Here is a 72,089-nt window from a genome sequence, read left to right on the forward strand (position 1 = left end):
ACGACAAATGGATGCTACGGAACTTATTACCACTACCAGGCGAAAGAGGATGTAAGGAAAAAGGATATATTAACGCCAGGGACACGACTGGATGAACTTACAGGATTCATATCAGCAACTTCAAACTGCTTCTACCGCCGTCGCCTCATCACGCCGACCCAGAACAGATAAGACTCAATACCATTCCTCTCTTCGAGAAACTAAGAATGTAAACAATTTAGTTTCTTTTTGCTTTGTAATGGACTATTTCGTAACGTTTATCTCCGTAAATAAAATTAGTGTATTGTAAAGACTGTTCACCTCCAGTGATCGTTGACTCCACCACTAACCGTAGTTACTGCCATCATTTACTTGTTTTTGCTTTTCATTGCCGGCCGAAGTGGCCGTGCGGTTAAAGGCGCTGCAGTCTGGAACCGCAAGGCCGCTACGGTCGCAGGTTCGAATCCTGCCTCGGGCATGGATGTTTGTGATGTCCTTAGGTTAGTTAGGTTTAACTAGTTCTAAGTTCTAGGGGACTAATGACCTCAGCAGTTGAGTCCCATAGTGCTCAGAGCCACTTGAACCATTTTGCCTTTCATTGTATTTGTACTAGACGTTGCATACGTTGTATGTCTTTTTGAAGGGTGTGCTTCGGCGTGTATATACAGTCGTTTAGGCAGGAGAATTTATGTGTTGTACTGTGAAATATGGCCAGACGTGTAAGTTGAGGCATCCGCCATTAAAGTTATTTACACCGACCAATTACAAAGAAGAAGCTTCCTAGCCATTGGTTCAAGTTAGCGTATTAGAGGAAACTTTGAATCTGACAACTGTCTAAGTACGTGATCTTTGTTTAGATGCCACTTAACGTCATATTTCCATTCATTCATGATTAGATGTAAATTTATCTGGGTTTAACTGTTACTGGTAAGCAGAAGTACAGTACACTGTGTCATTATTTATCAAATTAGCTTCGAAGTGTTTTTCTGTTTTCCAATATAAAAGGACTTTATTATCATAATTTTAATAGCATTGGGGAACTTCTCATATAGAGGTTTGCTTTTAAAGTTTCCGGAAGTAAAACGGGTTTCTGGTGCTCATACAATATTAATCTACTTCATGCAGGTTTTGTTTAAACATTTTCTGATTCCAAATTGACGGTCATAGTAAATCTCCAGGAACCATCTTCTTCACAAGTTGGATTTTACCATTCTTCCACTAATATAGTCTCATGAGTAACTTTCCTTAAAACGTATTCTTACTAAATCCATTTTCAAATAATGCTGCCTCCCTTACACGGCAGGTAATCTTTCATCCTTTTCAAATCAAGTACATTGCCAGACTGTCCAACACACACTCCACACTACAACTTTCTGCCTTACTCTAATGTTTTTTGCCTCAAAACATAGACTTACAAAGATTATGGTTATATCGATACTATAGAGGTCGAGTGCATCTATCAGATCACATCTTCGTTTGTTTTTTCATTGGACAAATAAAACAAATGAATTACGTACAGTGAAACATTGAAAAATGTATCTAATCGTTTGATAATGAACGAGAATGTTCGAAACTACTCACTAATAGAAATATTATATGCAACACTGGTAGAAACCTAAATTCATAAGTTACAAATAGAGGGTGGAGAAAAATCGTGTCACGAAATTTTACCCCTGGATAGCTGTGCAGTACGAAACAAAATTACTAATGTTGTGTAGGTCGACAACGCATTATTTGTAAACTTCGGAAATTTGGCGCACCGCACTCCGATTGGCCGCATGCTCTGGACAACGCATGATCGAGAATGCCTTGCCGGCCGGAGATCGCGATGTATCCAAGGCGGCGCACACGCTCTGTGGTGGCGCGCCAGCCTTCCACTCTGGGGGCCTGGGGGCGAATCCGGCGAGGTCCCGACACATCCATTGTAGTTTCATGATAAGACGTACCGGGAACAAAACTGTCAACAGCTGTTAGTTCGCGTACAGAAAGTCTTTTACAAATTGTGTCGGCCTGAAAAGGAACTTGTTTGTAGCTAGGACATTGTTTACTTAAAAAATGGTTCAAATGGCTCTGAGCACTATGCGACTTAACTTCTGAGGTCATCAGTCGCCTAGAACTTAGAACTAATTAAACCTAACTAACCTAAGGACATCACACACATCCATGCCCGAGGCAGGATTCGAACCTGCGACCGTAGCGGTCACGCGGTTCCAGACTGAAGCGCCTGTAACCGCACGGCCACACCGGCCGGCGTTTACTTAAAGCAGGTGCTCGAACTGGCGACCCTCTGACGCGACACAAGCTTGGTAACGTCGAACGGTGTTTTGACGAACTCTTTCAAAGATTCCTGGCATTGCCCTCATGTTATTGGCGGCGTCTTGAATGCGACCCATTAATTCCTCTTCGTTTCTAGGTGGTTCGTGTCCGCGTGGGTGAACTAGAACCTTGAACAATCCCCACAGCAAAAAGTCCTGTGGTGTGAGGTCTGGTGATGGCGGGGACCGTGTCCTAGTAGCACCTCTGCCAATTACCCGGCCGTCGAAGAGTTCATTTAAATATCCGCGCACAGCACGACTGTTACGTGCGGGCGCCCCATCATGCTGCAACCACGTGCGTAGCAGTGTGTCCAAGGGAATATCTTCCAGTAGGCCGGGTAGAGTTTCTTGCAAAAAGTGAAGGTAATTTGCCCCAGTAAATCGAGGAAGTAAACGGACCAGCCCAATCAGATGGTCATCTACAATGCCTGTCCAAATGTTGGGCGAAAATCGTTCCTGGTGTCCGTGGACGTACGTGACGTGAGGATTTCCCCTTGCCCAGTAATGAATGTTTCGTGTGTTGTAAAGGCTATCCCGATGGAAGGTGCACTCGTCGGTAAACAACACAATGGCTGGAAAGAAAATGGTTCAAATGGCTCTAAGCACTGTGGGACTTAACATCTGAGGTCATCAGTCCCCTAGACTTAGAACTACTTAAACCTAACTAACCTAAGGACATCACACACACCCATGCCCGAGGCAGGACTCGAACCTGCGACCGTAGCGGCCGCGAGGTTCCGGACTGAAGCGCCTAGAACCGCTCGAGCACAGCGGCCGGCGCACAATGGCGGGGAAGTCGGGATCCCGTGCAACAAGTCGCAGAAACCCCCGGCAATGCCCTAGCCTGTGTTCATGGTCCGCCACAGGATTTAGGTCTTGGACAAGGTGCAAAACTAAATGGATGCTGGCCGTCATCCCTCAAAACCTCACAGACTAACCGATGAGTGACCCCCATGTCGTGTCCAGCCGCTCGAGTGTTTGTAGTAGGTGCTTCCTCTAAGCGCTCGAGAACAGTCTCTTCAAATGCAGATTCCCGTCGTGTTCGAGATCTTCCAGCATCACCATGATATCCCGCTAACGAGTCTGTTTCGCCTAGTCGCGGGTGAACTGCTGTAAACGTTTGTGGGTGTGGGGGGCGTCTTTCTGGGTACTGTTCTTCATACAACCGTCGAGCCTCATGCGCATTACCGTCGGCTAGCCCATAAACAGAAACCATATCTCGTTGTTCTTCAAAAGAATGCTGCCATGCTTACTGTACGACTAAATCGCAGGTGACGCGTGTGTGCTCCAGAGCGAAGCTTACGTGTGAATGCCCCTGAGGTGAGGTGGAGACAAACAGCAAGACCTATTCGACACGTGTGCGTGTCACGTTGGGGCAGTGACGGGGCGAGGGACGTTTGTATGTGTGAACCGGCAGCCATAGCGCTGCCCGTCAATCGACGAACGGCAACAGGGCAATCCCACGGCCAATCGGAGAGCGTGGCGCCAAGTTCCCGTAGTTTAAAAATGGTGCGTTTTCGACCTACACAACATTAGTAATTTGGGTTCCTACTGGCACCAGCTATCCAGTGTTACAATTTCGTAACACCTGTATAATGAGTTGCTGATCCTTATACCAGCACAATGATGGAATTACGTAAATTGGTACGTAGTTCAGTCCCATAGCTTGTCAGTATGAGGAGGTAAGCAAAGTGACTTTCTGGAGTGTAACTTATTTGCAGTGACGGACGCCCCGAGCAATAGCTAAAGCTGGACAGAAGTCCAAGTTAAGTGAAACAGTGGTACTCACTGTGTATGTCCCAAACACAGAACCAATACGAGTCGAAAATTCCGAAATCAACCGTGATAAAATGCGTTGGCAGATAACGAAGTATCCCATAATTCGCTAATTCTTATTTCTCTTTCGTTTTCTTTCGTTGTCTTTATGATCTTTCCTTGAGTACATATACTCCATGCGAATATGTGATTCGCAAATGTCACCTGTTTTGATATGTCACTCTGCACTGCCTGGAACTCACTCTGGAAGTTCGACAAGTGTAATAATTTCCACACGTTTCGCTTTTCTGTTCATTAAAGACGATCGGTGACAGACGCTGATACATCTGAAGCTGACAAATGCGGCGCTTCACGCCTCCATCCCTATAGCTGTCTAATTAAAGTCTTCTGTATTGCGATTAGCTAGTAAGATATCACCAGCTTTCCCGAACCTCTGGTGGCGGTCTTCTTGGGACTCCCCTTTAGAAGAGAACCGAGCGTTTGACTGCCTCCAGACTGTATTAGTACCGCGCGTTTTGTCGCACACAGGTGCCACATCCAAGTGGTTTCAACAATGCAGTGCTACGCCAAACGGATCGTGCCGTTGCCTAGCATCAGTCCGAAGCAGAACATTCCGACGAGAGAGCGGCCGCACAAGCGTACTTCCGCCGAAGACAAATATGTACAGCCTACGGACAGTTGATAGCAGCCACAAGGTAGGTGGTCCAGCGATATTTGATAAGCTATTCAGTCTCAGCAACCAGATCAGGCTAACAGTGGCATTTGTCTAGTAAGGATAGTATTTAAAAACCTCATAGCTATCTCGCACGACACAAATCAGTGTTATCTTACCGTGTATTTATTTACAACAAGGGGGAAAAAATTATTTGACTTTCGCAACATTGAGCTAGAATTTCCATTTCTGCTCTACCTATTCTCAAAAGTTTGATAAATTTTACGCTTTTAGAAACCTTTGACTCTGATGCGTTTTCGTGCGAGAAGTGGCACTCAGTCACTGGCACATCGTGTCATTCGCACATCTTGATTCGTAAACCTCATAATTCGGGATGCAGAACGAATCAAGTCAATCGTTAACCATTGCAGGATACGTCTGTAAAGTATTCTGTCAACAAATTATAACTCGTGCTAATACACTGGCTTTGATAATTATGGAAATCGATAAGCATGCAACAAGATGCGCTACTTGTTCTTGTTGTTGCTGTTCTGGTCTTCGGCCCAGAAACTGATTTGATGCAGCTCTCCATACTACTCTATCCTGTGCAAGCTTATTCATCTCTGAGTAACTACTGCAACCTACATCCTTCTGAATCTGCTTAATATTCATCTCTTGGTCTCCCTCTACGATTTTTACCCTCCACGATACCCTCCAATACTAAATTGCTGATCTCTTGATGCCTCAGAACGTGTCGTACCACCTGGTCCCTTCTTTTAGTCAGGTTGTGCCACCGTTTCCTCTTTTCCCCAATTTTATTCAGTATCTCCTCGTTACTTACGTGATCTACCCATCTAATCGTCAGCATTTTCTGTAGCAACACATTTCGAAAGCTTCTATTCTCTTCTTGTCTAAACTATTTATCACCCATGTTCCACTTCCATACATGGCTACACTCCATACAAATACTTTCAGAAAAGACTTACCGACACTTAAATCTATACTCGGTAGCCGGCCGGTGTGGTCGTGTGGTTCTAGGTGCTTCAGTCTGGAACCGCGTCACCGCTACGGTCGCAGGTTCGAATCCGGCCTCGAGCATGGATGTGTGTGATGTCCTTAGGTTAGTTAGGTTAAGGTAGTTCTAAATTCTAGGGGACTGATGACGACAGATGTTAAGTCCCATAGTGCTCAGAGCCATTTGAACCATTTTTATACTCGGTATAACAAATTTCTCTTCTTCAGAAACGCTTTCCTTGCCATTGCCAGTCTACATTTTATATCCTCTCTACTTCGACCATCATCAGTTATATTGCTCCGCAAATAACAAAACTCATTTACTACTTTAAGTGTCTCATTTCCTAATCTAATTCCCTCAGCGTCTCCTGATTTAATTCGACTACATTCCATTATCCTCGTTTTGCTTTTGTTGATGTTCATCTTATATCCTCCTTTCAAGATACTCTCCACTCCGTTCAACTGCTCTTCCAAGTCCTTTGCTGTCTCTGACGGAATTACAATGTCATCGGCAAACCTCAAAGTTTTTATTTGATCTGTATGGATTTTAATTCCTACTCCAAATTTTTCTTTTGTGTCCTTTACTGCTTGCTCAATATACAGATTGAATAACATCGGCGATAGGCTACAACCCTGCCTCACCCTCTTCTGAACCATTGCTTCCCTTTCATGCCCCTCATCTCTTATAACTGCCATCTGGTTTCTGTATGAATTGTAAATAGCCTTTTGCCCCCTTTATTTTACCCGTGCCACCTTCAGAATTTGAAAGAGAGAATTCCAGTCGACATTGTCAAAAGCTTTCCCAAAGTCTACAAATGCTAGAAACGCAGGTGTGCTTTTTCTTAACCTAGCTTCTAAGTCGTAGGGTCAGTATTACCTCGCGAGTTGTTACATTTCCACGGAATCCAAAGCGATCTTCCCCGAGGTCGGCCTCTACGAGGTTTTCCATTCGTCTGTGAAGAATTCGTGTTAATACTTTGCAGCTATGACTTATTAAACTGATAGTTCGGTAATTTTCACACCTATCGACACCTGCTTTCTTTGGGATTAGAATTATTATATTCTTCGTGAAGTCTGAGGGTATTTCGCCTGTCGCATACATTTTGCATACCAGATGGTAGAGTTTTGTCATGGCTGGCTCTCCTAAGGCTATCAGTAGCTACAATGGAATGTCGATTCACTGGGACTTTTTTTTTTTTTTTTTTTTTTTTTTTTACTTATGTCTTTCAGCACTCTGCCAAATTCTTCACGCAGTAACGTATCTCCCATCTCATCTTCATCTACGTCCTCTTCCATTTCCATAATATTGCCTCAAGTACATCGTCCTTGTATAGACCCTCTATATACGCATTCCATCTTTCTGCTTTCCCGTCTTTCCTTAGGACTGGTTTTCCATCTGAGCGCTTGATATTCATACAAGTGGTTCTCTTTTCCGCAAAGGTCTCTATAATTTTCCTGTAGGCAGTATCTATCTTACCCCTAGTGATATGTGCGTCTACCTCCTTACATTTGTCCTCTAGCCATCCATGTTTTTAAGACATTTGTATTCCTTTTCGCTTGCTTCATCTACTGCATTTTTATATTTTCCCCTTTCATCTATTAAATTCAATATACCTTCTGTTACCCAGGGATTTCTACTAGCCCTCGTCTTTTTACCTATTGGATCCTCTGCGGCCTTCACTATTTCATCTCTCAAAGCTATCCATTCTTCTTCTACTGTACTTCTTTCCTCTACATTTGTCAATCGTTCCCTAATGCTCTCTCTGAAACTCGCTAAAACCTCTGGTTCTTTGAGTTTATCCAGGTCTCATCTCTTTAAATTCATACCCTTTTTGTAGTTTCTTTACTTTTAATCTACGATGCGGTATTATCCGCGCATAAAAACCGGGTTTTTCCGGGGGTTCATACCTCGGATTGTACTGATGTCAGAAAGGCAGGGTCAAGTATTTTGGATAGTTCATGGGATAGGGAGCATTTGTAAAACCAATAGAAGTATCGTCTCACTGAACTGTCTTACAGTACAGTGTCAAAGATTAAAAATTACGCACTTCCTGCAGCTTAGAGAAATGGAGCAAATCTACTGGTTTATTTAGCTTGTGTCGTTGTCTTCGGTGCGCCTTTAGGGGCTTACTTCACGGGCGGTTCCTCAAAAAACCCAAAAAAGCGTTTTACGCCATTTCTCGGTGGCAGCAGCGTATATCTAAATAAGTAGAACTGCTGACATTTTAACGGTACATGCTCTAGGAACTTTTCTAGCAGTGCCATTTTCACGTTTCCAAAAATCTTTATCTTTTAACAAGAAACATCCCTAAAACGTGTTTTTGGGTAAGACAACCGATCCGCGGTTTCCAAGATGGCTGCGCACAGAAAATAGCTGTAATTTTACGATGTATCACTACCATCCCGATCTCGAACAATTTTGAAAATGTTGTTGACATCTTTATCCGTTTCCAAGATACAAAGGTTCAATATTACCGTACTCATACACATAAGATACGCACGTAAAATCCGGTGTGAGGTGAAAACATCATTATTAAATGACGCAGCACGGAGAAATAAGGTGCAAAGTGTCTCCGTTATCATCATAAGGGTTCTAGGAATCCCATGGTGTGGTACTAGAGCACGTGGAAACTTTTTGTGCAAGTAAAATCCTTTCTGAGGTATAAAATTAGTTTTGAGTTATTTCAATTTCACTTCAGTAAACTATCAAAAGTTTAATAACCCATAAAGTTCTTTTGATATAAGTGACGTGCCCTGCCGCAGCAGGGAAAAGAAGGGAACCAGCGGAAAAATGCTCCTAACCGAGCACACAAAAGACGAATATGCTCCTGTTCAAAAGACTCTGATTGAAAAGTTGGGTACCAGCTGCATCACTCTACCTTCTTCAGCAAAAAGTTTGGCATGCTAATGTATTCGTTCTTTTTTATGCTGAGAGAGAAGGAGGTAGTTGCAGTGGGAAAGAGACTGAAAAGTAATAAATATTGGAAGACAGTGTTGTTATAGAAGCAGCGAAGGAGACGGTGGAAATGTGAAGGAAAGAGAGGGCCACACTGTCGGTGGAATGTAGTTGACAGAGACAAACGATGCTAGGATAGGAGTGAAGGAAACAGTGCCAGAGGGAGAGGAATAAAGAGAAGGAGAAAGTGAAAGTGGATGAGAGTCAGTGATAATGAGAGACAGAGACAACGTCAGTGACAACGGGGAAGAGAGAGATAGTGACAGTGAGATGAGGCAGTAGCAGAGTGAAGGAATGATTGATATAAGAGCAGTAGGAGAGAGAAAGAGGGAAACAGTGACAGTGAGAAGGGCAGAACGAAGAAGACTGTGGGTTTGAGACAGGAGACAGTGACAGAGAGACACAAAGAGACAATGACAATGAGTTGGGGTGAAAGAATGAGTGAGAATGAGCAAGTGGGTGTGGATAGGTATGAGCGACGTACAGCAATGGTCTAGTGGGTGTGAGCGAGACGCAGTCAGGGTAGGTTGCGGGAAATTGGGGTGAGCTGCAGATTTAAAAGAGCACCAATTTGTTTGCACGCTAAAATTTTTGGGAATACTTCTAGAAGGTACTGAGGGAGGTAGAATGAGGCGGCTGGTACCCCACTTTTGAGTCAGAATCTCTTAAGTAGGAGCATATTCGGTGACAGGAGATTTTTGCGCTGGTGACTTCTAGATCATTTTATATGTGTATTTGCAGACTTGTATGTTCAAAAAACAGTAACTCTGCGATCCCTTAGAGAAGACCACACGATGCCGACTGGCACAGTAACGTCCTGATCCGTAGGGTGTAGTCTGGCTGTGTTAGGTGTCTGCTCGGCGCTTTCCCGGCCGTTTACAGGTTACCAGATCTTGGAGCCGCTACGTCTTCACCAAGTAGCTGCTCAGGTAACCACACGACGATGAATGCATCCCGCTACAATTTTCCGCCACAGGAAAAATTCCTGGCAAACCGGGTAATGAACCTGGTTTCTCTTCATGGCAGTCATTCACGCTAACTGCGCAACTGCGGAGAATGAACGAACTTTGGTTCCCTAAACTAGTTTTCGAGTTTGTGATATGATAAGTTGTGTCCGAAAACCTTTTTGTTTACCAACTGCGACGTTATGGGTGGCATAGGTGTGAATATCCACCTGACAGCTTCCATTTTCGCCGCCTACCGAAAGAAAAATTAAGCACTATTCACACTACAAATACTGCGCGTCACCAGATATCAGGTAACAACCAGCATGTACTACACAAGTAATCTACAGGCTCCCGTTCTCTGTCCGTCCATTTCTCTCTCTCTCTCTCTCTTTCTCTCTCTCTTTCTCTCTATCTCTCCACCTCCTCCTGTCCCCATCTCTGTCCATGTCCTTTCCGCTGTCTGTGGACATTATACATGTTTATTACATATTATACATTGTACATGTGTATTACATAATATACACTAAAGCGCCAAAGAAACTGGTATAGGCATGCGTATTTAAATACACACATATGTAAACAGGCAGAATACGGCGCTGCGGTCGGCAACGCCTATATGAGACAACAACGAGTGTCTGGCGAAGTTCTTAGATCGGTTGCTGCTGCCCCAGCGGCAATTTATCAAGATCTGAGTTTGAACGTGATGTTATAGTCGGCGCACGACCGATGGAACACAGTATCTTCGAGGTAGCGATGAAGTGGAGATTTTCCCGTACGACCATTTCACGAGTATACCGTGAATATCAGGAATCTTGCAAAACATCAAATCTCCTAGATCGCTGCGGCCGGAGGAAGATCCTGCAAGAAGGGGACGAACGGCGACTGAAGAGAATCGTTCAACGTGACAGAAGTGCAACCCTTCCGCACATTGCTGCAGAATTCGATGCTTGGCCATTAACAAGTATCAGCGAGCGAACCAATCGAAAAAACATCATCGATATGGGCTTTCGGCGCCGAAGGCCTACTCGTATACCCTTGATGACTGCGCGACACAAAGCTTTACGTCTCGCCTGGGCCCGTCAACACCGACATTGGACTGTTGGTGACTGAAGACATGTTGCCTGGTCGGACGAGTCTCGTTTCAAATTGTATCTAGAGGATGGACGGGCACGGGTACGCAGACATACTCAATAATCCATGAACCCTGCATGTCAGCAGGGGACTGCTGAAGCTGGTGGAGGCTCTGTAATGGTGTGGGGCGTATTCAGTTGGAGTGGTATGGGAGCCCTGATGCGTAGAGATACGTACGTAAGCATTCTGTCTGATGACCAGCATCCATTCATGTCCATTGTGCATTCGGACGGACTTCGGCAGTTCCAGCAAGACGGTGTGACACCCCACACGTCCATGAACACTCTTCTGAGAGTAAACACTGTTGATGGCCACCAAACGCCCCAGACGTTAACATTATTGAGCATATCTGGGATGCCTATCAACGTGCTGTTCAAAAGAGATCGCCACCCCCTCGTACTCTTACGGATTTATGGATAGCCCTGCAGGATTAATGGTGTCATCTCCCTCCAACACTACTTCGGACATTAGTAGAATCCATGCCACGTCGTGTTGTGATACTTCTGCGTGCTCGCGGGGGCCCTACACGATATTAGATATGTATACCAATTTTTCTGGCTCTTCATTGTATATCCATCAGAGTATCGTATAAAAATTTGAAGTTAATGGCTCAATAACTTTTAGAGACCTTTGGTAATAACGTTTCCTCTTTATATATTACAGATTTATATGTAAAAAAATAGGTGTATCAAAACGTGCAGGGAATCGAATGCAACATTGTGTCAGAATTTCAAAACAATCGATGAAGAACTTTCAGAGATTTAAGATTTTGAACAATTTACAAAAATACTTATATGGATGTAAACGTTCGTTTGTTCAAAATCTTAAATCTCCGAAAGTTATTCATCGATTGCCTTAAAATTTCGACACAACGTTGCTTTCGAAAGTGCGCATGTTTTTATATACCCAAGGAGGAACCACATGATATACAAATAGATATAAATATACAAAGACTATATTTTTATTTATTATATGCAATATAAACGAATATTTAGATAATGTATGGCACCTCCATAGGTATAGAGAAAACGCGGGTATTCGAATGCAACGTTGTTGCAAAGATTCAAAGAAATCTGAGAATAACTTTCCGGGGTATACGATCTTGAAGAAACTAACAGTTTCATTTTTATTTATTTGAAATGATATCCAGTGACGCTGTTCAAGTATACCACAAATGGATAAGCTTAATCTGAACCGACTAATTTTTGCTGTACTTTCGTATGTTTACTATTTTCCAGCATCGAAGACAATTACTAGCTATGTCATTTAACAGAAAAACCATTAAGGCAAATACGTTTATAAATTAAAATGAATTACCTGTGTGCATAGCTGGACATGTTCACTAAATGTTCTGTTTCTTCTTCATTGTTTAGAAGTATGTAAAATCACAAACTGGATGCCAACCTCAGCAGAAACAGATTGTGTTAAACTAACATTTAAAATTGTCATTTTACATTCGTACATATGTGTTACATTTGTATCTGATTTGATTATAGTGTATTAAATCTCACGCGTAAATAGCTGCATCTTTCATTAAAGTGATATCGCGTGGTACGCTGGTGGACCGCTATATACAGGAAAGTGGTTGTCCGTGTTGGCTGAAGAATGCCCAGTTTTCCGATAGGCATGTACGCCATATTTTGTTGAGCAGAGAGTTTTCAGCGCAGCAGCACTACATTTCTTATGTCTGCTTCTTCGTCCGAATGACATCGGTATTTGAGTGAGTCGACAACTTCAGTGCCCAAACTGAGGGACATGATGACAGACACTCAACAAATGAATTTTGTAACGGAACCAGGTACCGGAAATGTATATTGAGTGAGAACAGAGTATCCAGGAGGTCACTGGGTGTGACTGAGAATATCTTTATTGTTCTGAGAAGCGTTACAATTAGAAGTAAAAATGAGTAGCATTAACAGTACAGAGCCGGCATCGACGTAGCAGGACATCCCGTGTTCAAGAATTCGCTCACCTAATTCCTGCTCTGAGCTTACAGTCCCACCGACTGCCGAAGGTGCGGGTTACTACAGAAAGTACGGGTTCTGCAGCGTGCGGCGGTACTCGATCGTGCTGGCACCGCACCATCCCTCTGATACGTAAAAAGGCTACCTCCTATAATGACGCCGGCAGGTGCTATTGCGAGAATAGTCTTGAGTCGAGGAGACAACATGAAGATCCTAGCAAGCAGACGCCCACGACACTGTCCGATACGTTTACTACAAGTTGTCTCTGATGGTCTCGCATAACTGTTGTTCGTTGGTTTTTCATCCGCCATTACATGCGAGTTATGACAATTGTACGCGATTTTCAGAGTAAATTGAGCCTTATCAGTGAACAGAACAACTTTAGGAAACTGCTGGTCTTCGTGGCGTGTTTCAGAAACCAGTGTACAGGGTGAAAAGTATTTAAACCGAAAAACTCTGGAATGTTGTAGGTGACATAAAAAAATATTTTTCCCTAATGTCATTTTTTCCTATGAGGATTATTTAAACCGGTGGAGGCCGTATTGCGCTCTTCAGTTGTTAGAGGCCGTATTACGACCTTCAGTTGTTAGAGGTCGTATTACGCTCTTCAGTTGCAGGCAGCTGCTGTCCACCGTGTTGTAATGCATTGTCTCTGTTTACTAATGGAGCGATACACCTGGAGTGAGTACACTGATATGGTTGGTGCGTACTACGTAGCGCACCACAACGGACTAGCTGCACAGCGGGTTTATCAACAACAAAATTCTAATCCCTGTATCCCGCATCATACGACCTTTGCAGCTGTGTACCAACCGGGTCATTTAGCAGATTACCTGGACAGGGACGCCGTCACACGGTAAGAACGCTGCAATTTGAGGAAGCTGTCTCGCAGCATGTGGAGCGGATCCTTCAATCAGTACTCGTGCAATTGCACGTAACATGGGGACGAATGTAAGAACAGTCCTTCGAGTGCATTGTTACGTCCATTTCACTTACAGCATGTCCACAACCTGGAACCAGTTGATTATCCACCCAGAGCACTGTTTTCACAGTGGTACCTGGAACAGTGTGAAATGCAGCCTACATTTCCGTCCTCTGTGTTGCTTACCGATGAAGCAAAGTTCGGGCGTGATGGAGTCTTCAACACGCACAATTCGCATGTTTGGAGTGAGGATAACCCACATGCCACAGTTACTAGCGCTCATCAAGTGCGATTCTTCGTTAATGTGTGGGTCGGTGTTGTTGGGGACTGTTTAATTGGGCCGTATCTGCTACCTAGGCCGTTAAATGGCAAGCACTATTACAATTTTCTTGCCAGAGCATTGCCAGAATTGCTGGAAGACGTCCCGCTCCCTACAAGACAACGCATGTGGTTCCAACATGACGGGGCGTCGACACATTTCAGTCGTCATGTGCGTCGATTTCTGGACCTACGGTTCCCAGAAATGTGGAATGGCAGAGTTGGTGCTGAACCATGGCCTGCTCGATCCCCAGATGTGTCCCCTCTGTACTATTTTGTGTGGGGAGAGATACGCAACCTTGTTTACGCAACTCCTGTTGCATCAGAAGAGGATCTGGTTGCCCGGATAGTAGCAGCAGCAGTAACAATTCAGGATACTCCTGGGGTTTTTGCCCGTGTCAGACAGAACATGATCCGACGGTGTAACCCTGGTTTACGTGTCAATGGAGGCATTTTTGAAAATCTCCTGTAATTGAAATTGGGTTGTGTTAATGTGTTGTCTCTTGGTCATAAACAATTGAACAGTGTTTGTTGGTTTAATTAATTTGCCGCCAGAGAAATCTTCCTCTACCAATTTAAATACTCTTCACAGGAAAAAATGACATTAGGGAAAAATATTTGTTTTGATGGCCCCTACAACCTCTCAGAGTTTGTCGGTTTAAATACTTTTCACCCTATATACACTGCAGCCTAGGTGAATAATCACCTGGTCTCAAGACCTGTCTCTGGTAGGACGGAAACGATGAAGCAGCTGTTAATGCAGCACATTCCTCAGTACACTACCGAACTAAGAGGCAAATGATCATCTGCTTGCCTCAGGCCCGTTAACAGTGCGTAATAGCATGTGTTCCTCAAAAGTCGAAGTACGCACCGCCCGCGGTCTGCCTCCATTGGGAATGTGTGCTCACCCACAGTGTGCCAGTATCGCCCTCCCGAACGTGCACTGTAGTAAGTGTGCGATAATGCGCACATCTTGCTGCAGGGTCACTTTAGCGATACATTCACTGACCTGTTTGACCGTTCCCCTCAGCTGCAGTCTGGTCCCTTTAATCCCACCAACCAACCAACCCTCACCTGCGCTGTAAACACGTCGCACCGTTCTCTCCACGTGTAGTGCTCCATGTAATGTAATCCGACCATCAGGCAGAGTTATACACGTCATTTTCTGGCTCAATGCGGACGTCAGAACGTTACAACACTAGCTCCTTCAAATCAACAATGGTATAACAATGTTTCAAGAAGATCCATTTACTTTATCTCATACACCACTAACGCACGCTTAGTGCTCATTCAACGTTTCAGACATCCTGTTGCTTAGCGCAATATATTTGTTGTTTCTTCTGACATATATCTCAGTTTGGGCGTTGCTTTATTGCACACCCTGCACCGTACTGGCATTCTACGGTAATTGAATGTCTTGAAGTGAGATTAGTTCGCACCTAGGTCGTTAATGACGGCGTAATGAATTAATGTCTCGCATTGTCATGCGGTCCACTGTATGGACCTCCGGTGTTTAACGTTTTATTTGACACAAGACTAGAACAACAACGTATCTGTGCAATACGGAAAGCAAGATCCAGAAATGAACTGAGTGTAACAGCTTCTTTCTACAACAGCTACACTTTGTAAGCAAGTTTATTATGTGTAGTGGAGCGTACATTCTACGTTGTATGTTGTATGTTGCATGTGAACTGGGGACCTAGAAACGACAGAGAGGCTCCGTCCCCGCAGCAGCCGCAGTGGTCCACAACCCCACGACTACCGCAGTCCACTTCACCCCTCCGCCGCCCCACACCAAATCCAGAGTTATTGTACAGTTCGGCCCCTGGTGGATCCCTCCAGCGAACGTCTCACACCAGACGAGTGTAATCCCTATGTTTGCGTGGTAGAGTAATGGTGGTGTACGCGTACGTGGAGAACTTGTTTGCGCAGCAATCACCGACATAGTGTAACTGAGGCGGAATAAGGGGAACCAGCCTGTATTCGCCGAGGCAGATGGAAAACTGGCTAAAACCATCCACAGACTGGCCGGCTCACCGGACCGCGACATAAGTCCGCCGGGCGGATTCGTGCCGGGGACCAGGCGCTCCCTCCCACTCCGGAAAGCCGTGCGTTCGACCGCTCAGCTAACCGCGCGGGCACATTCTACGTTACTTTCCCGCCTTTCGGTTTTAGTCGCGAACAATTAGGGCGAAGAGTGATTCTTGGTAACCCCCTCTGTCGACTCAGATCTATTTCATTTTACCTTCACGGTGTTTCCGCAAGATATATACCAGGAAGCAATAGATTGGTTAACTTTTCTAGGAACGTACGGTCTTCGAACTGTAACGGTAAGCACATTGTAATGCACAATTCCTTTTTCGTAGCGTCTGCCACTGGGGGAACAAGCCGGCCGAAGTGGCCGTGCTGTTCTAGGCGCTGCAGTCTGGAACCGCGAGACCGCTACGGTCGCAGGTTCGAATCCTGCCTTGGGCATGGATGTTTGTGATGTCCTTAGGTTAGTTAGGTTTAACTAGTTCTAAGTTCTAGGGGACTAATGACCTCATAAGTTGAGTCCCATAGTGCTCAGACCCATTTTGAACTGGGGGAACATTCCCTTACTCTTTCGCGTTAACTAAATGAACCTGAGACTAATCGCATTGGGCTTTTCCGAATGTTTTATATTTTCTCCGTGAACCTTGTCTGGTACAGATACCAGATATACGAGCAGTTGGTCGAATAGGGCTTCTGTAAGCTACTTTCTTCGCGTCCAGACCACACTTCCTGAGAATTCCTCTAATTAATCTGAACCTGGTATCTGTCTTACCTACGTTTCTTTATGTCACTGTTCCACTTGCAATCGCTCGGTAAACCTTACACATACTCCAATATATTTCATGGATGTGACCCCTTCCAATGATTGTTCTGGAGCCACGTGATCATATAGTAATGGGTCTTTTTGCCCCTTTGTGAGCAATAATAAACATTTGTTTAATTATGAGGGCCAATTTACAGTCCCTAGCCAGAAGTATGAATTTACTGCAATTTTTCGTCTACTTCTCTACAATATTCTAGCGATGCGACTTCTCTGTGTATATCAGTATCATCCCCAAAAAGACCCATGGAATTTCAAATTGTATACACTAGATCGTCTATGTATATTGTGAAAAGTAATGGTACTCTAACACTCCTTTGGAATACGCCCGAAATAATTTTTATTTTCGCAGATACCTCTTCGTTGACAATGACATATCGCATTCTGTTTGCTAGAAACTCATCAATCGCATCACGCTACTGATATGATATTCCGTTCGCTCGTATATTGTTCAATAGGCGGCAGTGCACAACTGTATCGAAAGTCTTCTGAAAGTTAAGGAATACGACGTCAACCTGTGCATAGGTATCTGCTGATTTGTGAGTCTCGTGGACTAGCAGAGCGAGCGAGCGAGCTGTGTATTGAGTTTTACAAATGAGATTTTCGTTCTGCGAGAATTTCATAATAATCTGATTTCAGCCCTTATAAATGGCTTGTGAAAGCGTGTAACTGTGAAAACAATGGGTATGTTTACAAATAACTCTGTGCTACCAGTCACGATTCTTTTATTAACGTTTTCCACGACGCGTTTCGGGAAATGATTTCCATTTTCTAGTGTATTTTTCTCTGTGTATTGTCCCATTTTTTCAAGTGTTTTTGATGCATGAGGTTCTGCTTTCAGGGCGTTCTTTGTAGTTGGTTATCGATCTTTATGTGTAGGCAATGACGAAATTATAAGAACTTGTACTTACAGTTTTCTTATGCTCCATCTGCACATCTCACAAACATGTTAAACATGCACACTAAGTTTTCTGTGCACAGATCGAGAATAATTTACATAAACAAGAAGTTACAAAGATGTTTTTAGGTGTAGTTGACAGATGTAATGTTAAAGGTCTTCCAAACAGTACTATATGCTTTTTTACAGAGGGTGTTTATCCTAACAATCATAATTCTCTTATATCTATTTTATAATGGTGCTTATTTCTATGTATTACTATTTTCATTTAAGTATACTGTCTAAGCACCTGAAGACATTCACTGATTCACTTTCAAGTTTTTCATTTAGTATTTCATATTGACATTTTATGTAATGTGAATATATCTCAAGTTCTTCTTATAAATCCATTTTATGCCCTTCACCAAAATACAACATAAAGCCTAAGCTCAAAACTCATACACTAAAACAGATCATAGTTGCAACTAAAAACGTAGCAGAAGCTGCATTATTAAATTCAAATACAAAAGTAACAATAGGTCGCAAAGTAAGTAAACTACTTGAGAAAGAAATGAAGAAAGACAAATACAGATCCAGATATGCAATAAATGATGCAAAAACCCTAAAAATCCATAAATAATAAAATGAAAAGCAACAAATCCGTAGTTTCAGATAAAAGCAATACATTAGTTGTGATGGAAACAAAAGAAATTCATGGACAAAATACATGAACGCTTTGATGCTAATAATATTCAACACATTGAAGAAGACCCAACAAAAACCTTTCAAAGTGAAATTAAGGAACAACTAAAGACCAGACATTTCCTACTGACAGAAACTGAAAAGATATATCTTACATATATGAACCCAAAAGCACCATGCCTATGAGCACAGCCAAAAATACTCAGAGAAGGTAATCCAAAATGTCATGTGGTAAGTTCTATAAATAGCCCAGCATTTAAACTGTCACAGAAACTGAATAGAATACTAATGAAAAATTGTGCATGTGAAACAACATATTCTATAACAGCAGCGTGATACTAGATGAAGAACGAAAAGCCAAAAATCTCCAACAAGATGCTCAGTTTTTATCACTTGACATTGCCAGCTGTGACGCAAACATACCAACACAAGAACTTGTAACAATAATCCAAGAAAAAAACCGTATGCGAAATAAACTTGCATTCACACTTACAACCAGTATACCTTTTATGGGAACATTTATAAGCAACCAGGTGGCCTTGTAATGGAATCATGTATATCTTGTACGATAGCTGACATATACAGAAATCACTTGGAACAAAAATTATTTCGTAGCCAAGAACCCTGCATAAAGAAAATGTAATTTTATAGGAAATGCGTGGATGACGCACTGCTGTTAGAGAAAGGGGATACTAAAGACATAACATACATTCTGAATTGCTTCAATAATCTACATGAGAAAATTACATTTACAGTAGAACATGAACAAGACAAAAGTATTAATTACATGGATCTAAATATTAGAAGATACAACAACACATACACATTCAAAACTTCAGAGGAAAAAGTACAACGACTGCCACGCATTCCTCGAAACCTCATGTCATCCAAACATTCATAAACAGGCAGTATACTGGTCAGTGCTAAATAGGGCAAATAAACTTTGAACCAAGAAAACATACGACAAGAGATAAACACAGTAAAGTAGATTAGAGTTGCCAATGATTACACTGCTTCTATGATTGATACAGTCACAAATGACGAAGTAAAGGAAGTCTCATACACAAACTGCCCCACACAAAGAAAAAGGCGGAAACAAATACATATTTGGCATCCCATACATTGGCAGTATATCGCAAAAGATTGCAAATATTTTGAAAACCACAATGCAAAAATGGGGTCTTCTGCATCTAATAAACTACAACAAAAACTAATACATAATCTAAAGTGTAATGATGACCCATACTGACACTCTGGACTATAAAAAAGTAATATATCAGGAATGCTTCATGTTCTACCTAGTGTGAACAGGCCGAAATTTCAACACCAGATACACAGCGCACAGTAAAACCTACAAACGCAAATGACGCTCAACAGACACACATCAGCAATAGCGACACGCACATACATAACACAGGACACCAATTTGGAAAAGCAGACAAAACTGTCGAACCACTTATCGACTAAATAAAGGGCATAAAGTGGGTTTGTTAGAAGAACTGGAGATAAATTCACATTAATGAAATAATGCAGATAACATATTAACGGAAAAACTTGAAAGTGAACAAGTGAATTTCGTCAGATGCTTCGACAATATTCATAAATAAAATTAGTAACACACAGAAAGAAACGTCACTGTAAACAGAGCTAAACAAATTATCATTGTTAAGATAAATATCCTCTGTACAAAAGCATATGGTACTCTTTGGAACACCTATAATATTATCTCTGTTGACTACATCTAAAAAAACTTCATAACTGTTTGTTCATGTGAGTTATTCTCAATGTATATTGTGCACAGAAAAATATGTGTGATTTTTAACATGTGTGAGACTCTGCACAAATGGACCCTAAGAAAACTGCAAGTACAACTTCGAATCTCTCTACTACCTACACATAAAGATTGATAACCAACAAAAAGTAGCGCGGTCAAAGCAGAACCTCACACATCAAAAGCACGGTGTAAAAATGGCATAGTATACAGAGAAAAATACGGTACAAAATGGGAATCATTTCCCGAGACGCGTCGTGTATAATATAAATAAAAAAATCGCGATGGGTAGCAGAAAAGTTATTTACAAACAAAACCAATGTCATAATACGCGAGCATAGAACATGTGTCAGAATTCTACAGCATTCTGATATCTGCATCTGTTCGGCACCCCTTACATGGTACATTCCTGCGAGATGTGGAATGCTGCAGGAATCTCATCGCGTTTGCTTTGCTGAGCGATTTCAAGTCGTGTCATTTCGTCCAGAACCTGTAGTTGCAACGTGTTAAACACATTTCCTTGTCCAAATAATATGATTGACGCCACTTTTCTAATAACAGTCTACAACATATCTTTACAAAACAGGGCTTCAAAACAATGTTGTTGTTGTTGTTGTTGTTGTTATTGTTGTCTTTAGTACGAAGACTGGCCTGATGGAATTCTCCACGGTAGTCCATCCAGTGCAAGTATCTTCATCTCTTCATAACTACTACATCCAACATCCAATTTAATCTGCTTACTGTTTGTCGAGGTTTGTTATCGCCTCACAATTTTTATACACCCCCCCCTCCCACACACACACACACACACACACACACACACACACACACACATATTTCCTCCGTTACCGAACTTCTTGATGATAACATCCTCCCGAATGGTTTCCATACGGACATCCGAATGGGGATCTTTTGTACCTCCCGATATTTTACCCAATAGGACCCGATCGTCATTGAGTCAGACAGTAGAGCTGCATATTTTCGGGAAATTTAGCGCCTATATTTTCCCGTTTCTTTCAGTTCAGCAGTTCATGGTGCCTGCGTAGCAGGACCATGATGGCTAATACGCTCCTGGAAATGGAAAAAAGAACACATTGACACCGGTGTGTCAGACCCACCATACTTGCTCCGGACACTGCGAGAGGGCTGTACAAGCAATGATCACACGCACGGCACAGCGGACACACCAGGAACCGCGGTGTTGGCCGTCGAATGGCGCTAGCTGAGCAGCATTTGTGCACCGCCGCCGTCAGTGTCAGCCAGTTTGCCGTGGCGTACGGAGCTCCAGCGCAGTCTTTAACACTGGTAGCATGCCGCGACAGCGTGGACGTGAACCGTATGTGCAGTTGACGGACTTTGAACGAGGGCGTATAGTGGGCATGCGGGAGGCCGGGTGGACGTACCGCCGAACTGCTCAACACGTGGGGCGTGAGGTCTCCACAGTACATCGATGTTGTCGCCAGTGGTCGGCGGAAGGTGCACGTGCCCGTCGACCTGGGACCGGACCGCAGCGACGCACGGATGCACGCCAAGACCGTAGGATCCTACGCAGTGCCGTAGGGGACCGCACCGCCACTTCCCAGCAAATTAGGGACACTGTTGCTCCTGGGGTATCGGCGAGGACCATTCGCAACCGTCTCCATGAAGCTGGGCTACGGTCCCGCACACCGTTAGGCCGTCTTCCGCTCACGCCCCAACATCGTGCAGCCCGCCTCCAGTGGTGTCGCGACAGGCGTGAATGGAGGGACGAATGGAGACGTGTCGTCTTCAGCGATGAGAGTCGCTTCTGCCTTGGTGCCAATGATGGTCGTATGCGTGTTTGGCGCCGTGCAGGTGAGCGCCACAATCAGGACTGCATACGACCGAGGCACACAGGGCCGACACCCGGCATCATGGTGTGGGGAGCGATCTCCTACACTGGCCGTACACCACTGGTGATCGTCGAGGGGACACTGAATAGTGCACGGTACATCCAAACCGTCATCGAACCCATCGTTCTACCATTCCTAGACCGGCAAGGGAACTTGCTGTTCCAACAGGACAATGCACGTCCGCATGTATCCCGTGCCACCCAACGTGCTCTAGAAGGTGTAAGTCAACTACCCTGGCCAGCAAGATCTCCGGATCTGTCCCCCATTGAGCATGTTTGGGACTGGATGAAGCGTCGTCTCACGCGGTCTGCACGTCCAGCACGAATGCTGATCCAACTGAGGCGCCAGGTGGAAATGGCATGGCAAGCCGTTCCACAGGACTACATTCAGCATCTCTACGATCGTCTCCATGGGAGAATAGCAGCCTGCATTGCTGCGAAAGGTGGATATACACTGTACTAGAGCCGACATTGTGCATGCTCTGTTGCCTGTGTCTATGTGCCTGTGGTTCTGTCAGTGTGATCATGTGATGTATCTGACCCCAGGAATGTGTCAATATAGTTTCCCCTTCCTGGGACAATGAATTCACGGTGTTCTTATTTCAATTTCCAGGAGTGTATTTCAAATTCAGATCAGTCAATCATCCGTACCGTGGCCCCTGCAACTACTGAAATGGCTGCCGCCCTCTCCAAGAACCACATGTTTCTCTGGAATCTTCATAGATACCCCTCTGATGTGTTTGCACCTACGATACGGCTTTCTGTATCCTTCAGTGACGTTAGTAACCATACGTAGGAAAGGTCCATGTTTCTTGGAGTGTCAAAACAATGTACGAGAAAAATTGAATCACGTTACAATAAATATTAGACAGAGCACAAAAGTCAGCGCACAGGCGCATAGACAAAAGCAGGTACACGCCAAGGCTACTGGGACTGCTGGGGTGCGCCCTACGAAGCACTTTTTTTAAGGAGGGAGCACAGCCTGAGAACGTCAGATATCAATCCACATATGCTGACGACTTTCTTGCGCAGGTTCAAGCTCTAGTTTACAAGCAGACATTACTCCTCTCACTTTAATTAACAACCAGAAACCAGTCACAAGGCAAGATAACTTTCACCCGCATAAACATATAGCGAAACACAAAACAAGTAGTAAATATCTGCATAAACTCTAAACAAGGTTATTCTGTGTAGACTGAGAAAAATAAAAAAGAGTGATGTTTTCAAGTAATGTTGCATCTTACTCTCCACTATAAAAACAATGATCCATAAGTGTGGCGTCAGGAAAACACGATAATACGAATTATAAACTGCACACGTAACGGAATGTACGAAAATACACGCTATAGCATAGCACAATAAACAATGTTGGACAACATATGTTGCCCTATGATCAATACCTGATTGAATGTAGTATCACCTCTTCTCATGCCATTTCTGTATTTGGTATGTTACCAACAACCGGCTGATTAACATGTGAGTTTCAAGACAACGCTCTTTGCATTGAAGTGCGTTTTGAATCACACAACTTTTATTTGCCCGAGTCTGGTCCTTGCACGATGAATAAGTAATTTCTCTCTGAGACACGTGAATGTGTAAATAATTGCAAAGTAAAATCACAGGTTGTTCATTAACAGCAATTGTTGAATGCTACAGAATTACCATCTGAACTCACTGCGATACTGGCAGTTACGCTGAGTGTTCCCTGTCCTTGGGAAGGTTGAAAGGGAGAAAAAAATACAAAAACTGTAGAGGAAGACAGAGACTGGAATACCCATCCAACAAATAACTGAGGGCGTAGGTTGCAAGTGTTACTCCGAGATGAAGAGGTTGGCAGAGGAGAGGAGTTTGTGGCGGGTCGCATCAAATCATTCTGGACACTGATGACTCAAAAAGCTCACAGCTGATGGTGAATCGTCATATACAATGATCTGCATCTACATCTACGTGATTACTCTTGGATTCACATTTAAGTGCCTGGCAGAACGTTCATCGAACCGTCTTCAAGCTACCCCGAGTCCGAGTCTCGGTACTGCACACCAAGGCAAAGGTCCAGAGTTCGAGTCTCGGTCCGGCACACAGTTTTAATCTGCCAGGAAGTTTCATATCAGCGCATACTCCGCTGGAATGTGAAAACATCATTCTGGATATTTCTCTACAGTTTGTCCTCGAACGGCGCACGGGAAAAACGAATAATTAAACCTCTCTGTGCGAGCTCGGATTTCTCTTATCTTATGATGATCATTCCTTCCTATGTAGGTGGGCGCAGAAAGAACATTTTCGAAATCGGAAGAGAAAGTTGGTGATTGAAATTTTATAAACACGTCCTGCTGCAACTGATCCATCAAGACGAGAGCGAACAATGTATCAGGCGGTCTGAACTGGAGGCGGTTGTGTATTTTTAAGAAAGAGTCGAAGAATGCCCCTTAACCGGAAACTGGAGAAACATTCAATTATTCCGAAGAAAAAACAGAGGGGAGAAAATCAAATGGTGAAGAGGCTATCAGAAAATGCAGTGCCGAGGGAAGGAAGACAGTAGGGTGGTAATAAATAGGAGGCTGAAAGAAGTGAATTGGGGCTGGGAACAATGAAGAGTCCAGGATGGGAGCAGTGGAGGGCAGAAACAAGCAAACATATACAAGTCCGCCGAAAAAATGTGGACATCCGTTAACCAATGAGAGCTGATTAGTGCGTGTTCGTTATGTATTTAAATATTGCACACGTGTAGTACTGTCTTTCAGTAAAGCAGATGGTTATGACGTTGTTACTGTTGTGGTTATCAATCCGAAGACTAGTTTCATGCAGCTCTGGTTCAAATGGCTCTGAGCACTACGGGACTTAAGTCTGAGGTCATCAGTCCCCTAGAACTTAGAACTACTTAAACCTAACTAACCTACGGACATCACACACATCCATGCCCGAGGCAGGATTTGAACCTGCGACCGTAGCATCAGCGCTGTTCCGGACTGAAGCGCCTAGAACCGCTTGGCCGTATCTGCCGGCTCACGCAGCTCTCCATGCTACTCTATTCTGCGCAAGCCCCCTCATCTCCGAGTAACTATTGCAGCCGATATCCTTCCGAATGTGCGTACTGTATTCATCTCTTGGTCTCCCTCTTCGATTTTTACCCTCCAAGCTTCCCTCAACCACTAAATTGGTGATCCCTTCATGTCTCAGAATGTGTCCTACCAACAGATACCTCCTTCTAGTCAGGGTTTGCTACAAATTTCTTTACTCTCCAGCCCTGTTCATTATTTCCCCATTAGTTACGTAATCTATCCATCTAATCTTAGGGGAGGGAAAGGATCCACCTTGGTATAACAAACATATTAGGAAGTTGCTGAGAAAGCAGAGAATTTTGTACAGTCGTTTTAAACGTAGTCACTGCCCCGCTGACAAACAGAAATTATGCGAAATGAAAGCAGCTGTCAAAAGGTCTGAGAGATTCATTTAACAAATTTGAAAGCAATATTTTATCTGCAGATTCTAAAAATAGCCCCAAAAAAATTTTGTCGTACGTAAAATCTATGAACGCTATAAATAATTCAATACCTTCTCTAGCTGACAGTACGGATAATGTAACGGATGATGATGATCAGAAGGTCGAAATTCTAAACCTAGCTTTCAAAAATTCGTTTACGGTAGAGGATGCAGCACCAAATCCCCTTTCAATTATCGAACAAACGCAAGGATGGCTGACATAGTGTTTAGTGTATCTGGGATTGTAAAACCGTTAAGATCCTTAAACGCCAGGAAGGCATCTGGCCCAGACGGTATCCCCGTAAGATCATATGTTGACTATGCTAATGCTACAAACATAGCACCATTCTTTTCCAACATCTATCAGAGATCATTGGAACAGCGGAAAGTTCCACAGGACTGGAAGAAGGCCCAGGTCATAGCAATCTATAAAAATGGTAGAAAATAGGATGCACATAACTACCGGCCAATTTCACTGACATCGATTTTTTGTAGAATCATGGAACATATTTTGTGTTCAGACATAATGACCTTTCTAGACTCTGAGAAGCTCATCTGCAGAAACCACGGTTTTAGGAAACAGCGGTAATACGAGACACAGCTGGCCCTCTTTGTTCATGATATGTAACAGGCTCTAGATACCGGCTCCCAGGTTGATGCCATATTTCGCGACTTTAGAAAGGCATTCGTCTCAGTTCCGCACTGTCGCTTGCTCCAAAAAGTGTGCGCTTACGGTCTACCGATGACATACGCGGTTGGATAGAAAGTTTTCTAACAGACAAAGTACAGTGTGTCGTCCTGAATGGGGTGACTTCAACAGAAACAAGCGTAACTTCATGAGTGCCTCAGCGCATCGTAATAGGTCCGCTGCATTTTTCGATTTATATAAACGATCTGGTTGATGGTATTGACAGCGGCATTATACTGTTTTCCGATGGTGCTATAGTCTACAGGAAAGTAGTATAACACGAAAGTTGTGAACAAATCAATGAGGATTTGCAGAAAATAAATGCGTGGTGTAATGACTGGCAGTTATCTCACAATATTAGTAAGTGTAGCCTGCTGCGTATAAAAATGCGAAAATCCTCATTAATGTAAGAGTACAAAATAAATGCCCGGTCTTTAACATTCGTCAATTATCTGGGTGTGACTATTCGAAATGATCTCAAATGGAATGATCAGATTACGCAAGTAACGGGCAAGGCGAACTCTAGATTGTTGTTTATTGGTAGAATCCTGAAGCGATGAAGTTCGGCCGCCGAGGGCAAGTACTTACTGCATTCCACGCCACATTGGGCGACTTGCTCGTCGGAGATGGGGATGAAATGATGACGAGGACATCACAACACCCAGTCCCTGAGCGGAGTAAGATCTCTGGCCCAGCCTGGAACCGAACTCGGGCCTCTTGGCGTGGCATTCCGCCGCGCTGACTTATTAACCAGGGTGGACTGTAGTGCAGGTACAAGCAAAACACCGAGCTGTGCCGCCATCTGCGTGCGTTTTCCTCCTGGTTCCACTCCGATAAGATCGCGTGATCGTCTGTTTGTAGATCGAATCAGGTCTTTCAGTCAAACAGGTAACAACTGCGATGTACATCAGCGAAGAGTGCACAAATACGATACTGATCTATGGGGAGACGAACTGCACTGCAGCTGACGCCAGAAGGCTGTTATCACGGCGTTTTCGAACGCGACGTCTACCTTCAGCGCATGTTTTTAGACGTACGTTTAAGAAGCAGAGAGATTTACAGGGCTGGCATGGGTGGCCGAGCGGTTCTAGGCGCTACAGTCTGGCAGGTTCGAATCCTGCCTCGGGCATGGATGTTTTTGATGTCCTTAGGTTAGTTAGGTTTAAGTAGTTCTAAGTTCTAGGGGACTGATGACCTCAGAAGTTAAGTCCCATAGTGCTCAGAGCCGTTTGAACCATTTACAGGTACAACGTGTCGTGCAAAGATGAATTGGCGACGCACCCGATGTTGCCCGGAACGTTTTGACTATTTTGGAGCACATCCCAAGCACGGTAAGTGTAGCGTAAATGAAAATAACGCGTACGTAAATATAGTACAAACGGAAGTGTTATCGTGCTCTTGAATTTAGGATGCAGTATTATTTGTATCTACAACAATAATAATAATAATAATAATAGTAATAAACCCCGTGGAGGCCCGGGAAAAGAATATGCCTCCAGTATGTTCTGCCAATCGTAAAAGGCGACGAAAATAACAAACCACTAATAGGGCTAACCACCCTTTTAGTGTGATTAGTTGGTTCAGGACAGAACTAATGAAGCCTCGGACAAGCGCTGTCATGGTCGGGGACGACGCTTGAACCCTATGCCCGTCCACAATGGTAACGACACTGCTAGCCACACGGAAAATGATTTAAATCCAAATAGAGGTATTTTGCAGGACATGCTTCCTGCAACCACCCTAGAAGGAAAACAAAGGCAGAGGATGAGATGGTCAGATGAAGTTAACCGACACCTCATGTTCTGTTATTACCAAGCAACAAACTTAGGATCCAACACAACTGGATACAGATCACAAGTATACACAACATTTATCACCAGATACCCAGAATTAAATTTTTTTACAGAACAACGACTAGCTGATCAGATCGGTGTAATAATCAAAAATAACAGGATACCCTAGTCAGAATTAGAAAACATCAAACAACAAATACAACAAATACTGGAACAAAATAATGTACAGCGAGAAGAAGAAGAAAATACAGTAATGGGCTCAAACATCCCATAGCAAACAAACAAAGAACAACACGCATCAATTAAACAATCAGAGGAAAACGAAATCTTAAAACAGCCACCAGAACAAGCACAAATAGAACACGAAGTGACACACATGTTAGATATAGAAGAAAAATTTCAGCTGACATATATAGAATACAAAGACACAAATACAGACATTAGACCATTCTTGCATAGACCACCAAATAACCCACAAGTCGAAACAACAATAACAACTATCAACACAACCATACACAACAAAATAAATGAAAATATAACTGTGGAAGAGTTACAATTACTGGTTTATATAGGAGCACTCACTACACTAAATATACACACTAGGCAGAGATCAGAACCAACCAGTGGTTAGACACTGGACTCGCATTCGGGAGGACGACGGTTCAAAAAAAATGGCTCAAATGGCTCTGAGCACTATGGGACTCAACTGCTGAGGTCATTAGTCCCCTAGAACTTAGAACTAGTTAAACCTAACTAACCTAAGTACATCACAAACATCCATGCCCGAGGCAGGATTCGAACCTGCGACCGTAGCGGTCTTGCGGTTCCAGACTGCAGCGCCTTTAACCGCACGGCCACTTCGGCCGGCTATGACGGTTCAATCCCGCGTCCGGCCATCCTGATTTAGGTTTTCCGTGATTTCCCTAAATCGCTCCAGGCAAATGCCGGAATGGTTCCTTTCAAAGGGCACGGCCGACTTCCTTCCCCGTCCTTCCCTAATCCGATTAGACCGATGACCTCGCCGTCTGGTCTCCTTCCCCGAAACAACCAACCAACCAACCAACCAGAACCAACCAACACACAGAAGAAACCCACAAAACGAACATGGCAACACAAGCTACAGATCAGAATAGAAAAACTGAGAAAAGACATCGGACAGTTAACACAATTTATTAGAAATGAAATAGCAGACAAAAAACGAAAAAGGTTAGGTAAGATCTCACAACAAGAAGCGATAGAGCAATTAGATGAAAAGAAGCAAAAATTACAAGCATTGGCCAAACGACTTCGAAGATACAAAAAAAGTGAAAACAGAAGGAAACAAAACCAAACATTCAACACAAACCAAAAGAGATTTTACCAGACAATAGATAACACACACATTAAAACAGACAATCCACCAAACATAACAGAGATGGAACACTTCTGGAGCAACATATGGTCAAACCCGGTACAACATAACAGTGGTGGATACAAGCAGAAAAAGACACATACAAGATGATACCACAGATGCCTGAAGTGATAATTTTGCAACATGGAGTCACCCGAGCAATTAATTCCACGCACAATTGGAAAGCCCCTGGAAAAATAAAATAGCAAATTTCTGGCTAAGGAAGTTCACCTCAACACATTCACATCTAACTAGATTATTTAACAGTTACATTGCAGACCCATAAACATTCCCTGATACACTTGCACATGGAATAACTTATCTGAAACCTAAAGATCAAGCAGACATAGCAAACCCAGCAAAATATCGCCCCATAACATGCCTACCAACAATATACAAAATATTAACTTCAGTCGTTACACTGAAATTAATGATACATACAACACAGAACAAAATTATAAACGAAGAACAAAAAGGCTGTTGCCAAGGAGCATGAGGATGTAAAGAGCAACTGATAATAGATACAGAGGTGATATATCAAGCTAAAACTAAACAAAGGACACTGCACTAAGCATACATTGATTACCAAAAAGCTTTTGATAGTGTACCCCATTCATGTTTACTACAAATATTGGAAATATACAAATTAGATCCTCAATTGATACAGTTCCTAAACATAGTAATGAAAAATTGGAAAACCGCACTTAATATCCAAACAAATTCAAATAATATTACATCACAGCTAATACAGATTAAGCGTGGAATATACCAAGGAGACTCATTGAGTCCTTTCTGGTTTTGCCTTGCTCTGAACCCACTATCCAACATGCTAAACAATACAAATTATGGATACAATATTACTGGAACATACCAACAAAAAATCACACATTTGCTATACATGGATGATCTAAAACTACTGGCAGCAACAAACCAACAAGTCAACCAATTACTAAAGGTAACAGAAGTATTCAGCAATGATATAAATATGGCTTTTGGAACAGACAAATGTAAGAAAAATAGCATAGTCAAGGGAAAACACACTAAACAAGATGATTACATATTGGATAACCACAGCGACAGCATAGAAGCGATGGAAAAAACAGATGCCTATAAATCTCTAGGATACAGGCAAAAAATAGGAATAGATAATACAAATATTAAAGAAGAACTAAAAGAAAAATATAGACAAACACTAACAAAAATACTGAAAACAGAATTGACAGCAAGAAACAAGACAAAAGCTATAAATACTTATGCTATACCAATATTGACCTACTCATTTGGAGTAGTGAAATGGTGTAACACAGACCTAGAAGCACTCAATACACGTACACGATCACAATGCCACAAATATAGAATACATCACATACATTCAGCAACAGAAAGATTCACATTAAGCAGAAAGGAAGGAGGAAGGGGTTTTATCGACATAAAACACCTACATTATGGACAGGTAGACAATTTACGAAAATTCTTTATACAACGAGCAGAAACTAGCAAAATACACAAAGCAATCACTCATACAAATACATCGGCTACACCATTGCAATTTCATAACCACTTCTACAACCCTTTGGATCACATAACATCAACAGATACGAAGAAAGTAAATTGGAAAAAGAAAACACTACATGGCAAGCACCCATATCATCTAACACAGCCACACATCGATCAAGACCCATCCAGCACATTGGCTAAGAAAAGGCAATATATACAGCGAGACGGAAGGATTCATGATTGCAATACAGGATCAAACAATAAACACCAGATATTACAGCAAGCATATTATTAAAGATCCCAATACCACAACAGATAAATGCAGACTTTGCAAACAACAAATAGAAACAGTAGACCACATCACAAAGTGGATGTACAATACTAGCAAATACAGAATACCGCAGAAGACATGACAATGTAACAAAAATAATACATCAACAACTTGCCATACAACATAAACTAATAAAACAACACGTTCCCACATACAAATATGCACCACAAAATGTACTGGATAATGATGAATACAAATTATACTGGAACAGAACCATTATAACAGATAAAACAACACCACATAACAAACCTGACATCATACTCACCAATAAAAAGAAGAAATTAACACAACTAATCGAAATATCCAAACCCAATACAACAAATATACAGAAGAAAACAGGAGAAAAAATTGAAAAATACATCCAACTGGCTGAGGAAGTCAAAGACATGTGGCATCATACCAATTACACTATCAACTACAGGAGTAATACCTCACAATATCCACCAGTACATCAACGCAATACAGCTACATCCAAACGTATATATACAACTACAGAAATTTGTAATTATTGATGTATGTTCAATTATCCGAAAGTTCCTAAATACAATGTGACATATACCGTACAGTTAAAAGGAAGTCACGCTTGATCAAGGTCCGCGTCACTTTCCATTTTTAACGTCTGAGAAAGGAAAGAAATAATAATAATACGGTCATTATTATTAATGTTATGGAAATGATTAGATCTCGCCCAGTAATACCTGTTTCTCATCATAATTAGGACAAAGATGAGCTGCAGCAGACATGGGGATATCGGCGGTTTCGGTACAAAGGATTCTGGAGGAAGGAAAACTGCATCCTTTTAAGTTGCATCTACACCAATAACTATAGGGAAACGATTTCCAAAATCGGGTATTCGTCTGCAGAAGTCTTAGAAATAAAGTAAATGTAAATCCGGACTTCATCAGGCAGATTTTATGGGGAGACGAATGCTGTTTCGCCAATGACGCGACTGTGAATAGGCACAAGCTACAGTACTGCGCTCCTGCAACTCCTCACCGGTTACGACCACATCACATGCAAGCGCACTGGGGTGTTAAAGTAAGGTGAAGCATTCTAGAAGACCACCACATTGGAGCAGTTTATTTGGCTCCCAGAGTAACTGGTCGGCTGCATTTGCAATTCCTGCAGAATGAGCTGAGTCTTGGGCATACGACGTCCCACTTCGGTTAGCTCTGAGGCACTGGTTTCATCACTATGGTGCACCAGTCCATTATTGTAGAGGGGTTAGGGAATATCTCAACAGCACAATTATAAAGATCTATCAGTCTATAAAATAGGTTTAGAAGAATATCATTTATGATATTCATTGTTCTTCACTGCAATCAAAGACATGACGGCGTTTATGTAATACTGCCAATTCTGAAGCGTGAATCGGTGCTTTATGTGTTGCTAATGAATTAGCTGTCATACACTGACTGGAATACTCTCTTTCAAATTCTGAAGGTGACATGGGTAAAATACAGGGAGCGAAAGGCTATTTACAATTTGTACAGAAACCAGACGCCAGTTATAAGAGTCGAGGGGCATGAAAGGGAAGCAGTGGTTGGGAAGGGAGTGAGACAGCGTTGTAGCCTCTCCCCGATGTTATTCAATCTGTATATTGAGTAAGCAGTAAAGGAAACAAAAGGAAAATTCGGAGTAGGTATTAAAATCCATGGAGAAGAAATAAAAACTTTGAGGATCGGCGATGACATTGTAATTCTGTCAGAGACAGCAAAGGACTTGGAAGAGCAGTTGAACGGAATGGACGATGTCTTGAAAGGAGGATATAAGATGAACATCAACAAAAGAAAAACGAGGATAATGGAAGGTAGTCGAATTAAGTCGGGCGATGCTGAGAGAATTAGATTAGGAAATGAGACACTTAAAGTAGTAAAGGAGTTTTGCTATTTGGGGAGCAAAAATAACTGATGATGGCCGAAGTAGAGAGGATATAAAATGTAGACTGGCAATGGGAAGGAAAGCGTTTCTGAAGAAAAGAAATTTGTTAACATTAAGTATAGATTTAAGTGTCAGGAAGTCGTTTCTGAAAGTATTTGTATGGAGTGTAGCCATGTATGGAAGTGAAACATGGATGATAAATAGTTTGGACAAGAAGAGAATATAATCTTTCGAAATGTGGTGCTACAGAAGGGCCGGCTGCGGTGGTCTAGCGGTTCTAGGCGCTCATTCCGGAACCGCGCGACTGCTACGGTCGCAGGTTCGAAGCCTGCCTCGGGCATGGATTTGTGTGATGTCCTTAGGTTAGTTATGTGGACTGATGACCATAGATGTTAAATCCCATAATGCTCAGAGCCATTAAGCCATTAAGCTACAGAAGGATGCTGAAGATTAGATGGGTAGATCACATAACTAACGAGGAGGTATTGAATAGAATTGGGGAGAAGAGAAGTTTGTGGCACAACTTGACAAGAAGAAGGGACCGGTTGGTAGGACATGTTCTGAGGCATCAAGGGATCAAATTTTAGCATTGGAGGGCAGCGTGGAGGATAAACATCGTAGAGGGAGACTAAGAGATGAATACACTAAGCAGATTCAGAAGGATGTAGGTTGCAGTAAGTACTGGGAGATGAAGAAGTTTGCACAGGATAGAGTAGCATGGAGAGCTGCATCAAACCAATCTCAGGACTGAAGACCACAACAACAACAACAACAACATTGATATCCCTCGAAACAGATAATTAATATGCTTTAGCCTTTCTGCGCGTTGTTTTGGTCAAGGACAGTCATTCTTCTACACCTACACCTTTCTCAAGAACAGGAATCGAACCCGACACCCCTCCTACAGCAAGAAAGTTTTCTAGCGACGAGCTGTAAGACGAGGTATAGCTGTAAAGTGTTCCTTTTTCCATCGCTGGTCTTACGTTTAGCAGGGTCTCCTATCTGTTGTTATGGAGTCCCCTTTAATGCTCTGCCTAGGCAAACCTTTTGGCGCCTGTGTACCCGGTATTACCTAACGTCTATCGAATACGGCGTGCTTGGGTCAACTGGTATTTGGCGCCGCAAATTTCGGGAACTACACCGCAAGCGGATGACAAACGTTGGACACGTGACATCAAACCACACGACGCACCACGCCGCTCGTGCAGTGACTGGACTTGTCGATCCTACCCTCGCCGGTAGGTGGCAGTAATGCTGCACACCGCTCCACTAAGCTAATCGGTTTCTGAACACTTTTGTAAACGTGATCTCTTGTCGTCGCTGTAAGCAAACAAAAGCAGTTCATATTTGCCGCGCGGGATAAGCCGAGCGGTCTAGGGCGCTGCAGTCATGGACTGTGCTGCTGGTCCCGGCGGAGGTTCGTGTCCTCCCTCGGGCATGGGTGTGTGTATGTGTTTGTCCTTAGGATAATTTAGGTTAAGTAGTGTGTAAGCTTAGGGACTGATGACCTTAGCAGGTAAGTCCCATAAGATTTCACACAAAGTTCATACTTTGTGTTTCTTCGCTTTCGTCTCTTCCTTATCGTTTACAGACTTTATTTAGTAAAGAACATGTAGATCATTTACTGCTAGCGACGGAATTTGGAAGATCATACATATTTTCTTGTGACGCAACACGGTAGGTTTCAGTTGCACTGTAGTTCTCAATTAACTAACGGAGATCGCGAGATCAGTAAATAAAATAATAAATCTTACCTAATGTAAACATATAACTGTCTAAAGGAATGCAAAAGAAATACTGCCTACTAGACGCAAGGCTCGAACCCTCAGCCCCACGCGCTTAAGTCGCGCACGTTGGCCCGGAGCCACGCCGACGTAGATACTTGACTTGGGTTGGGATGACCAGGTGCGACAGATTGACAGTCTCCACAGCTGCACGTTTGGCGAGGTATGTCTACTGGTGACGTCACATGTTCAAAATCTGTCATCCACTTTTGGAGTATTTTCCGTATTTGCGGCCCCGTGTGTCTCATATTAAATTACTTGTCTCAGCGTCATCTACGTGGCTTCTGGGATTTTTAAGCGTTAATAAGAGTCACCACATATATATCAGACAGTACTGCATATGAATATTATCGATCTGAGATTGAGAGAGGAGAACAAGCATCTATGCACGTGTACGCTTCCTAATTCATTATCATCGCCCCTACCTACTGATTAATCTGTCTACCACTTCGTTCACGACTAGAAAATGGTTCGTCTATAATGACCTCCATGTCGACAAGAGGTTAATTCGTAATCTTCCTTCTGAAAATTTTCCTTCTGTTCTATAACCAATCGTGAAGCTCCATTAAATCAACAGTATTATCGTATCCTGTTGGCGATATCAATTTTGTGAATATCGTGTACGTTATGGAGTATTACAGCAGTTATTCTAAAACTATCCATTGTAGCTGAAAAAATGGCCATTTAAGAATGGAATTTATAGTTGTTTAAATTTTTGTTTTCTAGCCACCTGTCCATTTAGTCGGCTTCTAGTAGACGGTGATACGAAGGGTGATACCGAAATCAACCGACAAAATTTCGGAAGTTGTCCATTAACGTTTTCTGAGCATTTTGGTATAACTGACATGTGCTCTCTGGCGCCTAGCGGCACAGTAATGATGTAGTTACGACTTATTCCGTTTGTTGTGCCAATTATCTTTGTTTCTGTGGAAATACCTTCACAACTGTGAGAAAGCCTATAATATATAATCAGCAAAAAGCACGACACAAAACGTACCGTAATGCAACAGTCCTCATATGGATAAGTATCGAGACGGTGATCGCCGTCGCTAGGGGAACAGCTCAGCACAGACACGTTGTACCGGTTCATTCCACTGCATTCAGTGAACCCATAGACGAGGTGCATGTCGTCTGGCTCTTTATCAGCAACCCAGTCCGTAGTACTGCTGTGTATAACCGCCAGTACTTTTTTTCTGCGAGAGCGCTGGGGGTGGGGGGGGGGGGGGGGGGGAGCGTACACCTAAACTTTTCTGTCCGCAAAGTAACTCCTTTATGATGTTCCAGAGATTAAGTTTCCCAACGATTTATTTCACGGACGTAAATCGGATTTATTTCATTTTATCATGTCGGTAGTCGCAGTACGAACGATGCCAGTGCAGTATGTGGTGGGAAAAGCTACACGAGCGGATCTGTTTCGAACGTTTCGGATCAGCAGGCAACCGTTGAAAAACACAGGTATTTTGACATTGTCTATGGATGATAAAAGTAAAAACGTAAACCTGAACATTGATCCCGCTTGCGAAAATACGGAGAACGAACGTAAGTAAAATACCAAATCAAATGACTTTGATTCACTAAATCGCGCTTTGTGAGTAAAGTGACTACTTAATAGTTTCAAACAGAGGACTTGGTTGCAAAATTTTCAAAGAAGTAGGAAAGTTTGGCGTATAAAGTAATAAACGTTGAGTCAACTGTGCACAACTTTGGGCTTTCGTATCTGTGTCATCTTCAGGTGATTTAACAAGAGGAGATGGTTTCTTTGCGGGAAAATTTTTTTAAACGTGAAGAACGTTTCGATCATCAAGCATTACTTTGCGCTAGAGAGAAGACTTTGGAAAAGTTAATGCAGTTACGAAATCCAATATAAGAAATCATTAACAGCAATAATTATTTTTTGTTTTGTAAATAAAAACGAGTTCTCCTTTTGCACTGTATTTTATTCTCCCAGACGGCGTTTCGCCTTTCTTCACTTTGAGGCATCACCAGTGGGATCTATAAAACTACCTTTATGATAGACTTTTTTTATATGTGTATTACTCGTAGATTATAAAACAGTTCACTTCTCGCTTTCTAAGTAAATAAAGATTGACTGCTTAATATACACAAAAGACTAGAAGTGAACTGTTTTATAATCCACGAATATTATATATCTCGAAACAAAACTGTATCATAACTGTATCATTATAGATCACACTGATGATGCCTTAAAGGGAAAAAGGGCGAAACGCGTCTGGGAGAGTAAAATACAGTGCCCCAAGGGAATGCGTTTTTTATTTACAAAACAATTTTTTCTGTGCCTGCTGTGAAGGATGGCCACGCAAACAAACTCGTTAATAAGTATTTTTTTAGTAATTTAAAAAAATAAATTACCAGACGAATTACAAAATTTTCAAAAGATTGACAGAAAGTACTCCAGCCCCCTTCGTTCGGTATTGTGAGGGTTGAAGCCGCAAGAAAGAATAAATGTTTCAAGGATTTCGGACCGAAATTTACCTGCAACAATTTATCGAAGTTGACAACGGCCGCATTTTACACTTTGTAAATACGTGTACAAACGTTATTAATCATATTGCAAAAGAAATTAATTATTGATGAGAGCACAATTAGCCAGTTATCATCTTTAATAATTTATTTACGAATCAAAGTCCCTGACGTGAGAGAGCCCACAAATATTTCCGATGATACTGTTGAGCTAAATAATATTACCTCTGAAGGTATTTGTAACACATTGCTAAATTGTTTGGAATCCATAAGATGTTCTAACGAGTTCCTGAAATATAGGGCTATTACAAATGATTGAAGCGATTTCATAAATTCACTGTAGCTCCATTCATTGACATATGGTCACGACACACTACAGATACGTAGCAAAACTCATAAAGTTTTGTTCGGCTGAAGCTGCACTTCAGGTTTCTGCCGCCAGAGTGCTCGAGAGCGCAGTGAGACAAAATGGCGACAGGAGCCGAGAAAGCGTATGTCGTGCTTGAAATGCACTCACATCAGTCAGTCATAACAGTGCAACGACACTTCAGGACGAAGTTCAACAAAGATCAACCAACTGCTAACTCCATTCGGCGATGGTATGCGCAGTTTAAGGCTTCTGGATGCCTCTGTAAGGGGAAATCAACGGGTCGGCCTGCAGTGAGCGAAGAAACGGTTGAACGCGTGCGGGCAAGTTTCACGCGTAGCCCGCGGAAGTCGACGAATAAAGCAAGCAGGGAGCTAAACGTACCACAGGATGGTGCTCCACCGCACTTCCATCATGATGTTCGGCATTTCTTAAACAGGAGATTGGAAAACCGATGGATCGGTCGTGGTGGAGATCATGATCAGCAATTCATGTCATGGCCTCCACACTCTCCCGACTTAACCCCATGCAATTTCTTTCTGTGGGGTTATGTGAAAGATTCAGTGTTTAAACCTCCTCTACCAAGAAATGTGCCAGAACTGCGAGCTCGCATCAACGATGCTTTCGAATTCATTGATGGGGACATGCTGTGCTGAGTGTGGGAGGAACTTGATTATCGGCTTGATGTCTGCCGAATCACTAAAGGGGCACATATCGAACATTTGTGAATGCCTAAAAAAACTTTTTGAGTTTTTGTATGTGTGTGCAAAGCATTGTGAAAATATCTCAAATAATAAAGTTATTGTAGAGCTGTGAAATCGCTTCAATCATTTGTAATAACCCTGTAAAATTTTATTTCAGTTGCAACAGATGGGGCGGCAGTAATGTTGGAAAGACAAAAAGGAGTTGTTACAGTACCTGATACCAGGAGTAAAGTAAGAAGACATGAACACCACAGTAGGCATGAATTAATGTCAGTTTGTACACACACACACACACACACACACACATATATATATATATATATATATATATATATATATATATATATATATATATATATATATAGTGAAGAATAATTCAATTTCAATTTGTGTACGATAATAAACTCAGTTAAAGTATCACATCATGTTGCTTTCAATCGTTGTCGCGTTGTGGAGCCAATGTCAACGGATAAAGTTTTCGTATAATTGACTGCTTGCCTCGGGCATGGATGTGTGTGATGTCCTTAGGTTAGTTAGGTTTAAGTAGTTCTAAGTTTTAGGGGACTGATGACCACAGATGTTGAGTGCCATAGTGCTCAGAGCCATTTGATCCATTTTTGAATTGACTGCTGAAAAAGCTCTGGTGCTAGTTTTGTTTTGTAATTGCGTTGTCTGCTGATATCAGGTCGCTGTGACAGCCAATAAATCTTCACCTCTGTTAGAGAAACAAAACAGCGAAATGAACGCACAGCGGTCCCCTAGCTCATCGTTTTAAAAATAAGGATTTGCGGCGAAGAAAAACCGCAGCGCATGATTTACGCTTCCTGTGATGATATCACGTAGCAGAGTTCACTAGGAAAGTGTAGACAATGTGAAGATTTCAACGGTTGATAACGCAACATGTTAGGCTTATTTCAGTTCGCAATAGTCTACAAAGTGTTGTGAAAGAAGAAGTAAAGATGAACCGAATGCCTGAAGAGTTGCTTAACCTGATATCAGAACTGATGATTAAAAAAAAAAAAATATCTTGAAGATATTGGCAAATGCTTGCCAGGGTATGATAATTTACAACCTATTTTTCGATGGATCTATTTTTTCATCATTGAAAAATGTGACAACACACGCACTGAAATCTAACGTCCAAGGCTTCTTTATAACGTACGATACTGAACTCTGAAACAACTTTACTCCAAGCTTTCGTAGTATAAATATCTGACCATCAAGAAGAACTGTTGAGGCCCTTATGCTAAGCAGTAGCTAGAGGAAAGACTAGCGCGTTTACCAGGTCCCTATTGCCAAAATCAAAGAGAAGTATGTACTAAATCCACATTTAATTCCTTCACTACTCCGTAATGTAACAGACACACATTCAATAAAACTTTTAATATTTAATAAGTCGAACTACTGTAAAAGTTACTAAAATATGAAGCCTGTACCGCGGTTATATTTCAAAGAAATTTATGGTACAACCTGACTAGTAGGAGGGGTCGGTTTGTAACGTAACAAATTGCTATGAATTGTCACCTTGCATTGAAAGCGTAGCTTGCCTTGGAGCAGGGGAGGAGAGCACAGATGTTGTTTCTCACGCTGGCACAGCCGACGCTGGCTACTGGGCCCAGCGAGCAGTTGTACTTGACCAACACTGCGTGCGATATGTTACATAGTCTCTCTATGAATCTGAATAAGTATTATTGAATGTGAATTGATCTTTTTCATACTAAATTCTATGGATATCACAACCACACTGTGAAAATTTCAGATCAATAACTTCTTTATTTTCGGAGGTATAAATTTGTACCTAAAATACATAATAACCGTGCTGGGACTGTGAAACTGAGCCAGGGACATTAATGTAGTCATCTATGGTATCAGTTGATACTGCAACCAAAACTATAGGTTCATACAATCCAATTTTCTTTAGCTTCATTACCACAAATTTCTGACGTAATTAAATGTACTTTGAAAAATTATTATTTCATCGTGTTGTGGTTGTGAGAATGTGATATTTTATTAAAACTATATAAATATATGCGTGAGAAAATTGTTGAGCAGTAGGGGAAGTTGTGACGTATGTCCGAGTGAGCTTGATTAGTGCAGCCAGAAGAGACGTGGAGTAGTAAATTTACTGTCAATTTATCTTGTGGAAAGGAATCGTATTTTCTTTTCATTAAATTTTATTTAGTTTCGGAATTACGAGATTTCTAGTATAAATTACTTGTGGTAATGTGATTGGGTCACATTATAAATATCGCGAGTATAGAAGTGGTCGAGATGATCTGATTGGCTGCTTAACGTACTAACCAATAGGAATTCAGCGTTTCTCATGCGTTTGAGTAGGGCTTTATGCCTCAGATTTATGAGTCGAGAGAGTCGCTCGGGAGCCGTCTTCCGGTGAATAACTATGTTAAATCGCGCCGATGAAATTTGTACCAAAATGAAGAAATTCGCGGGTATGATCGGTTTTTGTGTCGTTAAAGAAGAGAAACTACAGTATTGAGTATTTTGTGGAAGTTTGAGCCTTGTGAATGGTCTATTTAAGGAGATATTTACCTGTGAACATTTCGTGTCGTACATAAACTTCACGTGGCTGTTTCGCACACATTACGAGACATTATGGTGAGTACTTCTTTACAGGAAGCCTACTGAACGACTGGCTGTGTTAAGTCGCAAGTAGTCGTGGGTCAATGACTATTGAGGACTTTCAAAATATCGGAACGGACTAAATATTCTGGCTCCTTTCTGATGCGAACTTGTAACAGAAATAGTAACATTGCATAATTGATGTTGGGATCTTAAAATACGGACTTGATAGCCATTTTCCGTCTTTTAAAGACAAAAAACCAACTTGAAGGCAATTTTAGACATTTTTTTTCAAACGAGTCATGCAAGAATCTCGAACGCCCTCTAGTTTAACGAACTTTCAGCTACTGCTCAGGGCTGGAGCTATGTGGCCTTAGCGTGGTAAGCGTTGAGTCTAATTTTTGTCAAAAAAAAAATGGTTCAAATGGCTCTGAGCACTATGGGACTCAACTGCTGTGGTCATTAGTCCCCTAGAACTTAGAACTAGTTAAACCTAACTAACCTAAGGACATCACAAACATCCATGCCCGAGGCAGGATTCGAACCTGCGACCGTAGCGGTCTTGCGGTTCCAGACTGCAGCGCCTTTAACCGCACGGCCACTTCGGCCGGCTAATTTTTGTCAACGCTGCTTTTATCGGCTAAACCAGTATCTACAATCGCAGAGTGAAGGGGCAGACAACCTGAAAGCTATCCAGGTAGGTGGACTCATTGTTTAAAGAATAGTGAGAGAGCAACCGACCTCACCGCAGGTTGATGGGCCACGACATGAGCGATCGAGTTACCCTCAATTGTAATGGAGGAATGTGTGAAGAGGTAGAAAGTGTAGAGCGCGACCAAGTATCGAGTACAGTCGGAAGGTACAAAGGGATACAGCTTGCATTTGCTGTGCAGAGCGGAAGAGACTTCCACAGGATAGGCTAGGTGGAAAACTGCATAAAAGCAGTCTGCAGAGAGAAGACCAATACAACGCCAACAGTGTATCGTAATTGATATTCTCGTGTACTGCATAAAACGGAGACTTTCATGAGTTTGTGTAGGACGGTCAGAAACAGTGAGAAAAACTTGTAAGAGTGTTGCAGAAGAGCTTGTGCTGAGAAATAACTGCTAAGAAAAAAGTTCGATACGTTGTGCCGTTTCAGAGTTATTTAGCACTGAAATCAGCCGATCAGTTTGTTACGCCCGAAAATATAAGCAGCCTGCCAGAGACAGTGTGGCCAAAATTGTTCCTCGTTTGGTTTCCTCAAACCGAATAAACGCAGCTTTGGTTCACCTAGGTTCCGAAACAGGCACATTGTAACTGATAATGAACATTTGAACAAGTAATAACTCACGGACCTACACATGTCCGCGCATTGTCGCATCTTAGCGCGTGGTAGTGCTTGAATTTGCCCTCGCAACGACGTGATTGCTTAATTCTGATAATGAATAACACGAAAACGGCGCAACGTATCGAAATTTTTGTTAACAGTTATTTCTGCGCTTGTCCTCCCCTGCTACAGCCTTACAAGCTTTTGTGATTGTTTCTGACCACTGTGTATATTTACAAACTTTATTGTCCAATATGGAGGGCAGATGTAACAAAGGGCCAATATAGCAATTTAAAATCAGATTTACTGCTCTGAAAGTCTTCTTAGAGCACCGAAGTCACGGCATTCATGCTGGGGCGGAGGGGGGGGGGGGGTATACACCCCACGTGTGTTTCTCTTTACTACTGTATCATATATTGCAAACTATGGATGAAGGGCAACAGGCAGATGCCATATTTCTTGATCTCCGGGAGCGTTTGACACGGTGTCCTACTGCAGGCTGTTAACGAAGGTACGAGTATATGGTATATATGGTATAAGTTCACAGACACGAGACTCGAAAACTTCTTAAGTAATACAACCCAATATGTCGTCCTCCACAGCGAGTGTTCATCAGTGCCCTGCGGAAGTGTGATAGTACCGCTGTTGTTCTCCATGTACATAAATGATTTTGTGGACAGTGTAAGCGGTAATCTGCGGCTGTTTGCTGATGATGCTGCTGTGGTGTGCGGTAAGGAGTTGAAGTTGAGTGACTGTAGGAAGATACAAGATGACTTAGACAACAACAAAAAAAATGAGATGAGCGTATGGCATCGTTGGCCGGGAGACCCCATCTGGGGAAGTTCGGCAGCCAAATGCAAGTCTTATTTCAGTTGACGCCACATTGGGCGACTTGCGCGCCGGTGATGGGTATGAAATGATGATGAGGACAACACAACACCCAGTCCACGGGCGGAGAAAATCTTCAAACCGGTAGGAATCGAAACCGGGCCCGCACGTTATTACCCAGCTAAGCAAGTCGACGACTTAGACAAAATTTCCAATTGGTGTGATCAATCGCGGCTAGCTCTAAATATGGAAAAACATAAGTTATGCGCATGAGTAAGAAGAACAAACGTATTATGTTTAGGTGAAGTATTACTAGGATCCTGCTTGACACAGTAAAGTCGTTTGAATATCTAGGCGTAACGTTGGAGAGCGATATGAGATGGAAGGAGCATTTGAGAACTGTGGTAGGGAAGACGAATGGTCGACTTCGGTTTATTGGGAGAATTTTTGGAACGAGTGGTTCACCTGTAAAGGGGACCGCATATAGGATGCTTGTGCGACCTGTTTTCGAGTGCTGCTCGAGAGTCTGGGATCCGTACCTGGTGGGACTGAAGGACTTCATCCATGCTGTTCAAGGCGGGCTGTTAGATTGGTTACTGATAGTTTCGAACAACATCTAAGTGTTACGGAGATGCTTCAGGAACTCAAATGGGAATCCCTGGAGGGAAGACGTTCTTTTCGAAAAACACTATTGAGAAAATTTAGAGAATCAGCATTGGAATCTGACTGTCGTACGATTCTACTGCCGCCGACATTCATTATGGGTAAGGAGCACGAAGATAAGATGAAAGAAATTAGGGGTCATACGAAGGCATGGAGACAGTCGTTTTTTCCTTCGCTTTATTTGTGAGTGGAACATGAACGGCAATGACTAGTTGTGGTACAGGGTACCTTCCGCCACGCACCGCAGGATGGCTAGCGGAGTATGTGTGTGCATGTAGATGTAGATGTATGATCGTCATGAAAAAATTTAACATTGCTTGGGCCACAAAAGGTCACCGGTACTAGGAGTAGATTTTGGACACAATATCAGACGTTAAAAAAATCTAGAGTGGAAGAAAGAAATGTAAGACTCAAGGAGGCTGTATATATGCCCCCCCCCCCCCCAACCCCGCCGCCATGTACCAGAACAAGAGACTGGACCTGAGGGTGTACTGAGGGAGGGAGTGCCACGTATAGTAATGGCGCGACTTTACGTGTCCGCTAGGCGCATACAGCCATTCCACGCAGAAGCAAGGATGCGCATGCACCGGTGCAAAGTCGCGCCTGCCTCTGAATTGTGCACATGGGGGCGCAGGAGTCTCCCTATACTAGACGGGGACCTATGTGCCCCTCCTTGTATGTGGAACGAGCACGACCGCATTACGACCAACCAGAAGATGCGCACGCGTAAACGCACCTTAGCAGACCACACCACACGATGTCTCGACACCGCGCTCTACCCACACTGTAGTCGCACCAGGCCTCCAGCTCCAGGTGGGGCGGCCGATGGACACGTCTGGATGGCTGGAGTCGGTTATCGCAGCTGCCGACTACACTCGTAACGGCTGAGGATCAGTTTGTCCGCTTTTCACTACAGATTACTCTTTCTGTAGTTGACTGGTCACCGAGTGGAGAGGACAATGGGCATTATGTGTGCAAATGGGTGTAACTAGGATAACATTTTTTCACCGATGGAACGCTGTACTAAATCCGAAGTACTAAGAAAGTAATCCGATGTAAATGTAAAAATCCTCTCTTTCCTAACCACAGTCTCTCTCACGCCAATTACAGTAAGTTATGTAGGCGCACTTGACACACTGCGATAGTCACCAATAGGGTGTTGTTGTTGTGGGCGTAGATTCGAAGATGGGTATTGTGGCGAAATAAGCGCTGTATCATTTGAGAGATACAGAGGCGAGCCAGTGTGCCGGGACTTACCCCAGTTCACTGCTACTAGTGCCACGTCACCTTAACCCGTCTGTGCGTAGCACACAAGTATTGCACTAAATAATGAAGGTAGAAAGCCAAAAATTGTTCATAATGTGCAAATGTATGTCAAAATCAACTGTTACAAGTTTCGACTTAAGCGGAACAAAATTTTAGTCAGAATCCACGTTTTTACGAAAAATAGGTGGCGCTAAATGATAAAGCTAGAAAGCCTTTAATTCGCGTGATGCCTCAGTTCGGTGTGAAAACCTGAAGAATGTGAATCCATTAAGCTACCTCTAATAGTTTTTGAGTAATTTACTGAGAGCTAAATTTTCAACAAAAATGTTTTTATTTGTTGTAGATTAAGTATCAGTTATGTTAATGATAGAAAGTTCTGATTACAGCACGTGATTAAACCCATTAAATAATAGAGCTATATCAAGTTTCAAGACTTCGAAGTTAATAACAATCAATACAAGGTCTCTTAAAATTTTAGTTCAGAGGTCATGTTCTACTGTCAGTTCCGTTCTAAAAATTATAGACGGCAAAGTTTAAATGCAGGCGAGCTAAAACTTTTTCTGTGATTAAAGCCTCCCTAACTCCACTCATACAAAAATTACGAATATTCTAAATTAATACACAACAGTGTTATAAAATATTATGTGTCCGAGAAAGCGGGCAATTTGAAGCTACTGCCGGGACACCGAGCGGATAACACCAGATGTTCCATTGGCCGTCCGCTGCGCCCGTATATAAATAAGGCCTGAGGGGTAGTGACTTTCACGTCACTTCGCACCCAGCTACCATACGGTCCACGTCAGTCAAACGACGGAGTACGCGCTGCCTCGAATGACGTCATAGACAGGCTATTACCAAAAGCATATTTTCAGTAATAATAGGAAGTGAAATCGCGAGGACTGTACACCGTACTGGATCGCTTAGATTTCGCGGAAGTATCTATTTGTATGCCGTTCGTAATGATACCAAAACCGCGTGGCAAGTGGTGAGATTATTTTCCACTTTCGTGGCGTGCAATTAAATTACTAGAAGTCAGGACGAAAGACCATTTACTGGTAACTTACAGTAGAGGTTCCTCTGAACTGCTCATAGTGTATGATAGAGTCATCAGATGTATTATGAGTATTATCATTAGGAATATTACTATGTTGTGCGTGTGAAAGTTTATCAAATATATCTATCAATTAGAGCTCAAAATCTTCATTTACAATCATAGTTCATGATCCTGCCCAGTAAAACAAACTTTTTTTTCATTGGGCAAGACAAGAATCTGGACTTGCAGACTGGAAACTATGATAAGTATGTTCTCCATCGTTTTTTGGCTGGTTACAGAAATAGTTTTTAGGCTCTCGTAAAATACGGCGAACAATATTTCCTATTTTCTGATTAACCCGCCGCCCCACAGTATGATGCAGCCAGTATATCTTCTGCAACCCTCTTCATCTCTGCGTAGCTACTACAGCTGATATCCATTACAACCTACTTGCTGCATTACTAATCAGGTTTCTGTAAACATCGCAGCACAACATCTGCCTTAATAAAGGTAACAGATAACATGAGGCTTACCGTGGATGCACCAGAGACAAATGGTTCAAATGGCTCTGAGCACTATGGGACTTAACATCTGTGGTCATCAGTCCCCTAGAACTTAGAACTACTTAAACCTAACTAACCTAAGGACAGCACACAACACCCAGCCATCACGAGGCAGAGAAAATCCCTGACCCCGCCGGGAATCGAACCCGGGAACCCGGGCGTGGGAAGCGAGAACGCTACCGCACGGCCACGAGATGCGGGCCCAGAGACAAATCTCGTATGCTTCTTAGAGTTCAGCAGAGCCTGTGACATTGTCGACTTCGGCATTTTACTTGCCAGATTTATCTGCCTAAATTTCTCGCCAACTGCAGTGCAGTGGTTTCGGTCATGACTGACATCTCGCCAGAAATGCATCATGTCCCGCACCAAAAGTGACCACGGGGGCAGGTAGTACCAGGCGTCCCCGAAGGTTTAATTCTACTTTCCTGATGTCATCAGTTTGGTTCTGATGCAAATACGGCACATACGGTGATTACCTCTGCTGGTATCTAAGTGCAAAACCAATAAACCCGAAGGAAGCTATCGAGAACCTCAGTAGGGATACGTGTTCATTACCAAAATGGGCACAAGATATAGGGTTAAAGCTCAGCCCATCCAAACCCCAAGGGATACTCATTGGTCACTGTAGACTCATTTGCCCGAAATATCTGGAACTCGTACAATCTTTAAGCCTAAATGGAACAAATATCGACTTCTCTCCTTCAGCAGAGAGCCTAGGAATAACAATACATGAAAATAATTATTTGGATTTAGCATGTAACTACAGTGAACATGAAGACATCAGCATCTCTCCATTTCTTTCTTTCTTGGGGCCTTTGTCCCGCTTCAACACGGGGCGGCCGTGTTACTATTGATTTGGCAGTGTTAGTTGCAGAGGGTGGCCGGATGCCCTTCCTGCCACCACTCCGAACCCCCCGGGACGGAATTGGTGTACCCCAGCTGTCTGCGTGTAGTGTAAGCCACGGAATAGTGCGAACGTTTCCAATTGGCTGCGAGTCGTGTAACTGAGGCGGAAAGTGGGGACCAGCCCGATATTCACCTATCGGGATATGGAAAACCGCCTAAAAACCACATTCAAATTGGCCAGCAGACCGGTCCTCGCGTTAATCCGCTGGGCGGATTCGATGCAGGACCGGTGCGCCTACCCGAGTCCAGGAAGCAGCGCATTAGCGCTCTCGGCTATCCTGGTGGGTAAGCATCAGCATCCCTCCATACCCTACAAAACTATAAGAAGCTGTTCCCTCTTGACCTGAAAAAGAAACATGTACAAGCACGTACTTCCAGTTATTGATTGCAACGATGTCATCTTGCAGGGCCTTTCTCATGAAAGCTCACGATGGCGAGAACTGGTTATGAATGCCTGTGTTCCTCTTATCTGCGATTTTTGGCACTTTGATCACATTTCACCATCATATGCACAGCTATCCTGGCTGTGTGCAGACAAGCGCAGACATTTCCATAGACTCTGTCTTGTCTACTGTCTAATGAACGAACACTGTCCCTCACATTTCTCCTCGACTTCAGCGTTATTGGCAGAACAACATGGCAGAAACACCTGCATAATATTAGAGAACATCTCCAGATTCAGAAGAGATTCCGTGACACATCTAGTAAAGCAACAGTTACGTCTACCACTGACCCTGTATGCATTCGTTACAGTCTTATATCCTTCTTCCGAACCAGATCTTTTCCCAGTATTTTTAGCTGGTGTAATCTCTTTAAATTTGCTTTCCTCAGAACTCGCCATATCAGTAAACATTTCTCTTGTACACATATAAATTGTGTTTATATCTGTCGCTATCATTACTCATATTACTATTACCGGCTTTATTATTATTACTGTTATTACTTTTAGTGGCAGCAGCGGTAGTATAAGTGCTGCCAACATTAACTTCATTAGTTCATAGCCTGTATTATTTACTCACATTGCCACTTCAGACACTGTGACTATTTTGATGCTATTTGTTATATTAAAATTGTTATTTCTTAGGAAAATATGATGTAAAAGACGTACTGTCTGTTTGAAACCCTGCACTGATGTAAGATATAGCCCTACGGCCTTAATCAAATCAGCTTAAGTAATAAATAAATAAATAGATATATTGCAACCTCAACCTCACTCTACAGTTTTTATCCCCTCACTACCCTCCGTTGTCAGTTCACGATTCGTTCATTACTCACTATCGCTCCTATCAATTGGTAACTTCCTTTACTCCGGTTGCTCCACAAATTTTATTCATTTATTTTCTTTACATATTACATTCTGCATGGAAGTTACCTAATTTACTTGTCGGATACGCAGCACTCCCCTGTAGCATCACTTATCAAAAACATCTGTTCGTATCTCTACTGTTTATTGTCCACGTTGCCCTTCCATCAACGCAGGTTTAATTCTGTACCTATTCATTAGTTATGCGATCCTGTCATCTAATGCTACGCTTTATTTCCGTACAAGGCTACACTCCATACAAATACCTTCATAAAAGACTTCATAACACAAAAATTTAAACTTGATGCTAAAAGATTTTTTTTTTAATTATTTTATTGCTACTGACAATCTGCATATTATATCCTCTCTAAGTTGTTTTACTGACCAAACAGTGAAACACATTTACTAATTTCGGTGTCTCGTTTCCTAATGTAATTCCGGCACCCTCACCTGATTTAAATCAAATACATTCCATTACGCTTGTTTCAATTTGTTTCGACCCTCATCTTATAATATCATTCCAATATACAAAATAATTGATCAAGTGAGCATCCGGAACTGAGGAATATATTTATAGAATAAAAATCATTTTAATACTGGTAACTGAAACAGATCTTTGTTCTCTAAATATCTGTCCAAATACTATCGATTCAGTTGCTCGTCCAAGTCCTTTGATGTCTCTGAGAGAATTGCAGTGTCATCGGCAAAACTCAAAGTTTTAATTTCAGCTCGCTAAATTTCTCCCCCCCCCTCCACCCCCACCCCCATCCCCACTCCAACCCTCACCCAGATCGAGGTAAATTTCTCCTTGGTTTCCGTTACTGCTTGATCAGAGCACAGTTTTAATAAAATCAGTGGCAGGCTACACTCATGTCTCAGTCGATTTCCAATCGCTGCTTTCCTTTCATGTTCATCGGCTCTTGCAAGCGCGGTCTTGCTTCTGTACAAATTGTTGATGACTTACAGCTTCCTGTATTTTATCCTTCCTATCTTCATTATTTCAAGCTCAGCAGTGCGGTCCACACTGTCAAGAGCCTTCTCTAAATCTACAAAGGCCGTAAACCAGGGTCTGCCACGGCGTGGCAAACGCATCCGCACGGGATGTGCAGGTCGCGAGCGGGTCGAAGACCAGCCTCCCTGGGATTTGCTCGTTGCTTCTCGGAAGTGCCCGGTAGAGCCAGAAATTTCATTTAGCACTGCGGTGTCGCATTTCTCTTCTTCAGTTCTGCAGAACTGTGGTGTCAGCGTCGTTCACCCTTCACTATTTGTTCGTGGTATGGAGGACGTTCACAAGTCGATCGGCCCCTTGCACAAAAAGGGGCAGTCTAGCAAACTGTCGTCACGGGCCATCGAAAATGAATGGGAATGACAGAAGAGACGGGTGATAATTCTCACTATCTATTATTTACAAGCCCATGTCATTAACGTCGGTATGCAGCAGGATTATGGAACATACACTATTGGACATTAAAATTGCTACACCACGAACATGACGTGCTACAGACGCGAAATTTAACCGACAGGAAGAAGGAGCTGTGATATGCAAATGATTAGCTTTTCAGAGCATTCACACAAGGTTGGTGCCGGTGGCGACACCTACAACGTGCTGACATGAGGTAAGTTTCCAACCGATTTCTCACACACAAACAGCAGTGGACCGGCGTTGCCTGGTGAAACGTTGTTGAGATGCCTCATGTAGTGAGGACAAATGCGTACCATCACGTTTCCGACTTTGATAAAGGTCGGATTGTAGCCTATCGCGATTGCGGTTTATCGTATCGCGACATTGCTGCTCGCGTTGGTAGAGAGCCAATGACTGCTGGCAGAATATGGAATCGGTGGGTTCAGGAGGGTAATACGGAACTCCGTGCTTGATCCCAACGGTCTCGTATCACTGGCAGTCGAGATGACAGGCATCTTATCCACATGTCTGTAACGGATCGTGCAGCCACGTCTCGATCCCTGAGTCAACAGATAGGGACGTTTGCAAGACAACAACCATCTGCACGACGTTTGCAGCAGCATGGACTATCAGCTCGGAGACTATGGCTGCGGTTACCCTTGACGCTGCATCACAGACAGGAGCGCCTGGGAAGGTGCACTCAACGACGAACCTGGCTGCACGAATGGCAAAACGCCATTTCTTTCGGATGAATCCAGGTTCTGTTTACAGCATCATGAGGGTCGCTTCTGTCTTTGGCGACATCGCGGTGAACGCACATTGGAAGCGTGAATTAGTCATCGCCATGTTGCCGTATCACCCGGCGTGATGGTATGGGGTGCCATTGGTTACACGTCTCGGTCACCTCTTGTTCGCATTGACGGCACTCTGAACAGTGGACGTTACATTTCAGATGTGTTACGACCCGTGGCTCTACCCTCCATTCGATCCCTGCGAAACCCCACATTTCAGCAGGACAATGCACGACCGCCTGTTGCAGATCGTGTACGGGCCTTTCTGGATACAGAAAATGTTCGACTGCTGCCCTGGCCAGCACATTCTCCAGATCTCTCACCAACTGAAAACGTCTGATGAATGGTGACCGAGGAACTGGCTCGTCACAATACGCCAGTCACTACTCTTGATGAACTGTGGTATCGTATTGAAGCTGCATGGGCAGCTGTACCTGTACACGCCATCCAAGCTCTGTTTGACTCAATGCCCAGGCGTATCAAGGCCGTTATTACGGCCAGAGGTGGTTGTTCTGGGTACTGATTTCTCTAGATGTATCCACCCAAATTGCGTGAAAATGTAATCACATGTTAGTTCTAGTATAATATATTTGTCCAATGAAAAACCGTTTATCATCTGCATTTCTTCTTGGTGTAGGAATTTTAATGGGCAGTAGTGTATATTGTGTTCGAAAATTATGAATTATCTCGAACAGAACGGTCTATTGACACACAATGAACACGGATTTAGAAAACATCGTTCTTGTGAAACACAATTATCTCTTTACTCACACGAAGCGTCGAGTGTTATTGACACGGAATACATTTCGTGTGTGAAGAGCAACAGTTGAACTGCACCACAGTTTAGGGCTATTTTGAGAGAAAGAAATGACAGAAGCGTGTCTGACGGTTTATAATTGAAGTTAAAACAGTTAAAACAATGTTGCAATGTACGGCAATGGCTCCAGCAGAAACAAGTTACTGTCGCTCGAAATTGCTGTTGTTACTGCCAGGCGCCAATTGCGAATCAGAAGAGCAAGACTGCAGTTTGATTGCCAATAATGTGGTGTGTATTAATTAATGAAGCGATAAATTATTGTTTACACAGAGCCCGGGGTCGCCGGAATCAAATTATAAGGCAATTAGCGTGCCACATGGCGTGGGGGCGGCGGTGTAGCGACCTCTGTTCAGAACGGCTGCCGCTTTGAAACAAGCGTACCGAACACACGCTCGCACACACACACACACACACACACACACACACACACACATACACACACACACACACACACACACGGTTTCGAAATGTTTTTCTCTTCCTCATATCCTGAGCACCCTGTTTCTCCGATCTCACACCCGTCTCGCCTGTTGTTTAACGGTTCTCTTGCGCCGATCTACCTTAAAAAACCTTCCCCTGTCTTGACTACATGGTGCTGGAGTTGCTACGGGAAACAAATGAAAGCACTGGGAGTTGATAGCCCTGTGCGGATGATTCCTTTTTGGTCACGTTTATTGTACGGAATCATATTCATTCTAATACTGCAAACTGTAAACTTGTGGTACAACTGGAAACCAGTACGTGCTTTTCTCATGTCACATCCTAAAAGTCGTGGATCGAGAAAGACAGGCATATGCAGTATTTCTTGGCTTCCAAACTGCATTTCACTCAGTACCACACCTACGCTTGCTATGGGAAATATAGGATATCAAACAAATTTTGTGACTGGATAGAGGATTTGTTGGTAGAGGGGGACCAATGTATTATTTTGAGTGAAGAGTCCTCGACAGATGTAAAATTAAGTTTAAACGTGCTTCAGGGACGTGTGCTGCAGGCCTTACTATTCATGTTTAGTATTAATGACCTTGTGGGTGATAATAGAAGCCTCAGGTTCTTGCATATGATGCATTTCCCTGATAAAATCTGCGAAAATATCCAGATTAATCTCGATAAGATTTCAAAGTATATATAGGTGGAAGACATCGGTTCATTATAGGAAATGCAGTCGGTATATCAAATTGAGTGCTTACCAAACACTGTTGCGAACCGTCCTAGAATATTGCTCACGTGTCTTGACCCATACCAAATAGGAGTACGAGCGGATACTGAAAGTATACAGAAGAGGGCAGCAGAAATGCCCACCGCTTTGTTTGACCCATGGGAGAGGGCCGCAAAGATGCTAAAAATAATGAAATGGCAGGCACTTGCCGCCGTTGGATAAGCAGCTGAGCAGCAAGTCGTATACTCCTAGCTCACTCATTTGTTACATAGTTTAATTCTTAATTTCTTTGCGTGTTTTTGGTACTTGCATTGTTTAATTCATAAATTTCGAGCGTATTATAGTATTTGAGAGTTGTAGCATCGCGTTTTAGTACCTGAATAGTGTAAATTCGCGTAGTCGTTTGTCTACTGTTTTGTTTTGAACGGCCAGTGTCGGTTGGTCGCAGTCAGTGTGCTCCCTGCCGCCGTTGGATAAGCAGCTGCAGCAGCAAGTCGTATACTCCTAGCTCACTCATTTGTTACATAGTTTAATTCTTAATTTCTTTGCGTGTTTTTGGTACTTGCATTGTTTAATTCATAAATTTCGAGCGTATTATAGTATTTGAGAGTTGTAGCATCGCGTTTTAGTACCTGAATAGTGTAAATTCGCGTAGTCGTTTGTCTACTGTTTTGTTTTGAACGGCCAGTGTCGGTTGGTCGCAGTCAGTGTGCTCCCTGCCGCCGTTGGATAAGCAGCTGCAGCAGCAAGTCGTATACTCCTAGCTCACTCATTTGTTACATAGTTTAATTCTTAATTTCTTTGCGTGTTTTTGGTTCTTGCATTGTTTAATTCATAAATTTCGGGCGTATTATAGTATTTGAGAGTGTAGCATCGTGTTTTAGTACCTGAATAGTGTAATTTCGCTTAGTCTCCTTCCGCCGCCGAGCAGTGTCAGCAGTGCGCAAGTAGCAGCATTACTGCATTTACTAGGCAATCTTGTATTTTAATAACCGTTTAAATTTTGTCGATTTGTTTGCGCTCTCTGTAGATTAGTTCAGACGTTCTTAGCAAAACAGTTCTTAGCATGGATAGGGACTGCAACTGCTGTGTTCGGATGCAGGCTGAGTTGGCATCCCTTCGCTCCCAGCTTCAGGCAGTGTTGGCTTCGGTCACACAGCTTGAGGCTGTTGCCAATGGGCATCACTGTGGGGGTCGGGATGGGGGTTTGTCGGGGACGGCCAGCTCGTCCCACGCATCCCCTGATCGGACTACGACTGTGGTTGCCCGGGATACTGCCCGCATTGAGGCTGATCCCTCACCTGTGGTAGAGTGGGAGGTCGTTTCAAGGTGTGGCAGGGGGCGAAAGACATTCCGGAGGGCTGAACGGAAAGCCTCTCCAGTTTGTCTGACGAACCGGTTTCAGGCTCTGTCTCAGGCTGATACTGATCTTCGGCCTGACATGGCTGCTTGTCCTGTTCCAGAGGTTGCCCCTCAGTCTGCAAGATCCGGGCAGTCGCAGAGGGTGGGCTTACTGGTAGTTGGGAGCTCCAACGTCAGGCGCGTAATGGGGCCCCTTAGGGAAATGGCAGCAAGAGAGGGGAAGAAAACCAATGTGCACTCCGTGTGCATACCGGGGGGAGTCATTCCAGATGTGGAAGGGGTCCTTCCGGATGCCATGAAGGGTACAGGGTGCACCCATCTGCAGGTGGTCGCTCATGTCGGCACCAATGATGTGTGTCGCTATGGATCCGAGGAAATCCTCTCTGGCTTCCGGCGGCTATCTGATTTGGTGAAGACTGCCAGTCTCGCTAGCGGGATGAAAGCAGAGCTCACCATCTGCAGCATCGTCGACAGGACTGACTGCGGACCTTTGGTACAGAGCCGAGTGGAGGGTCTGAATCAGAGGCTGAGACGGTTCTGCGACCGTGTGGGCTGCAGATTCCTCGACTTGCGCCATAGGGTGGTGGGGTTTCGGGTTCCGCTGGATAGGTCAGGAGTCCACTACACGCAACAAGCGGCTACACGGGTAGCAGGGGTTGTGTGGCGTGGGCTGGGCGGTTTTTTAGGTTAGATGGCCTTGGGCAAGTACAGAAAGGGCAACAGCCTCAACGGGTGCGGGGCAAAGTCAGGACATGCGGGGAACAAGCAGCAATCGGTATTCTAATTGTCAACTGTCGAAGCTGCGTTGGTAAAGTACCGGAACTTCAAGCGCTGATAGAAAGCACCGAAGCTGAAATCGTTATAGGTACAGAAAGCTGGCTTAAGCCAGAGATAAATTCTGCCGAAATTTTTACAAAGGTACAGACGGTGTTTAGAAAGGATAGATTGCATGCAACCGGTGGTGGAGTGTTCATCGCTGTTAGTAGTAGTTTATCCTGTAGTGAAGTAGAAGTGGATAGTTCCTGTGAATTATTATGGGTGGAGGTTACACTAAACAACCGAACTAGGTTAATAATTGGCTCCTTTTACCGACCTCCCGACTCAGCAGCATTAGTGGCAGAACAACTGAGAGAAAATTTGGAATACATTTCACATAAATTTTCTCAGCATGTTATAGTCTTAGGTGGAGATTTCAATTTACCAGATATAGACTGGGACACTCAGATGTTTAGGACGGGTGGTAGGGACAGAGCATCGAGTGACATTATACTGAGTGCACTATCCGAAAATTACCTCGAGCAATTAAACAGAGAAACGACTCGTGGAGATAACATATTGGACCTACTGATAACAAACAGACCCGAACTTTTCGAATCTGTATGTACAGAGCAGGGAATCAGTGATCATAAGGCCGTTGCAGCATCCCTGAATATGGAAGTTAATAGGAATATAAAAAAAGGGAGGAAGGTTTATCTGTTTAGCAAGAGTAATAGAAGGCAGATTTCAGACTACCTAACAGATCAAAACGAAAATTTCTGTTCCGACACTGACAATGTTGAGTGTTTATGGAAAAAGTTCAAGGCAATCGTAAAATGCGTTTTAGACAGGTACGTGCCGAGTAAAACTGTGAGGGACGGGAAAAACCCACCGTGGTACAACAACAAAGTTAGGAAACTACTGCGAAAGCAAAGAGAGCTCCACTCCAAGTTTAAACGCAGCCAAAACCTCTCAGACAAACAGAAGCTAAACGATGTCAAAGTTAGCGTAAGGAGGGCTATGCGTGAAGCGTTCATTGAATTCGAAAGTAAAATTCTATGTACCGACTTGACAGAAAATCCTAGGAAGTTCTGGTCTTACGTTAAATCAGTAAGTGGCTCGAAACAGCATATCCAGACACTACGGGATGATGATGGCATTGAAACAGAGGATGACTCGCGTAAAGCTGAAATACTAAACACCTTTTTCCAAAGCTGTTTCACAGAGGAAGACCGCACTGCAGTTCCTTCTCTAAATCCTCGCACAAACGAAAAAATGGCTGACATCGAAATAAGTGTCCAAGGAATAGAAAAGCAACTGGAATCACTCAATAGAGGAAAGTCCACTGGACCTGACGGGATACCAATTCGATTCTACACAGAGTACGCGAAAGAACTAGCCCCCCTTCTAACAGCCGTGTACCGCAAGTCTCTAGAGGAACGGAGGGTTCCAAATGATTGGAAAAGAGCACAGATAGTCCCAGTCTTCAAGAAGGGTCGTCGAGCAGATGCGCAAAACTATAGACCTATATCTCTTACGTCGATCTCTTGTAGAATTTTAGAACATGTTTTTTGCTCGCGTATCATGTCATTTCTGGAAACCCAGAATCTACTATGTAGGAATCAACATGGATTCCGGAAACAGCGATCGTGTGAGACCCAACTCGCCTTATTTGTTCATGAGACCCAGAAAATATTAGATACAGGCTCCCAGGTAGATGCTATTTTTCTTGACTTCCGGAAGGCGTTCGATACAGTTCCGCACTGTCGCCTGATAAACAAAGTAAGAGCCTACGGAATATCAGACCAGCTGTGTGGCTGGATTGAAGAGTTTTTAGCAAACAGAACACAGCATGTTGTTATCAATGGAGAGACGTCTACAGACGTTAAAGTAACCTCTGGCGTGCCACAGGGGAGTGTTATGGGACCATTGCTTTTCACAATATATATAAATGACTTAGTAGATAGTGTCGGAAGTTCCATGCGGCTTTTCGCGGATGATGCTGTAGTATACAGAGAAGTTGCTGCATTAGAAAATTGTAGTGAAATACAGGAAGATCTGCAGCGGATAGGCACTTGGTGCAGGGAGTGGCAACTGACCCTTAACATAGACAAATGTAATGTATTGCGAATACATAGAAAGAAGGATCCTTTATTGTATGATTATATGATAGCGGAACAAACACTGGTAGCAGTTACTTCTGTAAAATATCTGGGAGTATGCGTACGGAACGATTTGAAGTGGAATGATCATATAAAACTAATTGTTGGTAAGGCGGGTACCAGGTTGAGATTCATTGGGAGAGTGCTTAGAAAATGTAGTCCATCAACAAAGGAGGTGGCTTACAAAACACTCGTTCGACCTATACTTGAGTATTGCTCGTCAGTGTGGGATCCGTACCAGGTCGGGTTGACGGAGGAGATAGAGAAGATCCAAAGAAGAGCGGCGCGTTTCGTCACTGGGTTATTTGGTAACCGTGATAGCGTTACGGAGATGTTTAATAAACTCAAGTGGCAGACTCTGCAAGAGAGGCGCTCTGCATCGCGGTGTAGCTTGCTCGCCAGGTTTCGAGAGGGTGCGTTTCTGGATGAGGTATCGAATATATTGCTTCCCCCTACTTATACTTCCCGAGGAGATCACGAATGTAAAATTAGAGAGATTAGAGCGCGCACGGAGGCTTTCAGACAGTCGTTCTTCCCGCGAACCATACGCGACTGGAACAGGAAAGGGAGGTAATGACAGTGGCACGTAAAGTGCCCTCCGCCACACACCGTTGGGTGGCTTGCGGAGTATCAATGTAGATGTAGATGTAGACGCAACCTATACCCTTGAAACGCTACGTACAAAGTTTCAGGAAACGAAACTAGGAATATATTACCATGTAATTATAATTAAACTGATGATGATGATTACGACGATGAGAGTGTTGCTGTGCGCGTTGCATGCATCACAGGACGGTGACATATCGTAGGTACGTTCATTAATCGGTGCAGTCACGTAGTATGCTGAAGAAACAATAGTTTTTCTCTCTGCCACCACGTGAAAATATGGCACTGAAAACAGTCAAAACGTGGCGTGGATCCAGGAAAAGGGGAGGGTCGATGACAGTCATGATATCGGTACTTCTGGCACATTTAATAGGATAAGGTCGCAAGCTCCAACGTACCCAGTACGCTGCACAATTCAGCAACACAGTGCATTCCTAAAACGGCATGATTTTTTTTTATTTTACACATCTAGTTCCGTAGGGCGAAATTGAGGAGCAAATCTCCAAGGTTATGAACATATCAATGCATGGAGTTACAACAGAAGAGCAATAACAGATAAAATAAAAGACAAGCCATAAGTTTAAGTAAACATAGGAATCAGCTTAATGTTTTAAGGAACGACGCAATAGAAGGAGTGTCCCATGAAGAAACTGTACAGCTTTGATTTAAAGGCACGTGAATTACTGCAAAGATTTTTGAATTCTTGTGGGTGCTTATTGGAAATGGATGCAGCAGTATACTGCACACCTTTCTGCACAAGACTCAAGGAAGTGCGGTCCAGATGCAGACTGGATTTCTGCCTAGTATTAACTGAGTCAAAGTTGCTAATTCTTGGGAATACGGTAATGTTGTTAACAAGAAACGACAGTAAAGAATATATGTATATATTGAGAGGCCATTGTCAGAATACCCAGACTAATGAACAGGGGTTGACAAGAGGTTCGCGAACTTACACTACTTATTTCCCGAAGTGACCGTTTCTGAGCCAAAAATACGCTTTGGGAATGGGAAGAGTTACCCCAAAATATACGATATAACCTAATGAAAATAAGCAAAGTAAACTACTTTTGGTATCGAACGATCACTTACATCAGATACCGTTCGAATAGTAACAATGGCAGCATTAAGTCTTTGAACAAGATCCTGAACTTGGGCTTTCCACGACAGTTAAGTATCTACCTGAACGCCTAGAAGCTTGAACTGTTCAGTTTCACTAATCATACGCCCATTCTGTGAAATTAAAACAATGGGTTTTGTAGGATTGTATTTATAAAACCTAATTCTTCCTGTGATTTAGCGTTAGTTTATTTTCCGAAAGCTGTGAACTTATGTCATGAACTGCACTATTTTAAACGGAGCCATTCTTGCACACAACATCCTTTACTACCAAGCTAGCGTCATCTTCAAATAGGAATATTTTAGAATTACCTGTAATACTGAAGGGCGTATCATGTGTATAAATAAGCAACAGGAGTGGTCCCAACACAGATCCCTGGGGTACCTCCCATTTGACCATTCCCCACTCATACCCCACATCACAGCCACTCTAAACACTGTGAATAATGACCTTTAGCTGTCCGTTGTTAAAGGAAGAGGTGAACCAATTGTGAGCCACTCCTCATATTCCATAATGGTCCAGCTTCTGGAGCAATATTTTATATCAACACAATCAAATGCCTTAGTCAAATCAAAAACGATGCCTAGCTTTCGAAACCTTTTGTTTAACCCATCTAGTACCTCACAGAGAAAAGAGAATATAGCATTTTCAGTTGTTAAACCACTTCTAAAACGGAAGTGTACATTTGATAGCATACTGTGTGATATAAAACGATCAAATATCCTTACATACACAGCCATTTAAATAGTTTTAGCAAACACTATTGAAATCGAAATAGGTCTAAAATTGTCTGTATTAACCCTTTCTCCCTTTTTACAAAGCGGCTTTACTCCTGAGTAATCTTTCAGGAAACTGACCTTCTTAAAACAAAAGTTTACAAATATGGCTACTTACAGGGCCAACATGTGCAGCACAGTACTTTAATATTCCGCTCGCAGCATATCTGATGTAATAAGAGCGCTACGCTGTCGTATACTATCCTCCAGATCAGGAACAGTCCGGATACATCCGTGACAGAGACGATTTTCGGATATCCCCACAACAAGAAGTCATATGGATTAAGGTCGGGGTACCTGGAAGGCCACACATCTTGAAATTGCATAGAGATGATGAGTACGTTATCGAAGGTTTCTCAAAAAAATCTTTCACCTGGCAGGGGACATGTGGTGTCTCTCCACCTTGCATGAAAATAGTGGTGTGAACACAGCTGCGTTTTTGCAAGGTTACAGTCATGAGTTTCACAAGGAGGTCCTTCCCTATAACAGGCCTGCGAGGTGTCACCTCCTCGAAGAAATACAAACTAAGAATGATGGAGACTGTGAAACCACACCAGGTAGTCATATAAACTGAGTGCTGTAGATGTACCTGCACAACATGTGGCGAAGAAGATCCCCGTATGCGTCAGTTGTTCGCATTCAGGGCACTGCGCAGCGTACAAATGTGCCTCTTCCATGCAAAGAATATTCCCTGGGCACATGTTATTCGTTTCCGTGCGTACCAGAGAACGAAGGGCAATGTAACGGCATTGTAGATCATCTTGGGGCTTTATATGGTGCACATTTTGCATCTTGTAAGGATACTAGTATAAAATGTGCCGCAAAATGTTTTGAACTGTCGGTCAGGGGAGAGAGAATTCCTGTGACACTGCTCGACTACTGGTCGCACAATTTGAGCCAGGTGCTGCCCTAGCAGCTATAGCTACAGAAAATTCATCAACAGCTACCAGGGGAAAGTTGCACATTCTAGTTCAACTGTTTCTTCAAGTTTCTTGATTTTTTTTTAGCCCAGTAATTGACATGGGGCCACTTCACAGCTGTTTCTGTCGGCGGTATTCCCTAATCTGCCAGCAGTGCGTGGTCTTTTTGTCTTAACAGCCAATGCGTTTTGTAAGAAAAACTCCCACCTTCTGAAGCCTTTAGATCAACAGTCACTTCAGAAAAGAAACCAAAACACGTCAAACAAGCGACAAACAGCATATTGAAGCATGTCACATTCCGATTGCTTACAGCGCCATGTTTTCACCTAGCGGCAGAAAGTGCAGCGAGTGTACTGACAAGGGAACCTCCCCATCGCACCCCCCTCAGATTTAGTTATAAGTTGGCACAGTGGACAGGCCTTGGAAAACTGAATACAGATCAATCGAGAAAACAGGGAGAAGTTGTGTGGAACTATGAAAAAATAAGCAAAATATACAAACTGAATAGCCCATGCGCAAGACAGGCAACATCAAGGATAGTGTGAACTCAGGAGCGCCGTGATCCCGTGGGTAGCGTGAGCAGCTGCGGAACGAAAGGTCCGTGGTTCAAGTTTTCCCTAAAGTGAAAAGTTTACTTTCTTTATTTTTGCAAAGTTATGATCTGTCCGTTCGTTCATTGACATCTCTGTTCACTGCAATAAGTTTAGTGTCTGTGTTTTGCGACCGCACCGCAAAACCGTGCGATTAGTAGACGAAAGGACGTGCCTCTCCAATGGGAACCGAAAACATTTGATCGCAAGGTCATAGGTCAACCGATTCCTACACAGGAAATACGTCTGATATATTCTATACGACACTGGTGACGGCATGTGCGTCACATTACAGGAATATGTTGTCGACCCACCTAACTTGTACACTTGGCGAATGGGAAAAAAGATTCTTCTACATTGCCCGATTTAGGTTTCTTGTGGATGTGATAATCACTCCCAAAAAAGTATGAAAACATAAGAGTTTGTCACATAAACTGCAACAAATGAATGCAACAGTTTCACAGTCGCACAGTTTTCCCTGTGCTCTGTCAAAACATAAGTTTTTATCGTTTTCAAATTTTTCCGTGTGCGGACGGACGGACAGATAATAATTGCCTGAAAATAAAAACTTAAACTTTTCACGGGAGGGAAGACTTGAACCAAGGACCTCTCGCTCTGCCGCTGCTCACGCTAACCACGGGACCACGGCGCTCCTGAGCTCACACTCCCCTTTATGTTGCCTATGTTCCGCATGGACTACTCATTTTGTATATTGTGCTTACTTTTTTCATAGTTCCACACAACTTCTCCCTGTTTTCTCGATTGATCTCTATTCAGTTTTTCAAGGCCTATCCACTGTGCCAACTTATGACTAAATCTGAGGGTGATGCGATGGGGCGGTTCCCTTGTGAGCAATGAAGGTACCTACGATGTTTCAGCCTCCTGCTATGTATGCAACCCGACTGCAGCATTCGTAACAAAATCAAATGGCTCTGAGCACTATGGGACTTAATTTCTGAGGTCATCAGTCCCCTACTTAAACCTAACTAACCTAAGGACATCACACACATCCATGCCCGAGTCAGGATTCGAACCTGCGACCGTAGCGGTCGCGCGGTTCCAGACTGGAGCGCTTAGAACCGCTCGGCCACACAGGCCGGCGCACTCGTAACACCTTCACATTAGTCATAACCAGCTTCCGAAGAGATCACGACGGTAAGTTTACACTAATTGCCGGCTTTTGTGACCGAGCGGTTCTAGGCGCTTCAGTCCAGAGCCGCGCTGCTGCTACGGTCGCAGGTTCGAATCCTGCCTCAGGCATGGATGTGTGTAATGTCCTTAGGTTAGTTAGGTTTAAGTAGTTCTAAGTCTAGACTAATTACAGCGCCCTCTGAGGCTTTTAAGCAGTCTTTCCTCCCGTGCTGCATATGCGAATGGAACAGGAAGAAGTTTTTATAACTGATACAATGGAAAGTGCCCTCTGTCATGCACATCACTGTGGTTTGCAAAGTATACATGCAATGTAGATGTAATTAGACGCAAACTGAGGAGTCATCCCATTAATGTCGTCTGCTTTCGAAATAAATAACATGTTGTCGGTTAATGTCGGACGTAGGCCAATGCAGGTAGTATTATCCCTAGAACGCCCAAGCCTTTTTTTATAACTTGGATGCCTAAGGGCGGGGGGGGGGGGGGGGGGTTCAGTGAGTCCACAGGTATTAAATAAGTTTACTGTCGAAAAATTACAACTTTCAAAATGGTTTATGTATTTCTAACTAAGGCATCGGTTTAATAATGTTGTTAATTATTATAAGTATTGGATTGAGTGAATAAAAAATTGACAAATTACAATACAAAACACAGCTTTGTTCATAAACAATAGACTACTCTGAGTCCTCAACTTCAAGGCAAGAGACACACTTCACAGTTTTTTCTAAATGTGTGTTACACACATGTTTATGACACTGTCCACAATACTGTTTTGGTTTACTTAGATTGTTGTACTTCTGCTTCTTTGTTTTAGCTTTTCTTACACAAATATGGCACCGACCTTTCCCTGCAGGAGGCTGACGTGCTTCTGAAAGAAAGGATATTGCGGAGACATGGCTTAGCCACAGCCTGGGGGATGTTTCTAGAATGAAATTTTCAATCTACAGCGGAGTGTGCGCTGATATGAAACTTCCTGGAAGATTAAAACTGTGTGCCGGACCGAGACTCGAACTCGGGAACTTTGCCTTTCGCGGGAAAGTGCTCTACCAACTGAGCTACCCAAGCACGACTCACGCCCCGTGCTCACAGCTTTACTTCTGCAAGTACCTCGTCTCCTACCTTCCAAACTTTACAGAAGTTCTCCTGCGAACCTTGCAGAACTAGCACTCCTGAAAGAAAGGATATTGCGGAGACATGGCTTAGCCACAGCCTGGGGTATGTTTCTAGAATGAAATTTTCACTCTACAGCGGAGTGTGCGCTGATATGAAACTTCCTGGCAGATTAAAACTGTGTCCCGGACCGAGACTCTAACTCGGGACCTTTGCCTTTCGCGGGCAAGTGCTCTACCAACTGAGCTACCTAAGCACAACTCACGCCCCGTCCTTCAAAGGGAATATGTAGTATGAAAGTTACTTGGGCAAAAGCAGGGGACATAAAAAAATTATGGGTTCAACGAACCCCACCCCTTAGGTGTTCTAGAGTTAGGTTATGGGAAACATTCGCATTGCCTTCCATCGGACGTCTGGTAATAATCGAAGGCATCACGACAGTTGTACACCATGTGAACATTGCTGCAGATCACCTGCAGTCCTTCATGCATGATGTCTTCCTCTATGACGATGACATCTTCTGGCAGGGTAACTAACCGAACGACAAGGCCACCACAATACAATGGTCTGAAGACCACGGCAGTGAAGTGATCTGAAGCCGATGGAACTCGTTTGCCACTCTATCGGGCGCCAGCTCTGTGTTCACAAACCACCGGGTCGTAGCTTACGGGAATTTCGAGGCTTGTGAGTAGACATGTGGCGTGATAATAAATCCGGAAACGGACCAACCCTCCAACTCACTTGAAACAGTTGCTGGAAAGTTCAAAGAAATCGTGAGTCCCATTTCAAGTAGGTACCTCTCTCACCCAATTGCTATAGGTGATGATTTCAATCTAACTTCCTTAACTCGCGAAAATACATGTTTAAATTCGGTGGTAGGCAAAAAGTCTCGTCAGAAATTGTGATAAATGCTTTCTTCGAAAATTATTTTGAGCAGCTGGTACAGGAGCCCACTCGAAGTGTGAATGGTTGCAATAACATTCTTGACCTCTTAGCAACAATAAACACTGAGAAAATTGAGGGCACCATTTTGGATGCAGGACTAACTGCCCACAGAGTCGTAATGAAACTGAGTATCGTAACATACAAATCCACTAAAATTAAATGCAAAATATATCTAGCAAATATATAGCAAATAAAATTGCCGTTGACGCCTTCCGGAGACACAGTCTCCATTGCTTCAAGACTTGCTATGTAATCTTAGACCTGTTGTGGCTTGAATTAAAATAAAATGTATCGACGGCAATTAGAATATTTATACTAAATAAATTAATAAACGACGGAACAGGTCCTCCTTGGTACACAAAAATATCAGAACACTGTTGCAGAAGGAACGAAAATGCCATGTTTACGAGAAAGCAAAATCTCCAAGATTGGCGATTTTTTGCGAAGCTACAAACTTAGCGCGGACTTAAATCCGAGATGCTGTTAATAATTTCCAGAAAGAAATTCCTGTCTCGAAATCTGGCAAAAACTACAAAGAGATTCTGGCTGTATGTAAAGTACACCAGCGGCAAGAAACAATAAATGCCTTCTCTGCGAGACAACAATGACAATGTTTCTTACATCAGTGCCACTAGAGCGGAGGTAGTAAACATTGAAATTCCCTCACCACAGAAGACGAAGCAAGTATTCCATAATTCCCATCAAGAATGGCTGCCAACATGGCGAACTTAAAAACGTATACTATCGGTGTTGCGAAGCAACTTAAGTCACTTAATAAAGGCAAATTTTCTGCTCCAGCCCAATTAGATTCCTTTCAGAGTATGTCGATATAACAGCTCCCTACTCAGCAATCATATGCAGCCGCTCGCTCGACGAAAGATACGTACCTTAAGGACTGGAAAGTTGCATAGATCACATCAAAAGTGAAGAAAGTCAATAGAAGTAATTCGCTGAATTACAGACCAATATCATCGACATCTGTTTGTAGTAGCATTTCGTGACATTATGAATTACCTCGAACAAAACGATCTAATGCCACATAGTCAGCTCGGATTCAGAAAACATCGTTTTTGTGAAACACAACTATCTCTGTATTCGTACGAAGTAATGAGTGCTATTGACAGGGTATCTCAAATTGGTTCCACGTATCTACATTTCTGGAATGCTTTTGATATCGGTCTCCACAAGCGGTTTCTAATTTAATTGCACATCTACCGCACATCGTCTCAGCTGTGCGGTTGGATGCTTTCCTGTCGGAAAGGCCACAGTTCGTAATAACTGACAAAAAGACATGGAGCACAACAGAAGTAATATCCTGCGTTTCACAAGGAAGTGTTACGGGCCATCTGCTGTTCCTAATCTATATAAACGGCTTAGGCGACAATCGGAGCAGGCTTTTTAAATTGCTTGTAGATGATGCTATCATTTACCGTCTCGTAATGACACAAGATGATCAAAACCAACTGAAAGATGATTTAGACGAGATAACTGTATAGTGTGAAAAGCGTCAATTAATTCTACACAATAAGATGTGTGAGGTCATCCACATAAGTACTAAGGAAACTAACGCGATGAATCACACAAATCTAAAGGCTCTCAGTTCAAGTAAATACCTAGAGATTACAATTACGAACAGTTAAAACGGGAAAGATCTTAGAGAAAACGTTGTGGGGAAGGCGAACCAAAGACTGAGTTTTATTGGCAGGACACTTATAAGATGCTACAAGTCCACTAAACAGGCTGTCTACACTATGCTTCGCGTCCTCTGCTAGACTATTACTGTATAGTTTGGAGTCTTTACCAGACAGGATTGGCGGAGGACATCCAAAAAGTTCAAAGAAAGACAGTTCCTTTCGTATTATCGCGAAATAGGGGAGAGACTGTCACAGAGATGATATACGATTCACTGTGACAGTCATTAAAAGAAAGGCGTTCATCGTTACGGTGAAACCACGCCCTGGTTCCCGGGTTCGATTCCCGGCGGAGTCAGGGATTTTCTCTGCCTCGTGATGACTGGGTGTTGTGTGATGTCCTTAGGTTAGTTAGGTTTAAGTAGTTCTAAGTTCTAAGGGACTGATGACCATAGATGTTAAGTCCCATAGTGCTCAGAGCCATTTGAACCGTTACGGTGAAAACTTTTCACGAAATTTCAGTCAACAGCTTTGTCCTCCGAATGAGAAAATATTTTGTTGATGCCTACCTACGTGGGGAGGAATGATCACTATCATAAAAAGAAATCAGAGCTCGTGAGGAAAGATTTAAGTGTTTGTTTTCTCCGTGCGCTGTTCGCTAGTGGAACGGCAGACAAAGAGACTGAAGGTAGTTCGATGAGCCCTCTGCCAGGCACTGAACTGTGAACTGCAGAGCAGTCGCGTAGATGTAGATGTAAAAGGCTTTGTCAAATCTATACCACTCAGAACTGCTGCGGTACTGTATTACGAAACACGGCGTGAGGTCACAACATTTCTCGTTATCAGTGTACTTTATAACACTGGATCGATTTACATTTAGTTCCTGTGACCACAGTTATACATTGAATTTTATACCTTAGTTTATACCTTGACTTTTTTATAGCAAACATCGCTGTGTGATAATGTTTTTCAGCATGACTCTCAGAATTCTGTGGAGGAAAAATGACTAAGTGGAGTAGCTAAGTAACGCTTTGCCTCTGATGGTGAGTGAGGCTTATGGCTGTTGACCCCAAGTACTCTTCCGAATTTATTTGTACTTTTCCGAAAGAAAATTCTTAGACTTAAGCCAATCTGTCCTGCAAGGGTGTCAATAATTATAGATAGCGCGTTAAAATGTTAGTCCCATCTCTAAGTTCCTTCATATACTCCTCCAAATTTACTTTTACTATTCAGGAAAGCTGTTTGATGCAAGCTAGTTTGTCACAAAAGAGCGTCAATTATTATTTTAGTGTGTATTCGCAATAAATCAAGAGAGGTGCCACGCCATCTTAGCAAAGTCAGCGAACCCATAGATGGCAGCATCACTCGCCGTCTTCATACGTCCCAAGGTAGGAGAGACTTCTTTGTATACATTTTTGTGCATCGAAAACACTGGCAGCCAAAGTGAAGAAAGCAAATAGCGTGCAGTGTACCATTTCCTAGCCACCCAGGTTTTGTGGACCCTTTTCGGTATTGTAATCGTCTCAGCCGGTTTCCGGGAGCAAAACGAAGGGGGCTTTTATTGGCCCTTAAGAAGGCGGTCTGTATTTTCCCTAATAGCTCTAAACGATTGCCGGTTGGAGCCGACTCGTATGGCCTGCGGGGAGAGAGATTTTTCCAGCAAGGTCTTTGTAGAAAGGGTTATTAAAGGCCTGCCAGTAGTCGGCACTTTACAAAAGCGCTGTTAGCGTGAACGAGGAATCACTAATGAAATGTTATTAATTTATAAACTTGAAATTAATAGTATTAACTTCTTTATAAACCTCCCCATTGTTGAATGCCTATTTCATTGGAGAAAAAAAATTGTTTTACCAGCTTCTCATCTAATATTTGCAATTACATAAATATATTGAGTATGTGATGTATATATATGCATCACTGTATACTACTGATATAGTAATAGAAACTAGTTTATCTTATCTTTCAAGACCCTTTGAATTGACGAAATCAAATTATTGTAAAAATTTTAAGTGATGAGATACTTATTACCGTGCTCTGTATGCCAGACAGCGAAACTACCAACAAAAATGTAAGTGAATGCAATAACAAATTGACTAATCATACTTGTCACAAAATGTAGACACTACAACATATTTATCTATTTATGAACAGGCGTCTTTTTCGACACTTAAGCTCATTGGCACACACTGCAGAGGAAACCAACCTCACTTCATATTAATTACTATGAAAATGTAACTATAAATGCACCTGACGATGGCAGCATGCTGCCGAAACGCGTCGTTCTAATAAAATATTAATATCAGGTGACAGTTGCCTTATATATTATTTCATAAAAATCCAACATCACAACCGCTGCCTCCAAAGAACATCCATATAACATGGATAAATTTAAGACTAATCAAATTGCCTGCATTCGCCCATTGAGTCTGACTGGTCGAATGATCTGAACGTTAAATAATTACGAGGTGCGTTGAAGAGTTGGCGGAATCGAGGAGATTGCCTGCAGACCTTGTGGGGTGCCAGTAGTGGTGCGCCGTCTGGGACGAATGTGAGGTGTTCGTTGTGTATTTGTCAAGTGGCGAGTACGTGATGCTTTGTGATCAGCCGAGCTATTGAGTGCAGTAGGAAGACTGTGAGGATCCGAAGGGCGTTACCGTGCGCGGGCGTGGTATTCTGCCCAAGCACCTTCCTGTTCTTCCTCGGCGAGTATTGCGTATTAGTGAGCGTGGATTTGTTTTGTAACTACAGACATCAGAACATAGCGTGGAACCTGTAGCTAGCTACGCAGTGGTGTTTTGGCTAGGGTTAAGTCATGACAATGAATTTCATTTGCACCAGTGAAAATCTGGGGGTGAGTCTTTTTGAGTGAACTTTCCCTTGCTGAATTTGAACTGTTCATATTTGTTGTTAAAGTAAATACGAGGGAAACTTTTTTTCCAAACTCCTATCAGTCGTCCGCAGCTCGTGGTCGTGCGGTAGCGTTCTTGCTTCCCACGCCCGGGTTCCCGGGTTCGATTCCCGGCGGGGTCAGGGATTTTCTCTGCCGCGTGATGACTGGGTGTTGTGTGATGTCCTTAGGTTAGTTAGGTTTAAGTAGTTCTAAGTTCTAGGGGACTGATGACCATAGATGTTAAGTCCCATAGTGCTCAGAGCCATTTGAACCATTTTCCTATCAGTCGAGAAATGGAAACCACAGTGGAAATCAAAAATGTTTTATTCGCAACATTTAGTTACACCTTCCAGCTATTTCTCTACATAGTCGCCACTCCGACCTAGATATCTGTCGCAGTGTAGTACCAATTTTCCCATATCCCGTCATAGAAGGCAGCCGCCTACACTGGTCTGAAGCTGTCTGTCTGTGCTAAAGTGCTGTCCTTGTAGCCAGCGGTTCATGTGAGCAAAGAGATGAAAATCAGAGGGACCCAGGGAGCCATGTCTGTCCTGCATGGTGGGTGATCAAAACACTTCCCATCGAAAACGCTGCAGGAGCGTCTTTGTTGCACCTGCAGTGAATTCCTGTAATCAATGCCGCACTTTGCTGTCACGCATGACAGTTACGTTATGCGGGCTGCATCAAATCAGGCACAACCAGTCAGCGACCAGTGTACGCACTTCTCTCTTGACAGGAAAGGCTATTCTAGGCACATTTATTTGCTCACTGTGCATTCAGAAATGAAAACTGCGATACAAATGAATCGGAGGGTGTACTGGAGACACTGCGCAACACATCTGCGCAAAGTTTCATCGGATTTTCACTGTGGTTTTAATTAAGCGACCAATCAGTGCTTGGAAAAAAATAGCCACCGTATAGACGGTAATTGCTAATAGCGAGGTGAAGGTGATTTATTGAACTGTTAGCGACGAATCCTTCTAATCCATTGTTCGGACCTCGGAATATTTTCTGAAAGTAGCTAGATAGCTACAGGACTTTTTAATTATTGGTTTCTGGGCTGCGAAGTTTAACGCTGTTTCGCGGGTCAAAGACAGGTTGGTGATGCTTACATAAACTGATTTTGTAATGTGGCGCAGCAGGCAATTAATCCGGGTTTGCTAATAAAGGGTTTTGGTTAAGTGCTCGGAGCAGATGGTCATGACTTTGGTGTCACACTCCGCACATCGCCAGGAGTTCAGGCCACCCCGGCGAATGTGATTTCGCGTGAATACACAGAGGCTCCAAAGAACGGAGGAATAGACTGTTGCAGAGTTTACATCACAAGAACGAAAATAAATATTTAATTAATAAAATTGTGTTAGGAGCACCGACGCAGCGCACTGTACAGTAGTAACACAAGTGCACATACATGACAAACATATTCAAAACGTATACACAAGATTGTAGTAATTGTCTGGGACAATGAATTACATTGCTCCGGAAATAAATTATGCTAGGTCCAATCCCTCACTTCACACCAAGGCTCCCTGGAGGTATACCTTGATTGACAGGTACATAACGGAAAAGGTAATCGCCTCCAAGTTATTCCCAATTGCAAACCTCCATGCTGCTCCACTACCGAGTCACTTAGTAACAGGCTGAAAAGAACCGCGACTCTACAGTGGGCTGGATCTAGAACAGCTCGCTCTTCTTGTTCGGATAGAAATTTCTTGTAGCCAGCAATAAACTCATTTAGAACGTGTGGCTTCGCAATTGCACTAATAGAAATGTTCAAAATTGTGGAAATTCTACTTGTAATATGGTTGTGTATTTGAATGTTTCTGTGTAAGTTCTGAATGTAATATACTCAATACAGTTAAGTTATATATGTAATGTCCGTTCTTTCAGACGTGTCCAAAAATACAGACACCATTTTTGATGCTGTAGTTGCCATGAATCAAGACACTGTTAAGTCCCATAGTGCTCAGAGCCATTTGAATCAAGACACAAAGGTATTATAAACTAGAGGTGGGTATTGGCTTAAATCTAAGGGAAACTTGAAAACTTGTGACAGAGCGGGATTTGAACTAGTCTCTCCTTCTCGCTAGGTAGATGTGCTGAACACTATGTCATCTGGACTATATAATTAAGGTGAATATGCCCAATGACAACGTCAGTGGAAATGCACACCACACTTGTACGGGAATCGGCGAAATGATGATGATGATGATGATGACGTTTGGTTTGTGGGGGGCTCAACTGGGCGGTTATCTGCACCCGTACAAATTCCCAACCATTGCTCAGTCCAATCTCGTCACTTTCGTGAATTATGATGAAATGATGAGGACAACACAAACACCCAGTCATCTCGAGGCAGGTGAAAATGCCTGACGCTGCCGGGAATCGAACCCAGGATCCTATTCTTGGGAAGCGAGAACGCGACCGCGAGACCACAAGCTGCGGACAATCGGCGAAATGCCGCGAGTAGTGAGGACAATGAGCGATGGGCACTACGTCAGTTGTGTCTGGATGTGGCGAGAATTTGGATTTAACAGGAGGTTTTCTAGTGTCTAGATGGTGAAGTGGTCCGCACATCTGCCTAGTAAGCAGGAGACCCGAGTTCAAATGCCGCTCTGGCACAAATTTTCGAGTTCTTCTTTGATTTAAATCAATACCCTCTGGCAGCTAACGTTTTTAATTCCTTTGTGTCTTGAGAGTTAAATCAAACTCCGGGAGAACATCAGTACGGAAGAACAGTGAGGGAGGAGGAAACCGACGCAACTATAAATCGGATAACCTTATCCCTAGATAACTAAACACTCCTAAAATTTACGATTGAGGTAGAGCGTAAAAACAGGACAGTTGGTATTTTCTTTGGTATGTAACATACCACTGGACATCTAATGATTGTAATTAACCAGCGCATAATCCATAAATTATTCCTTTCTTCGACTAAAATATCGATTAGTACACCTTACGATCGTTTAGTAGCAATGTAACATTTTCCCCTCTTTAGTGTTGTAGGGTAA

The sequence above is a fragment of the Schistocerca americana genome, chromosome 8 (assembly GCF_021461395.2).
Source record: "Schistocerca americana isolate TAMUIC-IGC-003095 chromosome 8, iqSchAmer2.1, whole genome shotgun sequence".
NCBI lineage: Eukaryota > Metazoa > Arthropoda > Insecta > Orthoptera > Acrididae > Schistocerca > Schistocerca americana.